Source organism: Perognathus longimembris, chromosome 20, assembly GCF_023159225.1.
Source record: "Perognathus longimembris pacificus isolate PPM17 chromosome 20, ASM2315922v1, whole genome shotgun sequence".
Classification (NCBI taxonomy): Eukaryota; Metazoa; Chordata; class Mammalia; order Rodentia; family Heteromyidae; genus Perognathus; species Perognathus longimembris.
Genome location: NC_063180.1, coordinates 24,393,380 through 24,464,627, shown reverse-complemented (window position 1 = coordinate 24,464,627; position 71,248 = coordinate 24,393,380). Strand labels below are relative to the sequence as shown.

The window sequence follows — 71,248 nt, the reverse complement described above, 5'->3', positions numbered from 1 at the left end:
GGCAAGACCCTGAGCTATGGATGTGGGGTGCGGTGTGGTGGGAGCTGACCACCCCTCCCCTCAGACCCACAGTTATCTTGCCTGTATTAACAGTGGACGTGCAGATTTCAGGAGCCCATAACTTTCTGGAATCCTTTTCCTTGGTAACAATTAGCAAGCAAACTTCCTGCTAGCATCTTGAGGTGATTACTGTGGGCTTTCTGCAGGCTCTTGTCGAGAATCCCTGAAGGCACCAGCGTCCCATAGAGGTAGCAGAACATATGGTGGTCTGAACTGCAAGGCACTGGCATGGCTGATGCAGTCAGTCACTGCTCCCTGGCGGAAGGCACAGCTCTGTAAGGAGCTTGCTGGTCACCCTTTTGGAAATGAAATGGGGTGAGCCTAAACACAGGGAGAAGATTACCAACACATACAGGAGGAGAAAGATGCTAGCAATTGGCATTAAACTTGGTTAAAATCTCTGCCTACACGGGGGCACACACACATGCGGACTCCATTGCAGCTCACATTTCAATGCAATGTAAATGGTATTGAAAATTTATGTACTACATAAAATATATCATATTGTTTTGTATACATTATACATGTATATTAATAGAGAGTAGAGAGAGTTGAAGAACAATAGCCAAACAAAATGTTGTAGAAGTGATCCAAATACTCCACGAAAAATGATCACAATACACTCATGATTACAAGTCCAAAGCTTACCATTTTGTAACTATCCATAATCAAGTCCAGAGCCTCATGTCATCACCTGAAATTAGAGTTGATGCTTTTCTAATTCTTCCTAACATTTGACATAATTACAAGAGTGATTTTTTTTTTTTTTTTTTTGGCCAGTCCTGGGCCTTGGACTCAGGGCCTGAGCACTGTCCCTGGCTTCTTCCCACTCAAGGCTAGCACTCTGCCACTTGAGCCACAGCGCCGCTTCTGGCCGTTTTCTGTATATGTGGTGCTGGGGAATCGAACCTAGGGCCTCGTGTATTCGAGGCAGGCACTCTTGCCACTAGGCTATATCCCCAGCCCCCAAGAGTGATATTTTTAATGATACAAACTCAGGAAATTGCTGTGAACTTTACCAGTTAGGTCAGTTTGTGTTTTAGGTAAGAGGGATTGTTGGGGCTGGGGGGGCTGTTACACTGCATGATAGGGAGACAGGATGCCTAAGGCAGGAAATAGCAAAGGGATTTATATAAGATGGCAGTGCAGAACCAAAGATGATGAGGAAAGAGGGATGAGAGGCAGACACAGAGATGGAGACACGGTTCCTGGATATGCAAAGTATCCAGAAGTAACTGAAGTCCAGGTCTGCATTTCAGTATACGGTGTGTCAAAGTACTGGGGCAAGCGAGCAAAGTACGTTAAGGATGCAGGGCCTCTTTGGTGGTGTCTGAGAGGAGTCTGTGCCTTCAGTGGATTGAAGGGGGTGCATGGGAGGGAAGAGCCAGTGCTTAACATAGAAGTGAAATTCAAAGGCAGTGTTGTCCAGGCATGGGAGTTTCAGAAACCTGTACTTTCAGAAGCCAGGAGACTGAGGCAACAGCACCATGAATTCCAAGCCATGATGCATTAAAAGTTGAGACATGGGTTTGATTTTTTAAAAGTTTAAAATCATTAATTGTAATTCTTAGATAATGTATGAAATGTCCCTGAACACTTGGGAGAAACTGTGGCTTGGCACGGCCTAGGTTGTCTAGATTTGGATAGGGGTGAAGACAGAATGAGGAGGGTGGAGTGTGTGGCACTCCTGGGCACTGAGATGGCGGGCAAGGTAGCAGGGCAAGCTCAGGGCCATCAGAAGGAAGGGAACTCCCAGAGGATGCCCACTCCTAGGTCAGGAGACTACTTAGGAATCAACACTGCAAAGTGACATTGACAGGGAAAACCCCAGGGGAGAGAAACACGATGGGTCAAGTGTGGACCAGGTATGCATAAGGTTAATAATGACACCTGACAACACCCACAGGAAAGCAGAGGATTCTTTTGCTGGGTGGAATGACATTGGGTTCGATTAAGCCATAGGTGTGTTGAGGGAATCATAGCATAGAGGCCCCGAGGAATGCACTGAGAATTGACTATGGGAGACAGAGAGGGGACATAGCACAAGGGAAGGAAGGGCAGGGCCAGTGGGACCTGGAGCTCAAGGCTTTTTGTGGTGGAGGAGGCTGGGGAAACTTCCTGATGAGGAAGGTGTGGCCTCAGGGCTGACAGTCTCACTCAACACAAAGCTTATTTCCCAGGTAAGTCTTGGAGGCAGGTGGCTGTCTGCTTGTTTCCCTTTTCTGTGCCAGACGTGGGGCCTCAACTCAGGGCCTGGGTACTGTCCCTGAGCTTTAGTGCTCAAAGCTGACAACTACCACTGGGGCATCAGCTGCACTTCTGCCCTCTGGCCATCTGCAGGTCATTCTTTAGAAGAATGGCATTTGCAGTGGAACTCCCTTTATAGTTGGGGCCCACATCAGCCTGCACTTGCAGCCGTGACTCAGTCGGCTGAAGCTGTTGTAGACTTAGTTATCTTATAACACAGTAGAAGTCAGAAACATTGCAGGAAAATTCACATTATAAAGCAAGTGACTTTCTCAAGAAGGAGCCCTTATTTGTTAAAGAAACTTTACATCGCAACTAGTTTTCAAAAGTACATTTAATGTCATTGTTGAAATAGGAGAGATTCTAGAGAAATATAACATACACTGCCAAAAGAAAACGAACTTGTGAAAATAAATTATGTAGCAGAAATCAACCCAGACAAGACTAAGGAAAGAACATTCAGGAAGAAGCCTTGATTTCTTTTTTTTGGCCATTCTACTCCAGCAGGATTACTTTTTACTTTCTTCCATTTCTTCATTGGTTCCTTTCTTTCTTCCTCCCTCCCTTCCATCTTTTTGTTTCTTCTTCCTTGCTGTTGCTGGCTGGCTTGTGCTCCCCATTTCTGCCTCTTTTTATTTCTCTCTTACCTTTGTGCTAGTCCTGGGGAATGAACTCTGTCCCTGAGCTGCTTAGCTTCAAGGCTAGCACACTACCACTAGAGCCATAGTTCCACTTTTGGCTTTTTTTAGTAATTTATTAGTGATAAATGTCTCATAGCCTTTCCGTCCTAGGCAAGCTTTGAACTGTGTTCCTTAGATCTTACCTCCTAAGGAACTAGAATGACAGATATGAACCACAATCACCCAGCCACTCTATTCTTTCTAACTGCATTCTGCTCTTAAACAGAAATGGCTGCAGAGATGATTTGCTTTATTTCATAAGGAACTATCTTAAATTTGAAAGAAGAAAAACTGAAAGACTCAAAATGGAATTAGGAAAACACCTGTTAGCTGAGTTTAACAAGTTTATCTTGTAACGTGACACAACCACCATATACTGAAGTAGATATGTGGTGGGAGTTGACAAAGTGAATAAGCATTATTTCATAATGAAACATTTCAACTTCTCATAACATTTCGTGAGCCATCAAAGTACAGGCAGGTAGGACACATGAACATAAATACAATAGAGTGCACACAGGCACAGGTGTGTAGGTGTGAACATACCACCATCTCTTATCAGATGACTTTTATCAAGGTGTGGGGATTCCTGAATGGCGAAGAAAACTTCACACAGAAATGCAAGCTTTGCGTGTTCCTCAGGGGGAGTATCATTTTCCTCCTCCTCCTGCAGGTGAAGCACCGGCTGTGGGAAGTGGAGTGTCCACTCATGAGCAGAAAAGGGCTGACAGCTGGGAAAAAGCCCATAGCAAATGAAGAAATACGTAGCAGCACAGGGCTGGGGTTGTAAGTCACAGACAAGCAGATCTGACAGATGCAGGACAAGGTGTAAAAGGAGACAAAGGTGCTCGCCAGGAGGAGGATGCTTTTGGCAGCTCTGGACTCAGGAGAGGCTCTGCAGGAGACGCTGGTCCTCTGGATGTGCTTCATTGTCTGCTTGTGTGTGTAGAGGATGAAGAGCATGGAGATGCTGGCCCAGAGCATGAGCCCCAAACACAGAACATCAGGCACTGAGAGCAAGGCCACGTACAGTACTGCTGCAGCTGGATTGTGACGCACGGAGGAACAGTATCCAATGGCTTTTAAGGTAGTCACGTTGTCATGTATTTTGGGTCCAGTTATATACATGAGAAAAGCTGCATTCACCAGGAGGCTGACCCCCCAGCTGAGGTAGACCATGGAGACAATGTGCTTGTGGGCTCTCCCCTTCAGCCTTGCCCATCTGGAGGCACCGGGGCTGATGCTGACGGCCTGGAAGATGCTCAGGGAGCAAGTGCTACCAATCACCACACCCTTGCCCACTCGGTAGACATAAGAAACCAGTTTGCACCCCAGATCACTGAGGAAATCTCTCCATCCCCAAGCCAGCATAGTTTGGGGAATGCTCCTACACAGAAGACATAAGACGTTGGCCACAATTAAGTGCCTCAATATCAAGTCTATGCCTCTCATTCTGTTTCCTTTGCAGGAAAGGAATAGATAACGGTAGAGAAGATACAAATTACCCAGAATTCCAACAACAGTCTGGGTTAAGAACATCACTCTCACAGACACATAGGCATCTCCAATCCTCTCCATTCCATGTGTCTCTCATCCAGAGCATCTGGTGTGAGAAATTGTGGCATGTGCACTGTCAAAGCAAACTCAACATTCTGCATCCTGATCCAGAAAATATTGCATCCATTTTGCATCCAATTCTGCATCCAGAAAATATTGTTTTACTGTCTCTCACATGTTAAGAAGATTCCAATTTTCTTCATCTATCATGATGAAAAAAGAAAGAGGAGGAGGAGGCAGGGAAGACATAGGAGGAAGAGGAGGAGGCATTTTCAGGTATATGGGCGAACCTTGCGAAATGGCATTGAATGAAGGTGAGTCTGGCTCTCGTAGACTACTGGCACCTTCATTTCTCTCCGTTGGGGAATCAGATCTGAAACTATCAACCAGCCAGGCACTATGGTCTCACTCTTGTACTCCTAGCTACTCAGGAGTCTAAGATCTGAGGTTCTCAGGTCAAATCAAATCTCAGGAAGTAAAGCCCATGCGATACTTATCTTTAAGTAACTACCAGAAAAGCCCAAATTGAGCTGTGGATCAACACGGCAGAGCCCTAATCTTGAGCAAAAAGAGCTGAGGGACAGTTCTCAGGTCTAAAATTCAAGCTCCAGGACTGACTTAAAAAATGTATAAACATCTATGACATGTACCTGTGTTCTTATGTGTTTATGCACCAACACAATGACTATAGGAGGGGCTCCAAACTACTACCATTTCCTGAACACTGAACAGACAATGTAACAAATAAATATGAGTAAGATGAAACCTGTCTGGTGTGGGGATGGTGCAGTTTAAGGAGGAGTAGGACAGAGACAGAGAACATGGAATGGTTGGGGACTATGGCATAATACAGATTCTGATGTGAAAACACCATCTCTGAACACCTGGAAAATCAGGATTCCTCATCACTTGTCATAAACCATGACAGTCGCTGTGAGGCACATGAAGTTAGGAATCACCAGAGATTGGTGGGTAGGAGGCATAAAACCCCAGCTCTTTTCACTGCCCCAGCTCATTCTGATCCTTCCTCTGTGGTTGGATCAAGCATGCTGGTTCAATCCAGAATCCCTGTTGTTGAAGAGTTCACTCACCCAGAGTGGGAAGCATGGGGTCTCTCCTGCAGGCTGCGCTTCCTGGATGGCAGTGAACGTGCGTGCTCACCTTTTCTCTCAGGATGTGCATGGCGGTGCGGTCCTTACTATGACCAACCTGTGTGCTTCATAAGCACAGTGGGCTCCTTAGCAATGGGTCTGTGAGGGCGGCAGGAGCTGAGGCCGCCTCCCCCAGGGGCTGTGATTATCCCTTCACCTGGAGTGGCAATCCCTCTGCACAGCTCCTCACAAGCCAGTTCTCAGAAAACTTTTTCTTTCCCCAGTGACGGTTATGAAGAAAGTGCTCAGAGTTTCTCCCTGGAGCTCCTGAAGGGCGGCTGGGACTGGTGGAGCATCACTTAGTCTCTTCCATCCCCGTAGGCCGGCAGGAGACACCGAGGCCCGCCACATGATGACTTCTGCAAGGGCCCTGTGTCTCCTGTGAGCCATGGTTCCCAGAAGTTTCCTACCAGAACTTTCCTTCTCCACTCTTCATCTCATTTGGTTGCACTGTCATTTATACTGTTAGAAACAAAATGGAGAGGGGTGCTGGTCACCAATGCTTGTAACAGTTGCTACACAGGAGGCTGAGACTTGAGGATCAAGGTTCCCAGTCAGCCTGGGTAGAAAAGTCCATGGGATTCTTATCTCCAATTAAACAGCAAACAAGGCAGAAGAGCTGGGCTCTGTGGTAGAGTGCCTGCCTGGAACAGAAAAGCTCAGAGAGCAGCCAGGCTTTAAGTTCAAGTCTCAAATGAGACTTTTCTGTGAAGCACTTTCTTTGGTAATAATGATCATTTTCCCCAAAATGGTTTCAGCTCTATTGACCTTATTTGGAGACTTGGATATAAGCATTTGATGTATATTCCTGAAAGCAGGGTGACGAGTGTTCTTTTTCAGATGTGATCGTTTGTGCGGAGGTAACTTCATTCTGGGATTTCCTGGTCATTTTCATAGTGATCAGTGGTGATTCTGACCTAGTAACTTGGTTACTGAGCTGAGGAGAGGACCAGGAGTTGTCTCTCACCCAGGGTTTCTGGTCTACCGTACTGCATGTGCATCTATTACTCATGTAGACCCTTCTGGTCTCTATGACTGTTCCTTCAACCTGTTCTTATCCATTTCCAGAAGACATCTTGCGGTTACCACAGTGGTTTGCAGTGCCACTGATGTCACTGCAGATAACAGCATTTCATTCTTGTGGGGTACCCCACCTTTCCATGTTTTTGTTGACCCGTGCTGCTAGTCCCATCTCTAGCCTCCAGCTACAGAATGCTGTTTGATTGGTTCTCACCGCAGCTGAAGAATATCCTTGTCACTAATGATCTTTGAACTTGTGTAAACGTCCACCTGCGTGTGGTTCTGACCTATATAAACCCTGCCCCAATGGAGGTTGCAGCTGCTCTCAGTCCTCCCAGCACTGAGCAGTTGCTGGCCAGCCAAATAAAAGTCCTTGTCCCCTTCGACCTTGCCTCCATGGATTATCTTTTCTTTTTTTTTTAAGTTTTTATTATAAAACTGATGTACAGAGAGGTTACAGGTTCATACGTTAGGCATTGGATATATTTCTTGTACTATTTGTTACCTTGTCCCTCAGTCCCCCTTTCCCCCTCCTCTTTTCCCCCCTGAGGTGTTCAGTTCGCTTACACCATACAGTTTTGCAAGTATTGTTTTTGTTGTTGTTTCTCTTTATTTACCCTTTGTCTCTCAATTTTGGTATTCCCTCTCAATTTCCTAATTCTAATACCAGTATACACGGTTTCCAATATACTCAGATAAGATTACAGAGATAGTGTAGATACAATCCAAGAAGGTGATACAAGAACATCATCAACAGTATAAACTACAGATACACATGGGATGTTGAAAGTAGTTACAACTGTGATATAACAATCATTTCCATAAAATGGAGTTCATTTCACTTAGCATCATCTTATGTGATCATAAGGGTATTGCTATTTGGCTCTTGTGATCCTCTGCTGTGGCTTGCCTAATCCTGTGCTAATTATTCCCAATAAGGGAGACCATAGAGTCCATGTTTCTTTGGGTCTGGCTCACTTCACTTAGTATAATTTTTTCCAAGTCCTTCCATTTCCTTACAAATGGGGCATCCGTGGATTTTCTTGATGCCAAGGTCATTACACTTGTTCCTGGCTTAGACATAGTTTGCAAGAACAACAGGCTACATCGTTTTATGCATTCCTCCACAGTCGGGCCTGTGACTCTGTTCCTCTGAACTGGCTGACTTTGCTCCACATGACAATGTCCATTGTCGCTCATTTCTCTGTAGACAGCATGGAGCATCTGGGTTGGGTTGTTTCTTGGATATGGTGAATAGTGCCACAATGAACATGCTGCTCAAGGACCTCCATGTCCTTGAGTAGGTGCCCAAGAGCAGATCATATGGAAACTGTAATGTGAGTTTGGTTAAGATCCACTGCACTGATTTCCACAGTGTCTGCATGTGATGGCATTCCCACCCTGTGTGACTTCCTTTGATTCTACACAATGGGTGTTCTTTATGAACAAGAATAAAATGAAGTCTCAACATTTTGATTTACATTTTCTTTGTGGGCAGTGTCAGTAGACATATCTTCATATAATCACTGGATATTTGTAAGACTTCTTTTAAGAGTCAAGATCCTCGCAGGAAACAGGAGTGAGACTCACCAAAGTGTCTGTTCCCTCGGCCTACATACTTTCTCACCTGGGAAAACATCTGTTCACTTATCTCCCAGCCCCTAATAATGAGACAATTTTTCCATGTCATTTAGTATTCTAAAACCAGGAGGGAATTTTCAGAAGTATGTTTGAAATTTCAATTGAGCCTGGTACTTGAGCTTCACATGTGTAATAACACCTCCTCAGGAAGCTGAGGTCTGGGGACCATGATCCCTAAGCAGACCATCTGAGAACTACCCATGAATTACCAAAAATGCTGGAAGAGGAGGTGTGGCTCAAGCAGTTGAATAACAGCCTTGAGCAAAAAAGCTTAGGGATAGTGTCCTGGCCCTCAAGGACTTTCCTGTATGGGTTGGCTTCAAACCATGGTCTGTAGATCCCAGCCCCCTTAGTAGCTTTTATGACAGATGAGTCACCAGTACCAATGGTTTTCAATATTATTAGTATAAACATCTACAATTGTATTTCTTATGTAAAATGTTAAGTATTATTTCATGGGAAACGGCAACTTTAGGTATGTAAACACACATATTACAATATAAAAACAAGTGGTGGGCCCAGGTTTTACCACTAGTGCGGCATTGATAATTTACCTACACCATACCCTAAAAGTGTGGAGAACAGCAGTGGGGACAAAGAATTTAGAGCTTCCCAAGTTATATAAGGTTTAATTTCATATAAAAATCCTAAATCCTCAATCTGCATAGAGCCTAATTGTATCATTGGCTTGTGTCAGGAAGAACTAGACAGAAATGAAATTCAGCTTAGCTGGATAGGAAGCATGAATCGCTCAGTACTTTTTTATTTTTATTTATTTATTTATTTTGTTTGTTTGTTTGCCAGTCATGGGCCTTGGACTCAGGGCCAGAGCACTGTCCCTGGCTTCTTTTTGCTCAAGGCTAGCACTCTGCCACTTGAGTCACAGCGCCATTTCTGGCCATTTTCTGTATATGTGGTGCTGGGGAATTGAACCCATGGCTTAATGTATACGAGGCAAGGGCTCTTGCCCCTAGGCTATATCCCCAGCCCACAGTACTTTTTTTTATTTAGTGTATTTTATTGACTAACACATGAATACATTCTGAATGCAGCAGCAACAATATTCAATAGCAACAGTGCTATATAATCATCCCCAAGAAACTGCTATTCTGATGGTGTGTGTGTGTGTGTGTGTGTGTGTGTGTGTGTGTGTGTGTGTGTAGGTCAGTGTCCCTGAGATTTGAACTCAGAGCCTGGCACCTGCTAAGACAATGCTGCAACACTGGGCTACCCTAAAGTCCTCATTTCAGATCTGATTAAATTCTCCCTTGTGTTTCCTCATTCTCTGCCTGGCCTCTCCACACATCCCTCCTGGCTGTTGGGACACCATCGCTAAGCCTGGCTCCTGATGTGTCTTGCTCCCTTACTGATTCTCTCCAGTGGACAGAAACGGCATTAACCCCCCTATCCTGATGCTGGCAGAGCATCGGTGTCCTGGTCCTGACTGACTGACTATGGAAACCAGACCTCCAGATGTGGGTGTGTGGCCTTGTGATCTCAGCACCTTCCCCAGGAGCTGCCATTACCATGTCACCTGTCCCCGCCATGGCAGTGCATCTTGGGAAATTCAGATAGCACCTGGGACATTTCTTCTTCTTCGTCTAATTCATCTTCATCATCATCTTCGTTGTCGTCGTCATCCTCATCATCAGTACTGCTGGAATTAACCGCACCAGGAAAATACAACCCAAGGCCAGATCCAGCCTGAGTGATGATAACCCTGGAATCAGCTTTCCTCTTGAAAGCACATCTCAGCTCTAGCTCTCTGTGACTCACTTTCCCATGACCTTTGCAGGCAGGGAACGTTACCACCAAAAACATGAACGGAGAAAGCCATGTTTCCATCTCCAGACCCCGGCTCCTCCATTGTGAATGCATATGGTGACAGAGCAGGATGGGAAGATCTGCTCCCTCCAATAGCTTCCAGGCTCCTTTGCCTGTGGGTGTGGAAGGGCAGATGGGGAGGTTTTGCCAATGTCTTAAAGGCAGACCCTACAGAGCAAGGAGTCATTGATTTGGTCATCTGATGGGAGCAGGAAATACCAGGAGGGAGGAAGAGGAGGAGGAAGTGGTGGCTCTTCCCAGGAAACTCTGGGCCAGGTCAAGGTCACATCTATGCTGGTGAGGACCTTGCATGCCAATTTCTAGCTTATCCTCAGATTTTCTTGGCAGAATATTTTGTAAGAGTGCCAGCGTTGCTGGGTGGAGGTGGCTTGTAAGTAAAGTCCTAGCTACTCAAGAGGCTGAGATCTGAGGATTAGGGTTCCAAGGTGGCTCTGACAGGAAAATCTATGAGACTCTTATCTGTAATTAACCAACGAAAACCATAAGTGGCGGTGTGGCTCAAGTGGAGCAATGCTAGCTTTGAGCACAAAAGCAAAGGTTTGGTACCCAGGCCTTGTGTTCAAGCCCCAGGAACTTGTAATAGAAAAATTTTAAAGGACAGAAGCTTTGTGAAAGTGCATCTCAGATAAGTTCATTTTCAAAGTCCTGGGAAAGGGTTGCTATAGAAAACCACATTTCAGCCAGGTGCCAGAGGCTCATTCCTGTAATCCTAGCTACTCAGGAGGCTGAGATCTTATGATCATGGTTCAAAGTTAGCCCAGGCACAAACATTCGTGAGGCGCTTATCTCCCATTAACCACCAGAAACCAGGAGAGGTGGAGGGTGTAGGTGTGTATCAAAATGGCAGAGTACTAGCCTAGAGTGACAGATCTCCGAGATAGCACCCCGGCCCCAAGTTCAAACCACAAGACCAACAACACAAAGAGAAAAGAAAAGAAAATCATGTTTTTATAACTTTTCATCCAGTACTTTCTACTTTTGAAGGCAATATGTATTCTTCATTTCATTTTTATGTGTTTGAGTGTGGGTGTGTATGTGTGTGTGTGTGTGTGTGTGTGTGTACATGCACCCGATCTTGAACCCAAGGCCTTACACTCTGAATTGATTGGCTTGCTTGTGGATGGTGCTTTACCACACATCCATTGTACCATTTTTCTGGTTAGTTGGAGATACAGTCTCACAGATTTTTCTGCCCGGCCAACCTTCCAGTCTGACCCTTCAATGCTCAGTCTTCTGAGTAGGGAAGGTTACAGGCATGAGCCACTGGTAACCAGCTTGCTTGGTCATTGCAGCTGAGTGGAAATTCCAGGCATTCAGTGACACAGGGCGCTCACTGCATTCTGCATCTTGGCATCTCCTAGTCACTCTGCTCATTTGATGCAGTGGCGCCTGGATGCTGAGACCAGTGTGTGCAAACTGCAAAGGCCCCATATGGAAATGATCACCAGGGGTGTAAGTGGCAGCCATATTCCCTCCTGCTCTTCAGCATACACACCTTTCTATTATTGCAATGCCCAGGTCTTAATGTCTCTAAAGGAAACCTCATCACCTATCTTGAGCAAGAAAAAGAGCCCTGGAGAGGGAGGAGAATGGAACCATCAGGAAAAACTATAGGTAAGTGGAAATAAACTAAACAGCCCCCCAAAACACACATCCAAAGGGAAGGAAGACAGGAAGCAGAAAATGGGATTGCAATATTTTCCTAACTGGAAATATCTGTTGTTGGTTTTTTCTGTGGCTAGGCCAGGGGCATGAACTCAGGGCCAGTGTCCAGTGCTTGAGCCTGTATTGCTCAAGTCTAGTGCTCTAGCTCCTGAGCCACAGCTCCCCTTCTGGTTTTTAGTTGGGTTATTGGACACAAAGAATCTCACAGACTTTCATCCTCGGGCTGATTTTCAACCCCAACCCTCAGAGTTCAGCCTCCTAGGTGTCTAGGATGACAGGCCTGAGTTATAAGTTTCTTTTTCTTGCTTTCACAGATGACCAGTCTGCAGACACAGTACCCATGCGATGCCTGTGGAAGAACCTTCAGGAAATTATCTGCCCTCACTCTGCAACAGAGAATCCACTGTGCAAAGCAACCTTATGAAAGTAAAGGATGTGGGAAAACTTTCTGCTATTACTTAGTGTTCCAGAAGCATCAGCGAATCCACTTGGGAGAAAAGCCTTTCAAATATCAACAGTGTGACCAGTGCGTTGAACATCTGTCCAGTTGAAGAACACATTCCCAAATTCACATGGGAGAGAAAACATACCAGTGCCAGGCATGTGGCAAAAACTTTCACCAGACTTCACTTCTTCAGAGACACAAGAGAATCCATGCTGGAAGGAAACCCTACCAGTGCAAAGATTGTGACAAGTCATTTAGATATGTCTGCAGGCTGAAGAATCCTGATAGAATACACACAGGGGAGAGGACCTACCCAGGTCTGATATGGGACAAAGCCTTTCAATGTTATTTAAGGCTTGAAACCTATGAAACCTACCAACTGCGCCACACAGGAGAAAAACTCCACAGATGTAATGCATGTGAAAAGTCATTCACGCTGCGTGGGGATCTGATCATCCACCAGCAATTCCACACTGGAGAGAGACCTTTCCAGTGTCCCCATTGTGACAAATCCTTGAAACAAATCTCAGCATCTCTGGAACACCAGAGAATCCACACTGGGGAGAAAACTTATGAGTGCAAACAGTGCGGCAAGATCTTCCGGTATCGCTCCAATCTCTAAGAACATGGGAAAACACACAAACAAGAGAAACCCTAGACATGTGAACAGTGCCACAAAGCCTTCAAATATGACTCCAACCTCAGAGCTCACCAGAGAATCCACACTGGGAAACGACCCTACAAATGCCATTCATGTGGCAACTCATTTATACAGAGCTCACACCTGAGGACTCATGAGAAAATCCACATGCCACTAGAACCCTAAAAGTTCAAGAAATGAGTAATGGACTTTCCACACTATTCAAGCTGGAAGAAACACAGAGGAGCAACACTACAAGAAAACCTACAGACACTGAGAATTCAGAAAAGCCTCCGCCACAGACCAGGCATTAGAATCCAGCACAGAAACTATGAAGGAGAGAAGACAGAAAGAACGGAGACAGATGACATCACTTGACCACTGCTCCAGTTGGCTAAAACACAAGAATATGTACACATAGGTCATGTATGGATGGCAATATGGATTAGCAGACATGAGAATCTGAGTTTGAACTCCAGGAAATCAAGTGAAGGGGAGGCTCAGATTTGGGGGTGGAGGAATCATGGCTCCAGTGGTGGAATGTTTGTCTAGCAAGTTTGAGTCTTACTACCAAAGCAACCCTATAAAAGAATGGACTTGGCCAGGCCCTGGTGGTTCACATTTGGAATCCCAGCTGCTCAGGAAGCTGAGATCTGAGGGTCCTGGTGTGAAGTCAAGAAGGATAGGAAGTTCCATGAGACTCTAATCTCCAACTATTCACCAATAATTTAAAAAAAAAAAACAAAAAACAGGGGCTGGGAATATGGCCTAGTGGCAAGAGTGCTTGCCTCGTATACAGGAGGCCCTGGGTTCGATTCCTCAGCACCACATATACAGAAAAAATGGCCAGAAGTGGCGCTGTGGCTCAAGTGGCAGAGTGCTAGTCTTGAGCCAAAAGAAGCCAGGGACAGTGCTCTGGCCCTGAGTTCAAGGGCTAGGACTGACTGGCAAAAAAATAACTCCCAAAAAACCAGAAGTACAGGTATAACTTTAATGGTGGAACGCCATCCTTGAGAAAAAGAAGTTCAAGGACAGTGCCCAAACTCTGAGATGTGGAAATGAAGGATATGATCAATGTTTCACTAAGTATAAAATCTAGCCTGACAAGGAACAAATAGATGCATATTTTAACTGGGAATAGAATATTTAATTATATCTTTCTGGCATAATAAATAACTTTTCAGTCATCAGTAATCATTGTTGGACCTGCTTTCTTTACTCTCCTTGTAACCTGTGTCCCCTCTTTCACAGGACCAAATTGCTCTGCACAGCTGCCAATCATTCTCTTCTCCCACTAGGAAGTGCTCCCCGTTTCCTGCGCCCAGCCACCTATGTGATGTCCTGGGTTTTTCTGGGGATGGAGATTCTGCATTTCTCTATTTGATTTCCTCTGCTGTTTCCTCGATGGCTTCTTCTGATCTTGCCACCAATCTTTGCAAAGCCTTGCACCCCACTGTCTACTTTGCTACCTGCTGCTGGGGCTCTCTCATACCTTTTGGTTTTTTGGGTTTCCTGTCAGCATTTTTTCTCACCTTCGCATAGATCCCCAAGGACAGGTCCAGAGTAACATGCAGGCTCCAGGGTGTTCCTCCCCGCATACAGGACTTTCCCAGGGTAGGATTGACAGCAGCACCAGGGCTGAGCTAGGAAGAGGCCAGATGGCTGGGGTGTTGTGGGGCGGGGTGTAGTGCAGTGCAGTGGTTGGGCCTGGTTTAAGGACCACAAGCATCAGCATTGCAGGGTCTCCCAATGTCTAGCATGGGCAGTGGGCCAAGGAGGACCAGGCATGGGACCAATCTCAGCTGTAGACTAGGGCTGAGGGCCTGGGGTTGGGACAGGAAACTGAAACAGAGTCGGGTTCAGGACACAAACTGGGAGTCACAGCTGTGGTTGTGGTTCAAGGGTAGGGTGGTGTGTCGAGGCAGGGGCCTGGAGGCTTGCACAGGGTTCAAGAACAGGGCCTGGAGGCCAGGGTGGAGGTCTGGGCCCGGGATTCGGTGGAGCAGAGGTCTGTGTGTGTTTATGCCAAGGTGACAGTACAGGGGGCTTGAACACAAAGCCAGGCTTCTGTCCCAGAGCCTTTTTTGCCCAAGACTGCACTCTACCCCTTGAGCCAAATGACACATCTTGAAATTTTGGTGATTAATTGGAGGTGTCAGGAGTGTCAGGTTTTTCTGCTTGGCTAGCCTCAAACCACTTTCCTGAGATCTCAGCCTCCTGAGTAGCTAGGATTACTGTTGTGAGCTACCAGTGGCCAGTTGGGGACATGTTTTTCAGCACTGGGTACACAGAGTATAGTTTGCCAAAACTGTCAGGTTTGATTTCAAATTACAATCCTAGATGATCAACTTTTATATATTTTAATGGTATCATTGCTTTCTGTCAAGATGAACTAGATATTAAATAAAACCCATTGAGATAGAAATCATGAATGACTCAGTAAGTTTTTTTGCGTAAGGTTATTTTATTGACTAAAACATGGAAACATTCTAAATAGACCAATTGCCAAATCTCATAGCAGGAGTTCTATAGACAAATCCTCAAGAATACAGTGGATGTGTGAGTGTGTGTATGTATGTGTGGGAGTGTGTGTGTGTGTGTGTGTGTGTGTGTGTGTGTGTGTGCTCCTGAGGTTTGAATTCAGAGCCTGGCACCTGCTAGGAAAGTGCTCAAACACTGAGCTACCCCAAAGTCCTCATTCCAGGTCTGATTAAATTCTTCACTCTGGAAACTTCTTTCATCTCAATAGCAGGATGAATTCACATCATTAGGAAGAGTGGTCAGCAGTGTGCGACATATAGCCACGGTCATTCAGTGTAGGGCCGCCATTCTGCACAACCTTCCTCACATCCCCAGTGTTGAGTAGCCTAGGACTTGGTCATCCCACAAGCGAGCACCATGTTGTGCTCAGGCACCTCTGGCCCCTTCCGCTCACATTTGGTGTGATGCAGTGCATCCTCGTACACAGCAGGGTCAAGGTGAAGGGCGCCCAACTCGGGGCCATGTCGCACCTCCATTCCCCACCACTCTCCACTGTCTGGAGGCTGCCGTGCAGAGCCTTTGGTTTCAGAAGGCACATTCACCTTCCCCAGAGTTTGCATAGAAATAATCCTCACAAGATGGCAAGCCCAGCCCTTCCAGGACCCTACCTGGGGAACCTCCAGGGGGGCATTTCATTAGCGGGACTCCATCATGAAGGCACAGCACCTGCAATAATTGCACTTGGTGACCTGAACGTGTTGATTCCAGTCATCCTCATACTCTTGTATATATCTCGTTATGACATATACTTGCCTCAGAATCTATTTGGAGATGGGAGAAGCCCACGGTGGAGAAAGAGGGAGCCTACAGACGCCACCCACCCCTCCCCCCAGGAGTCATGCACACCCGGCCTGGGCGGTTTCAGCAAACCATTCTGTTCCCATGTCTGCTGGCTGAGGCTTGCTTCCCAGCCTCTGCTATGTCTGTGACAAGATTCCCTGTTTCCTGCACTTGGTGACAGCTATTCTCACAAACTGTTTAGAAACTCGGGGTCTTGCTATTCTGTAGCTCAGGCTGCTGGGCTTACAGAAGGAACCACTCCACTCAGCAGCTTGCCTGAATTCCTGCTGAGCACTTTTCTGTCATCCTTGCTTTGACATTGTTGAGAACGGGGCCTTGGAGGCCAGGTGGGGAAGGATCACGCCACGCTGTGCTCACTCCCCAGGGTTCTGTGAGGAATAAAGCCTACAATGGCTCGTGAAGTTGGAACGTGGGCTGAACGCTTTTCTGCACGTGTCACACATAAGGCGTCTCCCCCAAGTATGTCTCCCCACAAGGTGGGGCTCTGACCATACTGGGCAATTGTCTGGCTGGTGTTCTGCTTGGATGGCACTGTGGGTGCTGAGGTTGGAGTGGGAATTTAAGGCTTTGGCTCACTCACCCAACCACTATGGCTTCGGCCCAGCCTGTGTCCTGCTGTGCACAGCAAGGTGGGAGGCCTGTCTGAATGCCTGCCTGCACTCCGTGCACCTGTGAGGCTTGGGGACAGTGTGCACGTCCTGGTGTTTGGTGTGGCTCTTGCGACTGCTGAATTCCTGGCCACATGTGTCACACAGGTATGGCCTCTCCCCAGTGTGCGTCAGATTGTGGCACACAAGGTCTTTTTTGCCTACAAACTCCTTCCCGCACTGAGAGCAATGGTGCAGCATCTCCCCCGTGTGTCTCCTGCTTTGCGTGGAGGGGTCGGAGGAACAGGTGACCGCCTTCCCTCACTCTGCACACAGGTAGGTCTTCAGGCCTCTGGGGCGTTGCTCATGAGCCAGGAGACTAGAACGCGTGGAGAAAGCCTTCCTGCACTCTGTACAGATGCAGAGCTTCTCCCCACTATGGCTTCGTGAACCTCGAGGTGGGAACATCTGGAGAAAGCCTTCCCGCACTTAGCGCAGACGGGAGACTTCACCCGGGTGTGGATCCGCAGGTGATACATCAGGTACCAGGGGTGATTTCAGGGTTTTTCTCCACTACCACTGCCTGCTTTGAGTGGGAATTCTTGAATTCCACCTCCAGGAGCCTTAGCTGCGAGATATAAAGTTTCCATTTGATTAATTAGAGTTACGTATTTCACACTGAAAGACAGACTACCATGGCAAAAATTATACACACATGGCAGAGCCACATGAACTCTGAGCACCATAAAACCCAATGCTTACTAACACAAGGGGTAGGATTCTTTCATTGCAAAGTTGATTACAAAGGGAAGGCAAGCCTCATTTCAAACAACCTATGAGGAACACAGGCTACACACAACCCAGGCTCCCATTCCACAGCCAACTGCCAAAAATCCTATGGTTATATCATAACCAAAGACAAAAAAATGCCTACTTACAACACAGTGACTGTGTACACAAATAAATGCCACAGAGCACACACATGTTGTAATGGTTCAGAGAACAAAGAAGTTTACAGAATGAATTAACTGGTAAATTTGAATTGGTAAATTTGAAAACCAGAAGCGGGAAAAAGGTAGAACTTGAAGAGGGGAAGATTCAGGATGTTACACTCTGTAATGATGGCTTTGATGTGACAACAAAAGCAAAACGCTACATGGAATTGTACATCGAAGCATTCTTCTGAGAAACTGAGAACGTATGATGAGCTGTATAAAAATAACCCAGTGGCCCACACGTAGAATTCTTGCCATTCGAAGGCTGAGATCTGAGGTTTGTAGTTCAAAGCTCTTATCTCCAGTTGAGCACCAAAAAGAGCCAGAAGTAGAGCCGTGACTCAAATAGTAGACACCCAGGCCCTGAATTCAAGCCCAGGATTGGGGTTAGAAAAAGAGCAAACACAAGTTGAAAAGAAAACCTTTGAGATTGGGAACTGGCCTCCTTACCAGGAACTGACAGCAGGTGGTCCTGTAGCACTGATGCAGGGGGTGATCCCAGGGAGTCGAGCAAGGCACAAATGGGTTAAGCAAGCCGTTTACAGAAGAAGAATTTTGCGGTAAAGCTGCCCTAGTACCAACTTTATTTTAACAATTGCTGCCATGCTTCCCATTACCGCTAAGCAAGCATGAGCTGGCCAGAATAATCCAGTACTCAACTATAAGTAAACCAAGCCAACAGTTACCATGGCATTTCTACTGCTGTCAAAATCCACAAATGCACAAATGAGGTGAAGCTTTTAGCATCTTGGCGAGTAGAGAGACAAACACTCAGTGAGGAACACTTTAGGAAATTAAATCGGTCCAGTCTTGGAGTTTTCTGCATTGTCTGCGGTGAAGTCTAGCCATGAGGACCGGTATTTGATCTCCTTTCGTTATGTGATTTTTTAATGGACAGATAATGTAAGTATTTATTGGCTGAAGACAAAGCTTTACTCGGTGGACATTGTTGAGGAAAACATCAGAGTGAATGAACATATCTATCTCCTCAGGGACTTGTTACTTTGGAGTTTAAAATGTGATCAGAGAAAATTAAAAATCCCCCAGCCCAAGAAGTAATCACAACAAAACTGATGATTGTCTGCTGTCTAAAGTAATATTATTAATTTAATAGACTCACTGGACCTGGTGGCTCACCTCTGTACTCCTAGCTCCCCAGATGGTTGAGATCTGAGGACTGAGCTTCAAAGCCAGCCTGGGTGGAAAGACTTATCTCCCATGAACCAGGAAGAAAGCTAGAAGTTGAGCTGTGGCTGATGAGCAAAGTTGTTGAGCAACAGCACAAGACCTTGTGTTCGAGATCCACTAATGTCACGTACAAAAACTTGTTTTGAAAAATTTATTGAAAGTGAAGGAAAAGTTGACATTGTCCAAAAAGAAATATAGTCATTACCTGACATCTGAAATGGTAACCCTTCTCTACAACACTTTCATATTAATAAAAAAATCTTATTTTAAAAACCATTACTATAAATGCATTACTATAAATAGTATAAATTCTTTACATTCTGTCTCAAAAAACCAGGAGACTATCACCATCCCTAGGGCCTTATGCCAAGCAATTTAAAATTCTTCCATTTCCCGCACTGAAATCCAGGTCCACTGGTTGTGCAGAGAGAGGGAGACATCTCATCACTTACTCTAGTGTGTTTGGCCAGGGAGAGGGGAAGGCCGTGCCCAACTAATCCTGCTGGGACTGTGCACAGCAGGCCACAAGGCCTGTTGACTCCAGAGTTTCAAACTTCCACAACTTGCGACGCCTCGACCCCAGTGTCTTTATGACTGACGGGGGAATGAGTTACGTTGGAAGATACCAGATACTGCCAAGACCTCTGAAAACTCCAAACCCCCCTCACCAGCTCCACTTTCAGAAAAGCCTCTTCTCCCTTCTGTTTCTTCATCCTCTGCCCGGCCTTTCCACACGTCCCCCTTAGCTGCTGGGACACCATCACTTACCCCGGCTCCTAACGGGGTTCACTCTCTGGTGGAAATAAACAACATTAACCACCCCATCCCTGTGCCTGTGGGAACATCATTGCTCTGGTCCTCACTTCCTGACTTCAGGAGTCAGACCTCCAGATGTGGGTGTGTGGCCTTGGGATCTCACCTCACCCAGGAGCTGCCATCGTCATGTCACCTGTCCCCACCCACAAGACACCATGGTTTGGGGAATGCGCCGACACAGAAGACTTAAGTTGGCCACACTTAAGTATGTAAGTATCAGGTCTGTGGCTCTCATTCTGTTCTCCATGCAGGAAAGGAATGGATAACAGTAGAGAAGAGAGAAATTACCCACAATCCCAACCATAGTCTTGGATAATGTCACCTCCTCAGACATATAGATGTCTCCCATCCTTTCTGTTTCTTGTGTCTCATTCAGAGAATCTGATATGGAAAACACAGGCTTGCACAGTACCAAAGGAACTCAACAATTCCCATCCAGCATTAATCCCACTGGAAATATTGCCTAGTGTCTCTCATGCATTAAGAGGATTCCAATTAACTACCAAAGAGGCCACAAGTGGAGCTGTAGGGCAAATAGAGCTCTAGGTGTGGAGCACTAACCTTGTGCACAAAAATTCAGAATAGTTCCTGGGTCCTGAGATTAGAGCCCAAGATGGGCACAAAAATAGAAGAAAAATAATGGGTTCTAAGCTTCCTCTCACAGGTTAAAGTTGTGAACTCCTAGGAAACAACTGAAAATTAATATAAAAATATATTGAAACCTTCATTTGTACTTAGAAAATATACCTTCACTGTCTGTTTTACTCCTCTGGATATTTTTGAAAAAGAGAATCCAAACTGGTGTATGTGGCTCATGCCTATAATCATAGCTAATCAGGAGGCTGAGATGTGAGGATTGCATTTCAAAGCCAGCCTGGACAGGAAAGTAGGGGAGACTCTTATCCCCAATTGATCCCCAGGAAACTGCAAGTGTGCATCTAGTTCAAAGTGGTAGAATGCTAGCCTTGAGCTAAAGAGCTGAAGGCTGCTGCACAGGCCCTGAGTTTCAGCCCCACTATCCAAAAAAAAAAAAAAAGGCTTCCAAATATTAATATGGAAATCTTTCAAAATACTGCTTGTTGCACAGTCACACATGTAAGAGACTTAAACATGGCATAAAACAGTGCAGAAACAAGGGTGTTAAGTTCTTGGGGTTGTCTTGGGTTGTTCCTCCTCTACTTACAGACGAAAGAGCCTACAGGTGTGAACAAGACAACTGAAAGCTGCACACACACCAATGTTTCATGCATTCCCAGAATGAGAACTTTTTCCTCTTCCTGATCCTGGCCAAGCAGAAGCTCGAGGCACTGAAGTCCTAGTTCAGGAGCAGAAACATCCAGAAACTAGTTTGGCTGTGTACCCTGGAAGTCAGCTGAGCATGCTCACGAGACAAGGACAAACATGGAGGATTCAGCCTGGCATGTAGAAGCAGCAGCACGGGCTCTCAGGAAGCAGGATGGCATGAAAGTTCTGGAATCAGGGAAGGACACGGAGGACACAGAGGGGCCAGAGCTGCGGGTCCTGTGCTTCTGTTGGAGTCTACTCTGGTGTCTGTACAGCATTGTCATCATGGAGACACTGGGCCTGAGCACAACCCCAAAACACACCTCATCAGAAAACGCCATCAATACTGTAGCTAGGATTTGTCTGTTGTAATCATGAGAAACCACAGCTAGCACTCCTTCAGTCAGTGCCTGCGAATGTCTCTGCTCAGGAGAATGGACAGGCCCTGAGTTCAAGGCCCACTACTGACAAAATAAAAAGAAAAGTCATCATAATGAAGATCTATCTGCTTGAAAAGGTCCCTTAGCCAAGACACTATCACCTGCAAGTGAGCAGTGAGGTATTTTAATAAAAGTAGATGCGATGAAAAAAAATAGATACTGTCCAACAGGAACCTGGCCACAACAAGCTGTGTGTAGTGGTGCAATATCAGCCCACCATTATGGTGATCACCAAATGGCAGTGGTGTGATATAGGAACAGAAGTAAAATGACATCTTTCCTAGGCATTGGTTGAGTTACGCACCCAGAATGTTCTTATTTGATATGAGCACTTCTCCAAAACTTGCACATGACTTTCTTGGCGGGCCATCCCTCTCTCCCTCCCTCTCTTTCCTCCTTCTTTCTTGGCTGTTGCTGCCTGTCGGTTTCGTCTCTCTGTTTCTCTATCTCCCTTTCCTTCTTTGTGCCACCCCTGGAGCTTTTAGTCAGGGCCTGGGGTCTGTGCCTGGCTTCCTATTGCTCAAGGCTAGCACTCTATCACTTGAGCCACAAAACCACTTCCAGCGTTTTTAGTAGTTTATTGGAGATCAGAGTCTCACAAACTTTCCTGCCTAGGCTGGTTTTGAACTGTGATCCTTAGATCTGGCCTCCTCAGTAACTAGCATGATAGGCACCAGTCAGCCAACAGCACCCAGCCGCTATTTTCTTTCCAACTGCTTTCTGCTTCTGAACACAGGAGCTTCAAGAATGGTTTGCTTCATTCCATATGGAACTATAAAAGAAAATCAAGGAATCAAATTGGAATTAGGAAAACACATGTGAGATGAGTTTAAGCAATTTATCTTGTAACTGGACACTGACACATTTCATGGAGTAGATTCCAAGGAGGAAGTTGACACAATGTAATAAGCATTATTACAGAATGTAACATTTCAACATTCAAATCATTTCCTATGCCATCAAACTAGAGATGGGGAACACACATTCATAAATATAATATAGTGCACAAAGGCACAGGCATGTACACTCGTGCACACTAGATTCTCCTATCAGAAGACTTTTATCAAGGGGCAGAGATTGTGGAATCAGTGAACAAACTTCACATAGAAATGAACCTTTGTGTGTTCCTCAGGGGAGGACCATTTTCCTCCTCCTCCTCCTGCAGGTGAAGCACAGGCTGTAGGGAGTGGAGCGACCACTCATGAGCAGAAAAGGGCTGACAGCTGGGAAACAGCCCATAGCTAAAGCGGCCATATGTAGCAGCACAGGGCTGGGGTTGTAAGTCATAGCCATGTAGATCTGACAGATGCAGGACCAGGTATAAAAGGACACAAAGGTACTCACGAGGAGGAGGATGTTTTTGGTAGCTCTGGACTCAGGAGAGGCTCTGCAGGAGACACTGGTCCTCTGGATGTGCTTCATTCTCTGCTTGTGTGTGTAGAGAACGAAGAGCATGTAGATGCTGGCCCAGAGCATGAGGCCCAGACCCAGAGCATCAGGTACTGAGAGCAAGGTTATGTGCAGTACATCTGCAGCTGGGTTTTTACGCATGGAGGAACAGTATCCATAGGTTTTTACGATAGTCATGTTGTCATCTGTTTTAGTTCCAGTTATGTACATGAGGAAAACAATGTTCACCAGGAGGCTGACCCCCCAGCTGAGGTAGACCATGGAGACAATGTGCTTGTGGGCTCTCCCCTTCAGCCATGCACACCGGGAGTCCCCGGGGCTGATGCTGACAGCCTGGAAGACACTCAGGGAGCAAATGCTAGCAATCGCCATACCCCTGCCCACTCGGTGAAGATAGAAGACCAGTTTGCACCCCAGATCACTGAGGAAATATCTCCAGCCCCAAGCCACCATGGTTTGGGGAATGCCCCTACACAGAAGATTTAAGAAGTTAGCCACAATTAAGTGCATAAGAATCAAGTCTGTGCTTTTCATTCTGTTCCCCATGCAGAAAAGGAATACATAATGGTAGAGCAGAGAGAAATTACCCAGAATCCCAACCACAGTCTGAGATAAGAGGATCTCCCCCATAGGCACATAGCTGTCTGCTGTTCTTTCCATTCCTTGTGTCTCATCCAGAGGATTGGGTGTGGAAAACTGAGGCAAGCACAGTGCCAAGGGAAGTCAAAATTCTGCATCCAACATCAATCCCATGGAAATATTCTCCCACTGCCTCTCACTTATTAAGAGGATTCCAACTTTATTCATCCATGAAAAATGGGGGGTGGGAGGCAGGATTTTCAGGGAAATGGGTGAACCTTGAGAAACTGCTTGGAGTGGCGGTAAGTCTAGATGAAGGGCACCTCTATTTCTCTCCTCTGTGGGATCAGATCTACGACTGGGCCCTAGTGGCTCAGGCCTGTAATTCTAGATACACAGGCAACTGAGATCTTCTATTCGCCATTCAAAGCCAGCCTGGAGAAGAAAAGTCTGTGAGATGCTTGTCTTCAGTTAAGCTCTAGAAAACCACAGGTAGAGTTTTGTCTCAAAGTGGTAATAGCCTTGATCAAGAGGAGCTCAAGGACCATGCCCAGATGCTGTACCCAAGCCCAATCACTGAGTAAAGAAAAAACTGGAAACATTCATGACATACACACATGATCACATGCACGTATGCACTAACACACTGACTGCAGGAGTGGGTAGCAGGCTGCCACCATTTCCTGAATGCTTTACTGACTTTTTTCCAAAATAACTATCAGGAAGGTAAAACGTGTCTAGTCTGTGGATTATGCAGTCTACGGAGGACAGAGTCAGAGAGTGAGCAATTTTGGGCAAATATGGCATAATACAGTCACTGATGTGAAAACACCACTTCCAAGAACCTGGAAAATGAGGATTCGTCATCACCTGTCATAAACCACAACAGTCTCTGTGAAGGAACCGGAAGTTAGAAACCACAGGGCTTGGGGGTGGGAGGCCTAGAACTCCAGCTCTTTTCGCTTCCCCAGCTCATTCCTATCCTTCCTCTGTGACTTTTCATGCAACCTGCTTCAACCCAGAATCCCTTTTCTAGAAGTGATCACTTACCCAGAGTGTTAACCATAGCAGCTCTCCTGCAGCCTGTTCCTCACAGATGCCAGTGAACACATGTGCTCACCTTTTCTCTCCGGATATGGACAGCAGCTCCGTGGTTTCGGAGACCATCGTGTGTGCTTTGGAGGTGCAGAAGGCTCCTTAGATATGGGTCTGGGAAGGTGGTAGGTGAGGTCACCTCCCACTGGAGCTGTGATTATCTCTTCACCTGGAGTGGCAAGTCATGTGCACACTGCTTCACCAGCCAAGTTCTCTGAAAACTTTTTCTTTCCCCCATGTGACAAGTATCAAGACACTCCTCAAAGTTTCCCACTGGTGCTTCCTAAGGGAGGATGGGAGTGGTGGTGAGTCGCTTCTCCTTGATCCCAGTAGACCACCAGGAGACAGTGAGGCCCGACAAGTGAGGACTGTCTGTGAGCAACCTCTGTGGTGTGTAAGCCATGGTTACCAGGAGTTTCCTAACAAAACTTTCCTTTCCCATTCTTCATCTTACTTTGTTGCACAACCATTTACTCTTTCAGGAAAAAAAAATTAAACCCCGTGCTGGTGACCAATGCCTATAATCTCAGCAGGCTAAGATCTGAGGATCAAGGTTCAAAGCCAGCTTGGATAGGAAAGTCCATGAAATTCTTATCTCCAATCATCCAGCAAACAAGCCAAAACACCAACTGGGGATGAGTGGTAGAGTGCCAGCCTGGAACCAAAACATTCAGAGACAGCACCCAGCCCCTTAATTCAAACCCCAGGACTGTCACCAAAAGAGAAAATAAAAAAGAATGAAGCATTTCTTCAGCAGATTTTGTTGAGTACTAATGATTATCTTCTAAATTTTTCTCATCTCTATTGACCCCATTTGGTGACTTTTATATAAGTATTTCATGTCTTTCATGAATGCAGGGTGATGAGACCTCTCTTTTCACAGGTGGTAGTTTGTGTAACTTCATTCTCTAAGTTCATAGTTATTTTCATAATTTTCAGTGGTGCTTTTGCCCCAGTAACTTTGTTACTCTGCTAAGGTGAGGATCAGGAATGATCCCTTACCCTGTGTTTCTGGTCTCCCTTATTACATGTGAGTCGATTCCTCACCTGGAACTTTCTGGTCTCACTGACCAACCCTTTGTCCTGTTTAGTCAGTTGCCAGAACATGTATTTGCCTTTGTGTGTCTGACTTGTTTCACTTATCATAGTGATCTGTAGTTCCACAGATAATGGTGCAGATGACAGGATTTTGTTCTTTTCCATGGCTTAGCAGGAGTTTGTGATGGAAATAGGTTGGGCCTGTGACTCTGTTCCCCAGAATCTGGCTGACTTTGCTCCACACGGCAATGTCCAATGTCACTCATTTGTCTGTAGACAACATGGAGCACCTGGGTTATTTCTTGGCTGTGGTTAATAGTGCCACAATGGATATGGTGTTCAAGGACCTACATATCCTTGAGATTATACCTAAGAGTTCCTTTTCTATTCTTAATCTCATTTGGTTACACCACCATTTACGCTATCAGGAAAAAGTTTGAGCCAGGCCCTAGTTACTCACACCTGGAATCCTGGTTACCCAGGAGGCTGAGATCTCAAGATGGCAGTTCTAAGCCAGCAAGCCCAGGCTGGAAAATCTGTGAGACACTAATCTCCCATTAACCACCATAAAATCCACAAGTGTAGCTGTAGACCAAGTAGAGCTCAACTTGTAGAGCTCTAAGTTTGAGCATAAAATCTCAGGACATGGGGATAATGTGATTCTTGTCAGAACACACAGTACTGTCATCCGGGGTCATTCTCAGTCACACAATTTTAGGTGGTAATTTAAGATGCAAGATCATACTTATCTGTGCAAAATTCATTTTCATTTAATGTTACTGTTTTCCTGTTTACTTTGTGTCTCAGAATGTGATGTACTTCCTGAGGATCACATTATTTAATCTGGAAGGTTCCTGTGTGTACTTGAGCCTATAGGAGCCCCTGTCATTGGTAGTAATGTCATTTATGTGGCAGTTATTATTGTACTGGGTATTTAAAACATAATAATAATAAACTCAGTATTTTAAAATTAAAAAACGTCTCAGGATATTGTTCAAGCCCTGAGTTCAAGCCCAAAGATGGGCACAAAAACAAAAACAAAACAAAAAAAGATCAGGTTCTCGAGAGACTAATGGAAATAAAAACATGTCCTACTCTCTTCATTCCTACTTGGAAACTATACCTTTGCCCTCTGTTTTAGTCCTTAGAATTAAAAATCAATAAATAAGAGCTAAGGTGGGTGCCTGAGGCTCACACCTGTAATCCTATACTCTGGAGGCTCAGATCTGAGGATCATAGCTTGTTGGCAGTCTGGGCAGGAAAGTCCCTGAGACTCTATGTCAAATACACAACCACAAAACACCAATGACGCTCTGCCTCAAAGTCATAGGTTGCTAGCCTTGAGCCAAACGGGTTGATGTATGGCAACCTAAATCTCAGCTCAAGTCCCAAGTCCAATGGAAAAGAAAAGACTAGGGCTGGGAATATGGCCTAGTGGTAAAGTACTCGCCTCGTATACATGAAGCCCTGGGTTCAATTCCTCAGCACCACATATATAGAAAAAAGCCGAAAGTGGGACTGTGGCTCAAGAGGTAGAGTGCTAGCCTAGAGCAAAAAGAAGCCAGGGACAGTGCTCAGGCCCTGAGTCCACACCCTAGGACTGGCAATAAAAACAAAACAAAAAAAGAAAAAGAAAGGACTTAAAATTAGTATGCAAATCTACAAGTGCTGCTTGATGGAAAAGCCACATAGTTAAAGGACATTTAAACATGGTATATCCACTACAGAATCATGCGTATTATTCCCTTGGGGTGTATTTGAGGGGTGTTTACAGCCCAAAGAGTGTACACATGTGTAAAAGTCAACTGAACGTTGCACACACACCAATCTCTCATGTGCTCCTGGGAAATGAGATTTTCTCTTCCTGATCCATCCTGGCTAAGTAGAGGCAGGAGGCTCTGCTGAAGTCCTGGTTCAGGGGTAGAAGGAGACTCATGGTTGCAAAACATCCAGAAGCGATTGCTGCTGGCTCAGCAGAAGCAAGCTGGGTGTGTGCAGGTGAGTCTCCACATGAAGGGGATCCAGCAGGGCATGTAAAAGCAGATGCAGGTGCTCATGGGTGGACTCCAGGAAGAATGCAGAGGGGCCGGAGCCACTGGTCCTGTGCATGTGTTGGATTATCTCCAGGTGTCTGTATGCTATCATGGGACTACTAATAATCCATGTACATAAGTGATCATGGGACCTCTAACGTTCTGTGCACACATGTCATCATATGATTACAATATTCCATGTATATATGTCATTACGGGGCCACGAACACTGCATGCATATCGGCGATCATACGACCGCTAATATTTTATGCACGTATGTGGTCATGGTTCCATGGTTTTTCCATGTACGTATGTGATCACGGGACCAATAGTATCCTGTGTACATTCGTGATCACATAGTCTGTGAATAGGTGTCACCATGGGACCAGGTATCTTGAGGGGATGCTGGAAGCTGGGACGGAGAGGATGAGTTCCGGGGGCCTGCAGCCATGCTTGAAGGTGTGGGGTACACAGTGCATGGTGCACAGTTGGTGGCACAGGGGTGGACAGAGTGAGACAAGGTGGATGGGAGGTGTGGACTGCGTGGGGTTGCATGGAAGGGATGGGGTAGACAGGGTGAGGGTGAGTAGACAGGGTGGGGTGGACGGGGTCGAGTGGACGGGGTGGGGTTGCATGTATGTTATGGGGTAGATGAGGTGTGGTGGATTGGACGGGGTGCAGTGGATGGGTGGGGTCGGGTGGACGGCTGGGTTGTGTTGTACCCAAGTCGCAGGACCCTCACCAAGAAGACCACTTAGAGCCAGATATTCCAAAATGCCAAAGCAAGGATTTATTCAGGCAAGCTGCAGCTTGGGTCTTGTCCAATTCACCGACGCAGCGGAGATAGGGAGGAGGACCCTGAGTTGAAATCTTACAGGGTTTATAAAGGCAAAACCCACAAAGTTACAGCAACCAGGTGTTCAAGCAAGATTACGGTTCCAGCACAATTCTGATTGGCTCCGGGGTAGAAACATTCAAGGGTGAACAGACGTTACCAAAACAGTCCTTCAGTTGTCTGGGTTCTGACAACCTGTCCTGCTAGGTGGAGTATTTGGTGGCCTGAGCGGGCTCACAGTGCCTGTTTATCTTTGGCCAGCATGGCCATATCTCAAAGCTTGTGCAGGCCCAAGGTTACAGGCACAGAGTGGGGCCTGGCTGGCTCTAAGATAGCTTTGTTTAAGGAGTTTAGAGCTTCAACAGTTTCAGCACAAAAAAGTCTAGTTTTTACAGTCCAAAACAACAAGATGGCTACGATTTCAAAACGGAGTTACTGCTGCCTTAAAGTAGGAAAGTAGGATTTTCACTCTTCAGGTTGGGGGTCTGGTGGGGGTGGGATGGATGGGTGGAGGGCAGTGGCTCCAGCTGCTGCTGGTTCTGTCCCAGGGAAAGCACTAAGGGGAGCTGAGCACAACCGAGGCACCGGAGAAGACCCGGATGTGCAGGCAGTCCTGCTGGTGCAGGCAGTGTAAATTAAGAGTCCCCTGGCTATCAGAGTAAAGGGCAGAAAAGTGAGCTGTATTTTGTACTCTTATTTCTAGAAAATGCTGAGAGGAATGCAGAGTCTTGTAGGCAGATTGGAGGAACAATGGCAGCCCTCTTACAAGTGGGGTCTCCTTTGATTAGGAAGAGGGTGAGGTCAGGCTGGCAGGGCCTGGGAAGGGCAGGGGTGGGATGGGGAGGGCCCACGGCTCTTTGTGAAGAGAAGAAATCTTGATAGCGCAGCATGTGTTTTCAGCAGATATGTTGTGTCTGTATTGATTGCAGGGAACAGGTTCTTTTCCAGGTGTTTGGGAAAGGAGAGGGATGGAGATGACTTGTCACAGTCTGCAGGCATGGCCAGTTTTAAGCCATGGTTGGATATGAGCGTAAATCATTTTTCATGATAGGAGAGCTGGGCCACAGACATCTTGGTGGGGAAAGGCATGGGCTGGGAATAGGTGCTGGTGAGTTGGGGTACAGGAGGCCCAGCTAGCATGGCCCTGGGGGTCGGGAACAGGGCTAGCATGATTCACTTAGGAGACTTGGATGGGGGCACATTCCTTTGGGGCTTGGCCAGTATGGGTAGGAAGGGGTTCTTGTGGGTGGGTAGCCAGCATGAACGCTGAGGGGCCTTGGTGAGTGTGAGCGCTGCATGAGCACAGGGCCCAGGCCAGGTGACTCCTTAACCCAATTATGTGTTTGCACTGAGCCTCTGTTGGTGATTCTGGGTGAGAGGACCTGGGGTTGCTGGAGGATGTGGTTAATGGATCACAGGTGGAGGAGGGTAACTTTGCTTCCGGGTCTCTCTGTTCTCCCCAAGTTCAACTGCTGCTACCTGCTTTGGAAGCAGTGGTTCCAATGGGACATGCCTACACCTGCCTGTGAGAATGACCAGGTGGAAGGGCAAAGATAGTCATGAGACAAAAATTACGAGGAAAGGAGGACAGTGCCTTTAGCGGAAGATGCACCTACATGGGAGGGTTGCTACATCTTTCAGAGCTGTAGTTGAAGAAAGGGGGTGGCGGTGGAAATCCCTTCATGGCTGCAGCTCCATCCATCAGCCAGCACATGTAGCCATGATTCACTGCCAGAGGCTGTTATAAAGTTATAACACGTTAGAAATAGGAAGCATTGCAGGAAACTGCACATTATCAAGCAAGTGACTTTCTCAAAGAGGAGCCTTCATTTGTTAAAAATCATTTTACATTGCAACTAGTTCTCAAAAGAACACTTAATGTTATTGTTATACTAGGAGAGATTTGAGCGATATATAACATACACAGCAAAGGAAAAGAAGAATTGTGAAAAATAAATAATGTGGATGAATTCAACACAGATAGGACTAAGGGAAGAACTTTCAGGAAGAAGGCTTGAAGTTTTCAGTCAGTGCTACCAAAGAAAGGCCATGAAGATGCTGGCCCAGAGCATGAGCCCCAGACCCAGAACATCAGGCACTGAGAACAAGGCAACGTACAGTACATGTGGGGCTAGGTCATGACACACAGGAGCAGTATCCATAGGCTTTTAAGGTGGTCATGCTGTCATGTGTTTGGGTCTGGTTATTTACATGAGAAAAGCAATGTTCACCAGGATGAAGATCCCCCAGCTGAGGCAGACATGGAGCCAGTGTGCTTGTGAGCTCTCCCCTTCAGCCATGCCTACCTGGAGTCCCCGCCCCTCATGCTGATGACCTGGAAGATGCTCAGGGAGCAAGTGCTACAGATCCAAATCCTCTGCCCACTCAGTAGACAAAGCCAGTTTGCACCCCAGGGCACTGAGGAAATCTCTCTAGCCCCAAGCCACCATAGTTTAGGGAATGCCACCACACAGAAGACTTAAGAAGCTGGCCTCAATTAAGTGCTTTAGACTCCAGTGTGTGCCTCTCATTCTGTTCTTCATGAAGGAGAGGAATAGATAGTGGTAAAGAAGAGAGAAATTGCCCAGAATCCCAACCACAGTCTGGTATAAGAAGATTGCCCCCATAGGCACATAGGTGTTTCCCTTTCCATTCCTGTGTTGTATCCAGATGATCTGGCATGGGAAACCGAGGCATGAATGATGACAGGGTATCCCACCATACTCTATCCATGATTAATTCCACTGGAAATAGTCTCCTTAGGTCTCTAAGAGGATTCTAATTCTATTCATCCATCACAAAGAAAGAAGAGGAGGAGGAAGAATAGGAGGCCAAGAGTGAAGCTAATAGATTTCAGGTAAATGGGTGAACCTGGAGAAATGACATCGAGTGACGGCAAGTCAGGCTCTGAGAGATGAAGGGCATCTGTATTTCTCTCTTGTGGAATCAAATGTGAGACTATAAATGAGCTGGGCACTAGTAGCATGAGCTACTGTAATCCTAACTATTCAGTAGGCAGAGATCTGAAGATGGTGGTTCAAAGCCAGCCTGGAGGAGGAATGTCTGTGTGACTTTTATCTCCAGTTAAGCACCAGAAATCTGAAGTATACCGGTGGATGAAAGCATAGAGCCTTGTTCTTGAGCAGAAAGAGCTCCAGGACCATGCCCAAGCTGCAAATTCAAACTGCACAATGGACAAAAGTAAACGATAAATCTGTATGCCACGTCACATGCACTTATGCACCAACACACTGACTGCAGCATTCAGTCCCAGGCTGCTACCTTTTCCTGAACACTGAACAGATAATTGAATACAATAAATACTCTCAAGATGAAAAATGTCAGGTCTGGAGATGGTGCAGTTTAAGGAGGAGGAGGGGGATAGGGTCAGAGTGAGGAATGCTGGGCAAATATGTCATCATACAGACTGTGTTGTGAAAACACCACTCCTGAGCACCTGGAAAGGGTTCCTCATCACATACCATAAAGCAGGAGAATCTCTGTAAAGTGACAGGAAGTTAGGAACCACCAGGGTTTGTGGGTGGGAGGTCTTTGCACTGCCCCAGCTCCTTCCTATCTTTCCTCTGTGGCTTTGTCATGCAACCTAGTTCAATCCAGAATACATTTTCTAGAATGGATCACTTAACCAGAGTATTAAACTTAGCTTCTCTCTTGATGGCTGTGCTTCTTGGATGTCCGTGAACATATCTGCTCGCCTTGTCTCTCAGGATGTGGTTGGCACTGCGATCATTTGTAAGACCAAAGTGCACTTCAGAGGCCCTGGTGGCTCCTAGATAAGAGTCTGGGAGGGTGGAGGGATGTGAGGTCGCCGCCTGGTGGCTGTGATTATCCCTTCACCTGGAGTGACAATCCCTGTGCACACTGCTTCACAAGACAAAGGTCTCAGAAAATGTTGTCATTTCCTGATATGTCAGTTGTGAAGAAGCTGCTGGAACATTCTCCCTGATGCTTCTCAAGGGAGGATGGGAGTGGTGGAGAGTTGCAGGAGGCTGGCAAGAGACACTGAGGCCCAACACGTGATGACTCTGACTGACCTCTGTCTATTGTAAACCATGGTTCCTAGAAGTTTCCTTCCACAATTTCCTTTCCTATTCTTAATCTCATTTGTTTTCACCATCATTTATCCTGGTAGAAAATATAGTTTTTAAAGCTGGTGCTTGTGGCCTATGCCTGGGATCCTAGCTACTCAGGAGGCTGAGATCTGAGGATCATATATTAAAGCCATCCTACGCAGGAAAGTCCATGAGATTCTACTCTTCATTCCTACTTGTAAAATACACCTTTGCCCTCCATTTAATCCTTTGAATTTTATTTATAAAGGAAAGCCAAAGGGAAAATACACCTTCGCCTTCCATTTAATCCTTTGAATTTTTTTTTTTAATAAAGGAAACCAAGGTGGCTGTCTGAGGCTCATGACTGTAATCTTAGCTACTCAGAAAGCACAGATCTGAGGATCATGGTGGAAAGCCAGCCTGGCTAGGGAGTCCATGCAAATCTTTTCTCCAGTGAAGCACTAAAAAGCCAAAAGTGGAGCTGTGCCTCAAGTAGTACAGAACCAGTGGGAATGTACCAAGGCCTTGGAGCAGCGCGCGCGCGCACACACACACACACACACTCACACACACACGTACATGCACACACAGAGATTTATTTTTGTTTTTATACATTCTTATTTTCTTCTTATGTGATTCTATTTCAGAAATGTCATTGTGGCCAGGCACCAGTGACTGAGCCCTGTAAACCTAGCTACATAGGAGGCTAAGAACTGCGGATGGTGGCTCAAAGTTAGCCCACACAGAAAAGTTCCCCAAGACTCCTATCTCCAGTTAACCACTCAAAAAGTGGAAGTGGCACTGGGCTCACACTGGTAGAGTGCCAGCCTTAAGCAAAGAGCTCAGTGACAGTGCCCAGGCACTGAGTTCAAGCCCCACTAATGACAAAAAACAACAAAGTGTCATTACAGGGAGGTCTATCTGCTTGTAAAGATTTCTTAGCCAACACACTATCACCTGTAAGTGAGCATTGCAGTATTTTAAAAAGTAGCAGGAATGAAAAGGTACATACAGTCCAACAGCAACCTGACCATAGCAAGCTGTGTGCAGGTGGTGTGATAATGGCCCAACATCACAACAGTTACCAAGTGACATTGGTATGACTTAGAAACATAAGTAAAATGATGCCTGTCTTAGAGATTGGTCAATATCTGCACACCCAGAATCTTTTTATTTGGTGCAAGTATTTCTTCAAAACCTGCCCATGACTTCCTTGGCCCTGTTAGATTTGTCATTCTGATCACAGTGGCAATCAGGTTGCTCTCTTTGCAACTGCAGTGCTGCCATCTTCAGCAGCAGCAAAAGCACTGTAGCAGGATGGAGTGGGAGTGGCTAGACCCTGAGCTATGGATGTGGGGTGCGGTGTGGTGGGAGCTGACCACCCCTCCCCTCAGACCCACAGTTAACATCTTGCCTGTATTAGCAGTGGACGTGCAGATTTCAGGAGCCCATAACTTTCTGGAAGACTTTTCCTTGGTAACAACTAGCAAGCAAACTTCCTGCTAGCATCTTGAGGTGATTACTGTGGGCTTTCTGCAGGCTCTTGTCGAGAATCCCTGAAGGCACCAGCGTCCCATAGAGGTAACAGAACATATGGTGGTCTGAACTGCAAGGCACTGGCATGGCGGATGCAGTCACTGCTCCCTGGCGGAAGTCACGGCTCTGAAAGGAGCTTGCTGGTCACCCTTTTGGAAATGAAATGGGGTGAGCCTAAAAACAGGGAGAAGATTACCAACACATACAGGAGGAGAAAGATGCTAGCAATTGGCATTAAACTTGGTTAAAATCTCTGCCTACATGCGGGCACACACACATGCGGGACTCCATTGCAGCTCACATTTCAATGCAATGTAAATGGTATTGAAAATTTATGTACTACATAAAATATATCATATTGTTTTTTATACATTATACATGTATATAAAAACAGAGAGTCTAGAGAGTTGAAGAACAATAGCCAAACAAAATGTTGTAGAAGTGATCCAAATACACCACGAAAATGATCACAATACACTCATGATTACAAAGTCCAAATCTTACCATTTTGTAACTATCCATAATCAAGTCCAGAGCCTCATGTCATCACCTGAAATTAGAGTTGATGCTTTTCTAATTCTTCCTAACATTTGACATAATTACAAGAGTGATATTTTTAATGATACAAACTCAGGAAATTGCTGTGAACTTTATCAGTTAGGTCAGTTTGTGTTTTAGGTAAGAGGGATAATTGGGGCTGGGGGGGCTGTTACACTGCATGATAGGGAGACAGGATGGCTAAGGCAGGAAATAGCAAAGGGATTTATATAAGATGGCAGTGCAGAGCCAACGATGATGAGGAAAGAGGGATGAGAGGCAGACACAGAGATGGAGACACGTTTCCTGGATATGCAAAGTATCCAGAAGTAACTGAAGTCCAGATCTGCATTTCAGTATACGGTGTGTCAAAGTACTGGGGCGAGCGAGCAAAGTACGTTAAGGATGCAAGGCCTCTTTGGTGGTGTCTGAGAGGAGTCTGTGCCTTCAGTGGATTGAAGGGGGTGCATGGGAGTGAAGAGCCAGTGCTTAACATAGAAGTGAAATTCAAAGGCAGTGTTGTCCAGGCATGGGAGTTTCAGAAACCTGTACTTTCAGAAGCCAGGAGACTGAGGCAATAGCACCATGAATTCCAAGCCATGATGCATTAAAAGGTGAGACATGGGTTTGATTTTTTAAAAGTTTAAAATCATTAATTTTAATTCTTAGATAATATATGAAATGTCCCTGAACACTTGGGAGAAACTGTGTCTTGGCACGGCCTATGTTGTCTAGATTTGGATAGGGGTGAAGACAGAATGAGGAGGGTGGAGTGTGTGGCACTCTTGGGAGCTTAGATGGCGGGCAAGGTAGCAGGGAAAGCTCAGGGCCATCAGAAGGAAGGGAACTCCCAGAGGATGCCCACTCCTAGGTCAGGAGACTACTTAGGAATCAACACTGCAAAGTGACATTGACAGGGAAAACCCCAGTGGAGAGAAACACGATGGGTCAAGTGTGGACCAGGTATGCATAAGGTTAATAATGACACCTGACAACACCCACAGGAAAGCAGAGGATTCATTTGCTGGGTGGAATGACATTGGGTTCGATTAAGCCAAAGGTGTGTGGAGGGAATCATAGCATAGAGACCCTGAGGAATGCACTGAGAATTGACTATGGGAGACAGAGAGGGGACATAGCACAAGAGAAGGAAGGGCAGGGCCAGTGGGACCTGGAGCTCAAGGCTTTTTGTGGTGGAGGAGGCTGGGGAAACTTCCTGATGAGGAAGGTGTGGCCTCAGGGCTGACAGTCTCACTCAACACAAAGCTTATTTCCCAGGTAAGTCTTGGAGGCAGGTGGCTGTCTGCTTGTTTCCCTTTTCTGTGCCAGACCTGGGGCCTCAACTCAGGGCCTGGGTACTGTCCCTGAGCTTTAGTGCTCAAAGCTGACAACTACCACTGGGGCATCAGCTGCACTTCTGCCCTCTGGCCATCTGCAGGTCATTCTTTAGAAGAATGGCATTTGCAGTGGAACTCCCTTTATAGTTGGGGCCCACATCAGCCTGCACTTGCAGCCATAACTCAGTCTGCTGTTGTAGTGTTACTTATCTTATAACACAGTAGAAGTCAGAAACATTGCAGGAAAATTCACATTATAAAGCAAGTGACTTTCTCAAGAAGGAGCCCTTATTTGTTAAAAGAATCTTTACATTGCAACTAGTTTTCAAAAGTACACTTAATGTCATTGTTGAAATAGGAGAGATTCTAGAGAAATATAACATACACTGCCAAAAGAAAATGAACTTGTGATGGACTCTATGGCCTCCCTTATTGGGAATAATTAGTACAGGTTTAGGCAAGCCATAGCAGAGCATCACAAGGCCCAATAGCTATACCCTTAGAAACACATAAGATGATGCTAATTGAAATGAACACCATGTTATGGAAACAAGTGATATATCACAGTTGTAACTACTTTCAACGTCCTATGTGTATGTGTAGTTTCTATTATTGATAATGTTTTGTATCACCTTCCTATGTTTGTACCTACACTATCTCTGTAATCTTATCTGAGTATATTGGAAACCGTGTTTACTGGTATTGGAAGTAGGAAATTCAAAGGGAATACCAAATTCGAGAGACACAGGGTAAAAAAAGAGAAATAACTACAAAAGCAATACTTGCAAAACTGATTGGTGTAAGTGAACTGAACACCTTGGGGGGGGAGCGAAAGGGGGGAAGGGAGGGGGGCATGAGGGACAAGGCAACAAACAGTACAAGAAATGTATCCAATGCCCAACGTATGATACTGTAACCTCTCTGTACGTCAGTTTGATAATAAAAATTTGAGGAAAAAAAAAAAAGAAAATGAACTTGTGAAAATAAATTATGTAGAAGAAATCAACCCAGACAAGACTAAGGGAAGAACATTCAGGAAGAAGCCTTGGATTTATTTTGTCCATTCTACTGCAGCAGGATTACTTTTTACTTTCTTCCATTTCTTCATTGGTTCCTTTCTTTCTTCCTCCCTCCCTTCCATCTTTTTGTTTCTTCTTCCTTGCTTGTTGCTGGCTGGCTTGTGCTCCCCATTTCTGCCTCTTTTTATTTCTCTCTTCCCTTTGTGCCAGTCCTGGGGAATGAACTCTGTCCCTGAGCTGCTTAGCTTCAAGGCTAGCACACTACCACTAGAGCCATAGTTCCACTTTTGGCTTTTTTAGTAATTTATTGGTGATAAAGGTCTCATAGCCTTTCCTTCCTAGGCAAGCTTTGAACTGTGTTCCTTAGATCTTACCTCCTAAGGAACTAGAATGACAGATATGAACCACAATCACCCAGCCAACTCTGTTCTTTCTAACTGCATTCTGCTCTTAAACAGAAACAGCTGCAGAGATGATTTGCTTTATTTCATAGGGAACTATCTTAACGTTGAAAGAGGAAAAACTGAAAGACTCAAAATGGAATTAGGAAAACACCTGTTAGCTGAGTTTAACAAGTTTATCTTGTAACGTGACACAACCACCATATACTGAAGTAGATCTGTAGTGGGAGTTGACAAGGTGAATAAGCATTATTTCAAAATGTCACATTTCAACTTCTTATAACATTTCGTGAGCCATCGAAGTACAGGCAGGTAGGACACATGAACATAAATACAATAGAGTGCACACAGGCACAGGTGTGTAGGTGTGAACATACCACCATCTCTTATCAGATGACTTTTATCAAGGTGTGGGGATTCCTGAATGGCGAAGAAAACTTCACACAGAAATGCAAGCTTTGCGTGATCCTCAGGGGGAGTATCATTTTCCTCCTCCTCCCCCGGCAGGTGAAGCACCGGCTGTGGGGAGTGGAGTGTCCACTCATGAGCAGAAAAGGGCTGACAGCTGGGAAACAGCTTATAGCAAATGAAGAAATACGTAGCAGCACAGGGCTGGGGTTGTAAGTCACAGACAAGCAAATCTGACAGATGCAGGACAAGGTGTAAAAGGAGACAAAGGTGCTCGCCAGGAGGAGGATGCTTTTGGCAGCTCTGGACTCAGGAGAGGCTCTGCAGGAGACGCTGGTCCTCTGGATGTGCTTCATTCTCTGCTTGTGTGTGTAGAGGATGAAGAGCATGGAGATGCTGGCCCAGAGCATGAGCCCCAGACACAGAACATCAGGCACTGAGAGCAAGGCCACGTACAGTACTGCTGCAGCTGGATTGTGACGCATGGGGGAACAGTATCCATGGGCCTTTAAGGTAGTCACGTTGTCATGTATTTTGGGTCCAGTTATATACATGAGAAAAGCTGCATTCATCAGGAGGCTGACCCCCCAGCTGAGGTAGACCATGGAGACAATGTGCTTGTGGGCTCTCCCCTTCAGCCCTGCCCATCTGGAGGCCCCGGGGCTGATGCTGACGGCCTGGAAGATGCTCAGGAAGCAAGTGCTACCAATCACCACACCCTTGCCCACTCGGTAGACATAAGAAACCAGTTTGCACCCCAGATCACTGAGGAAATCTCTCCATCCCCAAGCCAGCATAGTTTGGGGAATGCCCCTACACAGAAGACTTAAGAAGTTGGCCACAATTAAGTGCCTCAGTATCAAGTCTATGCCTCTCATTCTGTTTCCTTTACAGGAAAGGAATAGATAATGGTAGAGAATATACAAATTACCCAGAATTCCAACAACAGTCTGGGATAAGAAGATCACTCCCACAGTAACATAGGCATCTCCAATCCTTTCCATTCCATGTGTCTCTCATCCAGAGCATCTGGTGTGAGAAATTGTGGCATGTGCAATGTCAAAGCGAATTCAACATTCTGCATCCAGATCCAGAAAATATTGCATCCATTTTGCATCCAATTCTGCATCCAGAAAATATTGTTTTACTGTCTCTCACATGTTAAGAAGATTCCAATTCTCTTCATCTATCATGATGAAAAAAGGAGAAAGAGGAGGAGGAGGCAGGGAAGAAGAAGGAGGAGGAGAAAGAGGCAGGGGAAAAGGAGGAAGAGGCATTTTCAGGTATGTGGGCGAACCTTGTGGAATGGCATTGAATGAAGGTGAGTCTGGCTCTCGTAGACTACTGGCACCTTCATTTCTCTCCCTTGGGGAATCAGATCTGAAACTATCAACCAGCCAGGCACTATGGTCTCACTCTTGTACTCCTAGCTACTCAGAAGTCTAAGATCTGAGGTTCTCAGGTCAAATCAAATCTCAGGAAGTAAAGCCCATGCGATACTTATCTTTAAGTAACTACCAGAAAAGCCCAAATTGAGTTGTGGATCAACACGGCAGAGCCCTAATCTTGAGCAAAAAGAGCTGAAGGACAGTTCTCAGGTCGAAAATTCTAGCTCCAGGACCGACTAAAAAAATGTATAAGCATCTATGACATGTACCTGGGGCCTTATGTGTTTATGCACCAACACAATGACTATAGGAGGGGCTCCATACTACTACCATTTCCTGAACACTGAACAGACAATGTAACAAATAAATATGAGTAAGATGAAACCTGTCTGGTGTGGGGATGGTGCAGTTTAAGGAGGAGTAGGACAGAGACAGAGAACATGGAATGGTTGGGGACTATGGCATAATACAGATTCTAATGTGAAAACACCATCTCTGAACACCTGGAAAATCAGGATTCCTCATCACTTGTCATAAACCATGACAGTCGCTATGAGGCACATGAAGTTAGGAATCACCAGAGATTGGTGGGTGGGAGGCATAAAACCCCAGCTCTTTTCACTGCCCCAGCTCATTCTGATCCTTCCTCTGTGGTTGGATCAAGCATGCTGGTTCAATCCAGAATCCCTGTTGTTGAAGAGATCACTCACCCAGAGTGGGAACCATGGGGTCTCTCCTGCAGGCTGCGCATCCTGGATGGCAGTGAACGTGTGTGCTCACCTTTTCTCTCAGGATGTGCATGGCGGTGCGGACCTTACTGTGACCAACCTGTGTACTTCATAAGCACAGTGGACTCCTTAGCAATGGGTCTGTGAGGGCGGCAGGAGCTGAGGCCGCCTCCCCCAGGGGCTGTGATTATCCCTTCACCTGGAGTGGCAATCCCTCTGCACAGCTCCTCACAAGCCAGTTCTCAGACAACTTTTTCTTTCCCCAGTGACAGTTATGAAGAAAGTGCTCAGAGTTTCTCCCTGGAGCTCCTGAAGGGCGGCTGGGACTGGTGGAGCATCACATAGTCTCTTCCATCCCCGTAGGCCCGCAGGAGACACCGAGGCCCGCCACGTGATGACTTCTGCGAGGGCCCTGTGTCTCCTGTGAGCCATGGTTCCCAGAAGTTTCCTACCAGAACTTTCCTTCTCCACTCTTCATCTCATTTGGTTGCACTGTCATTTATACTGTTAGAAACAAAATGGAGAGGGGTACTGGTCGCCAATGCTTGTAACAGTTGCTACACAGGAGGCTGAGACTTGAGGATAAAGGTTCCCAGTCAGCCTGGGCAGGAAAGTCCATGGGATTCTTATCTCCAATTAAACAGCAAACAAGGCAGAAGAGCTGGGCTCTGTGGTAGAGTGCCTGCCTGGAACAGAAAAGCTCAGAGAGCAACCAGGCTTTAAGTTCAAGTCTCAAATGAGACTTTTCTGTGAAGCACTTTCTTTGATAATAATGATCATTTTCCCCAAAATGGTTTCAGCTCTATTGACCTTATTTGGAGACTTGGATATAAGCATTTGATGTATATTCCTGAAAGCAGGGTGATGAGTGTTCTTTTTCAGATGTGATCGTTTGTGTGGAGGTAACTTCATTCTGGGATTTCCTGGTCATTTTCATAGTTATCAGTGGTGATTCTGACCTAGTAACTTGGTTACTGAGCTGAGGAGAAGATCAGGAGTTGTCTCTCACCCAGGGTTTCTGGTCTACCGTACTGCATGTGCATCTATTACTCATGTAGACCCTTCTGGTCTCTATGACTGTTCCTTCAACCTGGTCTTATCCATTTCCAGAAGACATCTCACGGTTACCACAGTGGTTTGCAGTGCCACTGATGTCACTGCAGATAACAGCATTTCATTCTTGTGTGGTACCCCACCTTTCCATGTATTTGTTGACCCGCACTTCTAGTCCCATCTCTAGCCTCCAGCTACAGAATGCTGTTTGCTTTGTTCTCACCACAGCTGAAGAATATCTTTGTCACTAATGATCTTTGAACTTTTGTAAAGGTCCACCTGCGTGTGGTTCTGACCTATGTAAACCCTGCCCCAATGGAGGTTGCCGCTGCTCTCAGTCCTCCCAGCACTGAGCAGTTGCTGGCCAGCCAAATAAAAGTCCTTGTCCCCTTAGACCTTGCCTCCGTGGATTTTCTTGATGCCAAGGTCATTACACTTGTTCCTGGCTTAGTCATACTTTGCAAGAACAACAGGCTACATCGTTTTATGCATTCCTCCACAGTCGGGCCTGTGACTCTGTTCCTCTGAACTGGCTGACTTTGCTCCACATGACAATGTCCATTGTCGCTCATTTCTCTGTAGACAACATGGAGCATCTGGGTTGGGTTGTTTCTTGGATATGGTGAATAGTGCCACAATGAACATGCTGCTCAAGGACCTCCATGTCCTGAGTAGGTGCCCAAGAGCAGATCATATGGAAACTGTAATGTGAGTTTGGTTAAGATCCACTGCACTGATTTCCACAGTGTCTGCATGTGATGGCATTCCCACCCTGTGTGACTTCCTTTGATTCTACACAATGGGTGTTCTTTATGAACAAGAATAAAACGAAGTCTCAACATTTTGATTTACATTTTCTTTGTGGGCAGTGTCAGTAGACATATCTTCATATAATTACTGGATATTTGTAAGACTTTTTTTTTAAGAGTCAAGATCCTCACAGGAAACAGGAGTGAGACTCACCAAAGTGTCTGTTCCCTCAGCCTACATGCTTTCTCAGCTGGGAATACATCTCTTCACTTATCTCCCAGCCCCTAATCATGAGACAATGTTTCCATGTCATTTAGTATTCTAAAACCAGGAGGGACTTTTCAGAAGTATGTTTGAAATTTCAATTGAGCCTGGTACTTGAGCTTCACATGTGTAATAACACCTCCTCAGGAAGCTGAGGTCTGAACCATGATCCCTAAGCAGACCATCTGAGAACTACCCATGAACTACCAAAAATGCTGGAAGAGGAGGTGTGGCTCCAGCAGTTGAATAACAGCCTTGAGCAAAAAAGCTTAGGAGTAGTGTCCTGGTCCTCAAGGACTTTCCTGTATGGGTTGGCTTCAAACCATGGTCTGTAGATCCTAGCCTCCTGAGTAGCTTGAATGACAGATGACTTACCAGTACCAATGGTTTTCATTGTTTTCAATATTATTAGTATAAACATCTACAATTGTATTTCTTATGTAAAATGTTAAGTATTATTTCATGGGAAACTGCAACTTTAGGTATCTAAACACACATATTACAATATAAAAACAAGTGGTGGGCCCAGGTTTTACCACTAGTGCGGCATTGATAATTTACCTACACCATACCCTAAAAGTGTGGAGAACAGCAGTGGGAACAAAGAATTTAGAGCTTCCCAACGTTGTGTAAGGCTTAAATCCTCAACCTGCATAGAGCCTAATTGTATCATTGGTTTGTGCCAGGAAGAACTAGACAGACATGAAATTCAGCTTAGCTGGATAGAAAGCATGAATTGCTCAGTACTTTTTTTATTTACTGTATTTTATTGACTAACACATGAATACATCCTGAATGCAGCAGCAGCAAAATTCAAGAGCAACAGTTCTATATAATCATCCTCAAGAAACTGCTATTCTGATGGTGTGTGTGTGTGTAGGTCAGTGTCCATGAGATTTGAACTCAGAGCCTGGCACCTGCTAAGACAATGCTGCAACACTGGGCTACCCTAAAGTCCTCATTTCAGATCTGATTAAATTCTCCCTTGTGTTTCCTCATTCTCTGCCTGGTCTCTCCACACATCCCTCCTGGCTGCTGGGACACCATCGCTAAGCCTGGCTCCTGATGTGTCTTGCTCCCTTACTGATTCTCTCCAGTGGACAGAAACGGCATTAACCCCCCTATCCAGATGCTGGCGGAGGATCAGTGTCCTGGTCCTGACTGACTGACTATGGAAACCAGACCTCCAGATGTGGGTGTGTGGCCTTGTGATCTCAGCACCCTCCCCAGAAGCTGCCATTACCTTGTCACCTGTCCCCGGCATGGCAGTGCATCTTGGGAAATTCAGATCACACCTGAGACATTTCTTCTTCTTCGTCTAATTCATCTTCATCATCATCATCATCTTTGTTGTCGTCGTCATCCTCATCATCAGTACTGCTGGAATTAACTGCACCAGGTAAACAAAACCAAGGCCAGATCCAGCCTGAGTGATGATAACCCTGGAATCAGCTTTCCTCTTGAAAGCACATCCCACCTCCAGCTCTCTGAGACTCACTTTCCCATGACCTTTGCAGGCAGGGAACTTTACCACCAAGAACATGAACGGAGAAAGCCATGTTTCCATCTCCAGCCCCCGGCTCCTCCATTGTGAATGCATATGGTGACAGAGCACGATGGGAAGATCTGCTCCCTCCAATAGCTTCCAGGCTCCTTTGCCTGTGGGTGTGGAAGGGCAGATGGGGAGGTTTTGCCAATGTCTTAAAGGCAGACCCTACAGAGCAAGGAGGCATTGATTTGGTCATCTGATGGGAGCAGGAAATACCAGGAGGGAGGAAGACGAGGAGGAAGTGGTGGCTCTGCCCAGGACACGCTGGGCCAGGTCAAGGTCATATCTCTGTTGGTGACAACCTTGCATGCCAATATGTAGCTTATCCTCAGATTTTCTTGGCAGAATATTTTGTAAGAATGCCAGCTTTCCTGGGTGGATGTGGCTTGTATGTGAAGTCCTAGCAACTCAAGATGCTGAGATCTGAGGATTAGGGTTCCAAGGTGGCCCTGACAGGAAAATCTATGAGACTCTTATCTGTAATTAACCAACAAAACCATTAGTGGAGGTGTGGCTCAAATGGAGCAGTGCTAGCTTTGAGCACAAAAGCAAATGTTTGGTACCCAGGCCTTGTGTTCAAGCCCCAGGAACTTCTAATAGAAAATTTTAAAGGACAGAAGCTTTGTGAAAGTGCATCTCAGATAACTTCATTTTCAAAAGTCCTGGGAAAGGGTTGCTATAGAAAACCACATTTCAGCCAGGTGCCAGAGGCTCATTCCTGTAATCCTAGCTACTCAGGACGCTGAGATCTTATGATCATGGTTCAAAGTCAGCCCAGGCAAAAAGATTCGTGAGGCTTTTATTTCCCATTAACCACCAGAAACCAGGAGAGGTGGAGCTGTATATCAAAATGGCAGAGTACTAGCCTAGAGTGACAGATCTCAGTGACAGCACCCCGGCCCCAAGTTCAAACCACAAGACCAACAAGACAAAGACAAAAGAAAATAAAATCATGTTTTCATAACTTTTCATCCAGTACCTTCTACTTTTGAAAGCAGTATGTATTCTTCATTTCATTTTTATGTGTGTGAGTGTGAATGTATACGTGTGTACATGTACCCGATCTTGAACCCAAGGCCTTACACTCTCAATTGATTGGCTTGCTTGTGGATGGTGCTTTACCACACATCCATTGTACCATTTTTCTGATAAGTTGGAGATAGAGTCACACAGATTTTTCTGCCCGGCCAACCTTCCAGTCTGACCCTCCAGTGCTCAGTCTTCTGAGTAGGGAAGGTTACAGGCATGAGCCACTGGTAACCAGCTTGCTTGGTCATTGCAGCTGAGTGGAAATTCCAGGCATTCAGTGACACAGGGCGCTCACTGCATTCTGCATCTCGGCATCTCCTAGTCACTCTGCTCATTTGATGCAGTGGCGCCTGGATGCTGAGACCAGTGTGTGCAAACTGCAAAGGCCCCATATGGAAATGATCACCAGGGGTGTAAGTGGCAGCCATAGTCCCTCCTGCTTTCCAGCATATACACCTTTCTATTATTGCAATGCCCAGGTCTTAATGTCTCTAAAGGAAACCTCATCACCTATCTGGAGCAAGGAAAAGAGCCCTGGAGAGGGAGGAGAAAGGAACCATCAGGAAAAACTATAGGTAAGTGGAAATAATCTAAAAAGCACCCCCAAAACACACATCCAAAGGGAAGGAAGACAGGAAGCAGAAAATGGGATTGCAATATTTTCCTAACTGAAAATGTCTGTTGTTGGTTTTTTTCTGTGGCCAGATCTGGGGCATGAACTCAGGGCCAGTGTCCAGTGCTTGAGCCTCTATTGCTCAAGTCTAGTGCTCTAGCTCCTGAGCCACAGCTCCCCTTCTGGTTTTTAGTTGCGCTATTGTACACAAAGAATCTCACAGACTTTCATCCTCGGGCTGATTTTCAACCTCAACCCTCAGATCTCAGCCTCCTAGGTGTCTAGGATGACAGGCCTGAGTTATAAGTTTCTTTTTCTTGCTTTCACAGATGACCAGTCTGCAGACACAGTACCCATGCGATGCCTGTGGAAGAAACTTCAGGAAATTATCTGCCCTCACTCTGCAACAGAGAATCCACTGTGCAAAGCAACCTTATGAAAGTAAAGGATGTAGGAAAACTTTCTGCTATTACTTGGTGTTCCAGAAGCATCAGCGAATCCACTTGGGAGAAAAGCCTTTCAAATATCAACAGTGTGACCAGTGCGTTGAACATCTGTCCAATTGTAGAACACATTCCCAAATTCACATGGGAGAGGAAACATACCAGTGCTAGGCATGTGGCAAAAACTTTCACCAGACTTCACTTCTTCAGAGACACAAGAGAATCCATGCTGGAAGGAAACCCTACCAGTGCAAAGATTGTGACAAGTCATTTAGATATGACTGCAGGCTGAAGAATCCTGATAGAATACACACAGGGGAGAGGACCTACCCAGGTCTGATATGGGACAAAGCCTTTCAATGTTATTTAAGGCTTGAAACCTATGAAACCTACCAACTGCGCCACACAGGAGAAAACCCCGACAGATGTAATGCATGTGAACAGTCATTCACGCTGCGTGGGAATCTGATCATCCACCAGCAATTCCACACTGGAGAGAGACCTTACCAGTGTCCCCATTGTGACAAATCCTTGAAACATATCTCAGCATCTCTGGAACACTAGAGAATCCACACTGGGGAGAAACCTTATGAGTGGAAACAGTGGGGCCAGATCTTCCGATATCGCTCCACCCTCTAAGAACATGGGAAAACACACAAACAAGAGAAACCCTACACATGTGAACAGTGCCACAAAGCCTTCAAATATGACTCCAACCTCAGAGCTCAGCAGAGAATCCACACTGGGAACAGACCCTACAAATGCCATTCATGTGGCAACTCATTTATACAGAGCTCACACCTGAGGACTCATGAGAATCCACATGCCACTTGAACCCTAAAAGTTCAAGGAATGAGGAACGGACTTTCCACACTATTCAAGCCAGCCAGAAGAAACACAGAGGAGCAACACTACAAGAAAACCTACAGACACTGAGAATTCAGAAAAGCCTCCGCCACAGCCCAGGCATTAGAATCCAGCACAGAAACTAGGAAGGAGAGAAGACAGAAAGGAAGGAGGTGGATGACATCACTTGACCACTGCTCCAGTTGGCTAAAACACAAGAATATGTACACATAGGTCATGTATAGATGGCAATATGGATTAGCAGACATGAGAATCTGAGTTTGAACTCCAGGAAATCAAGTGAAGGGGAGGCTCAGATTTGGGGGTGGGGGAAGCATAGATCCAGTGGTGGAATGTTTGCCTAGCAAGTTTGAGTCTTAGTACAAAAGCAACCCTATAAAAGAATGGACTTGGCCAGGCCCTGGTGGTTCACACTTGGAATCCCAGCTGCTCAGGAAGCTGAGATCTGAGGGCCCTGGTGTGAAGTCAGGAAGGACAGGAAGTTCCATGAGACTCTAATTTCCAACTATTCACCAATAATTTAAAAAAAAAAAATGGGCTGGGAATATGGCCAAGTGGCAAGAGTGCTTGCCTCGTATACATGAGGCCCTGGGTTCGATTCCTCAGCACCACATATACAGAAAAAAATGCCCAGAAGTGGCGTTGTGGCTCAAGTGGCAGAGTGGTAGCCTTGAGCAAAAAAGAAGCCAGGGACAGTGCTCAGGCCCTGAGTTCACGGCCTAGGACTCACTGGCAAAAAACAACAACAACAAAAAGAACCCCAGAAGTACAGGTATAACTTTAATGGTGGAACGCCATCCTTGAGAAAAAGAAGTTCAAGGACAGTGCCCAAACTCTGAGATGTGGAAATGAAGGATATGATCATTGTTTCACTAAGGATAAAATCTAGCCTGACAAGGAACAAATAGATGCATATTTTAACTGGGAATAGAATATTTAATTATATCTTTCTGGCATAATAAATAACTTTTCAGTCATCAGTAATCATTGTTGGACCTGCTTCCACTACGCTCCTTGTAACCTGTGACTCCACTTTCACAGGACCAAATTGCTCTACACAGCTGCCAATCATTCTCTTCTCCCACTAGGAAGTGCTCCCCGTGTCCTGCACCCAGCCACCTATGTGATGTCCTGGGTTTTTCTGGGGATGGAGATTCTGCATTTCTCTATTTGATTTCCTCTGCTGTTTCCTCGATGACTTCTTCTGATCTTGCCACCAATTCTTTGCAAAGCCTTGCACCCCACTGTCTATTTTGCTATCTGCTGCGGGGGCTCTCTCATACCTTTTGGTTTTTAGGGTTTCCTGTCAGCCTTTCTCCTGATGATCCTTTGTCCTCACCTTTGCAGAGACCCCCAAGGACAGGTCCAGAGTAACATGCAGGCTCCAGGGTGTTCCTCCCCGCATACAGGACTTTCCCAGGGTAGGATTGACAGCAGCACCAGGGCTGAGCTAGGAAGAGGCCAGATGGCTGGGGTGTTGTGGGGCGGGGTGTAGTGCAGTGCAGTGGTTGGGCCTGGTTTAAGGACCACAAGCATCAGCATTGCAGGGTCTCCCAATGTCTAGCATGGGCAGTGGGGCAAAGGAGGACCAGGCATGGGACGAATCTCAGCTGTAGACTAGGGCTGGGGGCCTGGGGTTGGGACAGGAAACTGAAACAGAGTCGGGTTCAGGACACAAACTGGGAGTCACAGCTGTGGTGGGGGTTCAAGGGTAGGGGTGGTGTGTCGAGGCAGGGGCCTGGAGGCTTGGGCAGGGTTCAGGAACGGAGCCTGTCGGCCAGGGTGGAGGTCTGGGCCCAGGATTGGGTGGAGCAAAGGTCTGTGTGTGTTTATGCCAGGGTGACAGTACAGGGGGCTTGAACAGAAAGCCAGGATTCTGTCCCAGAGCCTTTTTTGCCCAAGACTGCACTCTACTCCTTGAGCCAAATGACACATCTTGAAATTTTGGTGATTAATTGGAGGTGTCAGGAGTGTCAGGTTTTTCTGCTTGGCTAGCCTCAAACCACTTTCCTGAGATCTCAGCCTCCTGAGTAGCTAGGATTAAGGTTGTGAGCTACCAGTGGCCAGTTGGGGACATGTTTTCCAGCACTGGGTACACAAGTGTAGTTTCCCAAAACTGTCAGGTTTGATTTCAAATTACAATCCTAGATGATCAACCTTTATGTATTTTAATGGTATCATTGCTTTCTGTCAAGATGAACTAGAAATTAAATAAAACCTATCTGGATAGAAATCATGAATGACTCTACATTTTTTAAAGAAAGTTTATTTTATTGACTAAAACATGGAAACATTCTAAATAGACCAATTGCCAAATCTCATAGCAGGAGTTCTATAGACTCATCCTCAAGAAAATGCTATACAGTGCATGTGTGAGTGTGTGTGTGTGTGTGTGTGAGTATGTGTGTGTGTGTGTGTGTGTGTGTGTGTGTGTGTGTGTGTGTGCTCCTGAGGTTTGAATTCAGAGCCTGGCACCTGCTAGGAAAGTGCTCAGACACTGAGCTACCCCAAAGTCCTCATTCTAGGTCCAATTAAATTCTTCACTCTGAAAACTTCTTTCATCTCAAAAGCAGGATGAATTTGCCTCATGAGGAAGAGTGGTCAGCAGTCTGCTACATATACCCACGGTCATTCAGTATAGGGTCTAACACACACTTCCCAGTCCTGGGCGGACCTCACCATGGGGAAGATGGTTCTCTGCTGTCCACTGAAGGGGTGATGACAATGCCAGTCCTGGGGCTTGAACTCAAGACCTAGCTGCTGTGCCTGAGCTTTCTGCCTCAAGGCTGGTGCTCTACCACTTGAGCCACAGCTCCACTCTGGCTTTTTGGTGGTTACTGGAGATAAGAGTCTCAGAGAGGGGTTGGAGGTGTGGAGGGGTTGAAGAGCCAAAAGGCATCAAGTACCAAGTTTGAGTCCCAGTCTCTGCAAGATAAAAAAAAGGAGGGGGGAGTTGCATTTTCCTGCCCAGGCTGACTTCAAACCTTTATTCTCACATCTCATCCTCCTGAGTGGCTAGGGTTACAATCATTGTTGGCTCTGCTCCCCGTGCTCTTCTTGTAACCCCTGACCCCTCTTTCACAGGACCAAATTGCTCTGCACAGCTGCCAATCATTCTCTTCTCCCCCTAGGAAGTGTTCCCCGTTACCTGAGCCAAGCCACCTAAGTGATATCCTGGGTTTGTCTGGAGATGGAGAATCCGCATTTCTCTATTTGTTCTCATGTGCTGTTTCCTTTGTGGCTTCTTCTGTATTAGGGCTGAACTGAAAACTGGAGTAACTAAATATAAGTTTTAGTGTTAAAATTATAACAGCTTCTAAACCCTGGTGATGACTCCATGATAGAAGGCTGCACCCCCACCCATGAGACTAGTTTCTTATAGTTTGACATTTAAAAATGTAGGGCGCACTTGTTCACCTCTATACCTGTGTAGCAACCACAGTAACGGACAGTAAAAATGATCATAGTCATAGACTATAGAAATAACCATAATAGTAGTAGAAATGCCATGGTAACTGTCAGGTTGGTTTACTTATGATTGAGTACTTGATTGTTTTAGCCCGCTCAAGCTTGCTTAGTGGTAATGGGAAAACATGGTCACAATTGTTAAAATAAAGTTGGTACTAGGTCAGCGAGACTGCAATATTCTGCTTCTGTAAATGGCTTGCTTAACCCATTTGTGACTTGCTCTACCCCCTGCACTAACCCCTTGCATCAATGCTATGTGACCACCTGTTGTCAATTCCTGATATTGAGGCCAGTTCCCAATACCAAAGCCAAAATTGGTAACTGAAACGGTAGATAGCCAATAGAAATAGGACAAGACTTGCTTGCTAAATGCCATCCAATCAAGTATCTGCCAAGTTGGAAATACCCTGCCCATGTTGTAATCACAATAAAAACCCTGCCTATCTGAGGGTTGGGACTCTCAATCCAGATCCACTGCATTGGTGATGGTTGGGAGTCCAGGCTCGAACTTGCAATAAAGACTCTCGTGGGTTTGCATCGTTATCGGCTCCTTGGTGGTCTTTGGGGACCGGAAATCTAGGCACAACATCTGATCTTGCCACCAATTCTTTGCAAAGCCTCGCACCCCACTGTCTACTTTGCTACCTGCTGCTCTCCCAGTTTTCTGGATTTCCTGTCAGCCTTTCTCCTGATGATCCTTTGTCCTCACCTTCGCAGAGACCCCCAAGGACAGGTCCAGAGTAACATGCAGGCTCCAGGGTCTCCCTCTCCCCATCCAGGACTGCCCCTAGATAGGATTGACAGCAGCACCAGGGCTGGGCTAGGAAGAGGCTGGATGGGTGGGGTGTTGTGGGGCGGGGTGTAGTGCAGTGCCAGGGGTTGGGCCTGGCTTAAGGACCAGGAAGATCAGCATTGCAGAGTCTCCCAATGTCTAGCAGGGGCAGCGGGACCAGGAGCAGGACCAGGCATGGGACCAATATCGAGGTGCAGACTAGGGCTAGGAGCCTGGGGTCGAGACAGGAAGCTGGAACTGAGTCGGGGGGGTCGGGTTTCAGGCTGGGAGACTGTTGGTGGGGAGTTGAGGGTTGGGCGTGTAGGGGAGGTGGTAGTGAGGAAAGGGTCAGGCAGGGGCCTGGAGGCTTGGGCAGGATTCAGGAAGGAGGCGTGGAGGCCAGGGTGGAGGTCTCAGCTGGGGATCCAGTGGAGCAGGGCCAGCACCCACCCCCTGCCCTCAACCTTTGCTCTGGGAGCCAGGCCTAGGCCAGCGGATGGTCGTGAGGGAGGACCAGCCTGGACGACCCAGGCTCTCTGGCAGGAGGCACGGCACAGGGACTTGGAAACTCCCCACCCCCTTGCCATGGAAGTCGGGGACCCCCTCAAATGCCGACTTATCCTAACACCAAAGGAGACTCACCACGTGCACCCTGACCTCCTCCCCAAGCCACCTAATTCCTGGTGGGCTGAGAACTGCTTGCAGACTGAGAGAAAAGGGATAGGGGTGGGGGAACAAGGGGTTGGGAGGGGAATCCAGAGGGGAGTGGAAACCGGTTGAAGGGAAAGGAAGGGGTATGCCCAGGGCATAGCAGGCTCAAGCTGGAAATGGCAAGGGGTCGGGGGAAGGGGCGGGGCCAGAGTAGGTTTTAGGGCCAGCTGTAGGCAAAGAAGAGGGAAAGGCAGGAGTGACAGTAGCGGAAAAGGTGGAGCCACATCGGACTCCAGGTCTCACTTGGCCGCCAGGGCGGGGAAGGGTGCTGAGGGGCGGGGTCATGACGTTGGGGGCGTGGCCAGTGCGTTGGGGCGGGTCCAGAAATCCGGCCCCGCCCCTCTCCTTTGGGCTGTGTGGCACACCTGGTAGTTTTCCTTCGTTTTTGTAGGCCTGACCTCCCAGGGAGGAGACCCAGACTCAGCAGCCTGGGGACCAGGCCTAGCTGGGGAAAACGTGGAAAAGGTGCAGGGTCATTGGGCCTAGGCCACTTCCTACTCATGAACATAACCAAAGCCATTAAGTCTGAAGCTAGAATTGTCCGTGGACAGGACACTTGAAATGCAGAACTACCTGGGGCACTGTGAAGGTTCTTGATGATACCCATCAGTACCAAATAAAAGCCGTTTTCATTTTTTACTCATTTCTGTTGTATACCGGGTACCCTGGTGGACCTCGATCCCATGATAGTCTCACCAGCACTCAGTCAATGGGGCTGTTATGCCCAAGTCCCGAGAAGACCACCAAGACCACCAAGAGCCAGACGTTCCGAAATGCAAAAGCAAGGCTTTATTCAGGCAAGCTGCAGATTGGGCCTCAACACAGCGGAGGTTAGGAGGAAGGCCCCGAGCTGGAATTTCACAGGGCTTTTTTGTTTGTTTTTGGTTTTTTTTTGCCAGTCCTGGGCCTTGGACTCAGGGCCTGAGCACTGTCCTTGGCTTCTTTTTGCTCAAGGCTAGCACTCTGCCACTTGAGCCACAGCGTCACTTCTGGCCATTTTCTATATATGTGGTGCTGGGGAATCGAACCTAGGGCTTCATGTATACAAGGCGAACACTTTCCCAGCCCTCACAGGGCTTATAAAGGCAAAAAAAACCCCACAAAGTTGCAGCAATCAGGTGTTCAAGCAAGATTAGGATACGGGTACAAACCTGATTGGCTCAGGGCTAGAGACATTCCGGGGCGATTAGAGTTAAGCATTCCCAGGGGGTTAGAGTTAAGCTTGGAGTTTCCTGACTGGATGGACCCTGATAAGCTTGTTCTGCTAGCCGGGATAATTGGTGGCCTGGGTTCGCTCACAGGGCCTGCTTATCTCAGGTTAGTGTAGTCATTTTCTTGAATTTATGTGAGTCTGAAGTCAGCTGTAGTACAAAGTGGGGCCTGACTTCAAAATGACTTTAGTCTGGCTCTTCGGGGCTAGGAGTTTTTATTTAGCTGTGTTCAGCATCTGCTTGGTACCACCAGGATGGTGACAGACCTGGGCCTCAGTAGGACTGCATTTTTAAAGACAAAACTCACATGTACCACAGGCAGGTGGTCTGGCAAGTGAAGCAAAGCAAGCAAGCAGACATACAGAAGCAGAAAGTTGTTAGTGATCACAATTCCAGTAAACGCCAGTATAGAAAGTAATCAAAGCAATACAATTCTTGGTTCAAGGTGTAACTGGCCTTAATTAACTCTAAATCTTTTTTTTTATCTTCCTGGAACTTTGCCTAAACTGTGTGGTCTTCTTCATTCCTTTCTTTTGCCAAGGTCAAGCAGCTCTATGTCAAGCTGTTGTGCCAAGTCGCAAGACCACCCCCAAGAAGACCACCGAGATTCAGACACTCCAAAATGCAAAAGCAAGGCAAGGCTTTATTTAACGAGCTGCCAACTCCGGCCTCGTCCTACCCACCCGACACAGCGGAGGTTAGGAGGAAGCCCCGAGCTGTGATTACACAGGGCTTATAAAGGCAAAGAACAAGGTTACAACAATCAGCTGTGCAAGCAAGATTAGAACACAGGTACAAATCTGATTGGCTCAGGGTTCGATTCTAAAATGGGGTTCACATGGTGGGGCCTGACTTCAAAGTCTGGCACCTCATTTCCCCTTTTTTCTTTTTGGTACCTTGGGAGCCAATCATGGCTCCATTCTGTCCATTTCAGTGGCTTGCATGTCTAGGGGATGATATAGAGGTAAGGCATGGGCCAGTAGGGCCCAATGTAGTAACCAAAGGGCCTGTCACCATTTCTTACAAGAATAGTCTCTGTACCTCTGTTTTGCATGCCTCTAGTTTATCCTGCCTCATCTTCCCAAAAACAACTCTGGTCCCTTGATTTTAAAGGGGGGCTGATGGGTGAAGATCATCCATCTTCTGTAACTTCTTCAGGCTGACTCAGGGGCGTAGACCTTACCTAGCCAGGAACCTATTGTTGTGCCACGTTGCAAGACCACCACCAAAAAGACCACCGAGACTCAGACATTTCCGAAATGCAAAAGCAAGGCAAGGCTTTATTTAAGTGAGCTGCAACTCGGGCCTCGTCCTACCCACCGACACAGCAGAGGTTAGGAGGAAGCCCCGAGCTGTGATTACACAGGGCTTATAAAGGCAAAGAACAAGATTACAACAATCAGCTGTGCAAGCAAGATTAGAACACAGGTACAAATCTGATTAGCTCAGGGTTCGATTCTAAAATGGGGTTCACGTGGTGGGGCCTGACTTCAAAGTCTGGCACCTCACTATAACCTTAGTCTCAGTCTAACTTTCTTTTCTTGAGGCGAAGGCAAAGCGGCTGAGTTGGGTGCTTGGAGACCTCCCATGTTCCATCACGGTAGTTGTCATCCAGGGCAAAGGGGTCAGCTGGCCTGGCGTGGAAGCAATGAACCCAAGTGGCGATGCCGTCTAGGGTCCCTTCCACCGTGGTTCTTAGGATTTCAGTCCCCTGGTCTGAATAAATGTGGGGTAGGGACAGAAGCAGAATCATATAATGCCTTAAGTTGGGGTCACATTCTTGTACACGAGCTGCAAATAATTGAGTTTACACAAAAATTCAGCATTATCCAAATCAGCAAGCAATTCAGTCTGAAGGCTAGGGATAATGGGTGGGGGGTACCCGTACATTATTTCAAAAGGAGTAAAACCAAGCTGATAGGGAGAATTTCTTACTCTAAGCAGAGCAAAAGGAAGGAGTGACACCCAGTCTGCGCCAGTCTCTAAGGCCAATTTAACACAGAGATAACAGCGCAGCATGGTGAGGTCACTCCCTGCCACCTGTGGGTGGCTTGGGCTGGCCCTACATCCACCCCGTCGGCGGCTGCGGGTCAGGACTTGGACTTGGGGCTGATGCGTCCGTGTCCTGGGCTGTCGGCGCCGGCGAGTTGACTGGGCAGGACCCTCCGGAGCGGAGGGCACAGCTGAAACATTTTCCTCAGAGTATGGAGCGGGAAACATTTCCTCCGTGCTTCCTCCCTGGAGGACAGGTGGGTATAATTTCTTCTCTTAATCACAGGCACAAAGACCAGACAACACTTACAGACAGACTTAGGGAGCCGCGGCTTACAGGTTTGACTGTGTCTCTCCTGCCCCTGTGAGGAGGCAGACCACACAATCTCACTGTGCCTCTCCTGCCCCTATGAGGGGGCAGACCATACAGTCTCACTGTGTCTCTCCTGCCCCTGTGAGGGGACAGACCACACAGTCTTGAGGCTCTCTCTCTCCCGTTCCTGTGTAGGAGCGGACCAGACAACCTCAAATATAGAGTGGACTAGACGGACACCCATTAGAAGGGCCTCTCGGTCCAGTCCTTCAGGTTCAAGCGGCTGGCCTAAACAGAAAACAAAACTACAAATCACACAGACACAGACTCACAGAATGAACGGCCCTATTTTCTTACCTTCGGAGTCTGGGGTCTCGGGGTCTCTGGGGCTATCCCAGACGAAACCCCAAATGTTGTGCCAAGTCGCAAGACCACCCCCAAGAAGACCACCGAGATTCAGACACTCCGAAATGCAAAAGCAAGGCAAGGCTTTATTTAACGAGCTGCCAACTCCGGCCTCGTCCTACCCACCGACACAGTGGAGGTTAGGAGGAAGCCCCGAGCTGTGATTACACAGGGCTTATAAAGGCAAAGAACAAGGTTACAACAATCAGCTGTGCAAGCAAGATTAGAACACAGGTACAAATCTGATTGGCTCAGGGTTTGATTCTAAAATGGGGTTCACGTGGTGGGGCCTGACTTCAAAGTCTGGCACCTCAAAGCTACTTTGGGCTCCTGTTATTTGGCTTAGGTTTGTTCTTCCCCAGGCCCACTACTTTGTCTAAGCCTGCTGTTTCTAGGACTCAAGAAAATGCGGTTCCCATACACCTTTTACTTGGTCTCCACAACTTCCAGGGGAGCTCTGACCTGAGCTTAACCCTAGAGATTGTCTTATGGACAAGGTGTAGGGTGTTGGGCTATAGAGGGCTAAGATATAGACTTCAAATCACCAAAAGGTGCTGTGAGGAAAAAATGTATTAAAAGATATATGTCAGCTGGACTCTGGTGGCTCACACCTGTAATCCTAGCTACTCAGAAGGCTGAGACCTGAGGATTATGGTTGGAAGCCAGGCTAGGCAGGGAAATTCATGAGACTCTTATCTCCAAGTAATCAAGGCAATAGAGCCGATAGCTCTACAGGTAGAGAGCTAGCCTTGAGCAAAAAGAGATAAGGAACAGTGCACAGGCGCAGAGTTCAAGGCCAAGACTGTAATATGGAGGTCAGATCTGGCCAGCACCATCATTGGCTGGTGAAGGGTGTCTGATTGACTCCATTTCACATTAGTTAAAGAGAGCAGAAGCTGACTCCATCTTCACTAAGATCTCCCCAGCCCCTGAGCCTCAGGGTTGGCAGTGTGCCCCATGTGCTCAGAATCCAGGGAAGTTCCCCTTCACTGTGATAAGATTATGTAACCTGCTTTACCACCTGAGTAGTGGAATGTTCAAGGTTAAACCTGTGCCCTCCCATGAGTGGGGGTCTTCACCTGCAGCATGTGAGCCTTGCCAAATCCGTGCGCCAAGTCTAACTAAAACGATAGTTTGAGGGGCTGGGAATATGGCCTAGCAGCAATAGTGCTTGCCTCGTATACATGAAGCCCTAGGTTCAATTCCTCAGCACCACATATATAGAAAACGGCCAGAAGTGGAAGCTGTGGCTCAAGTGACAGAGTGCTAGCCTTGAGCAACAAGAAGCCAGGACAGTGCTTAGGCCCTGAGTTCAAGGCCCAGAACTGGCAAAAAAATAAATTAATTAAAAATTAAAATGATAGGTTGGTTCAAACAGTTGCTCTGAGGCACCCTGTAACTCTACCTGCATGTGACCTGGCATGCTCTGTAAATGTTGTAACTTCATTGACCACCTGTGTGGCAACTTTGACCATGTGGTGTTTGCCTTTATAACCTGACCCTAAGCTAGACCCGGGGTGCACGGTCCCAGCTCCAGAGTTTGGGCTGCAGCCCTGGCCAGTCAGTTCGCTTTTTGCTTCCCCAATAAATCCACCTTTTTACTTGAGACTGTTTCTGAGTAGTGGACTCTTGGAGGGATGGGGGATCCCCTCAACCCCATTTTAAGGACCAGCAAAATAATAACAATTACATATTTATATACATATATTTCAGTGAAATCTATGGGGGGGGGTGGTCATTGTTGTCACACAGCCCAAATTCAACACTACACCATCGTAACAAAGATTCTTATTTGAACTCAAGAAACAAGGGTTGATGGAACAACTGATTTCCCAGTGAGGTTGGTTTCAGGAGACATGATTACAAAGTTTCCACTGCCTAACATATGTGTGTGTGTGTGTTTCTCTGTGTGTGTAAGTGTGTTTATGCCCGGGTGCCAGTACAGGGGCCTGAACACAAAGCCTATGTTCTGTCCTAGAGCCCTTTTTGCCCAAGACTGCACTCTACCACTTGAGCCACCCCACACACACCTTTGAAATTTTGGTGATTAAGTGAAGGTTAGTGTCAGGTTTTCCTGCCTGGGCTGGCCTCTGTCAGGCAGCTGGAGGGCTCACAGCTTACTACCGGGACTAAACAGCCACCAGAGCTGACCAGGGATGGTTTCAAAATCCTCTAGCCCAGTGGCTAGACCTATAATTTTACTCTGCTTTTTTTCTTTTTGATCCCTGCCTTTTAAAATTTATACAGGAGCTCCTTCTCCTTCACCAGTATACTCATCTACCTACTCCTGCCTCCCCTCCAGCACCCTAGACAAATCGGCATCCTACCCCTCTATGCCGCTGTTCAACAGGTGATAGGTTCTGTGATCAAAGGAATGAGACTGACCAAATGCAAAAGTATAACAGTTTATTTCACATCAAGCATCAAAATCACTAGCTGACTGGCAAGGGCCAGGACCGTCCCCTTGGGGAGCGACCTTTCCCTGATCTCACAGTCTACTTTTTTTTTTTTTTTTTTTTTTTTTTTGGCCAGTCCTGGGCCTTGGACTCAGGGCCTGAGCACTGTCCCTGGCTTCTTCCAGCTCAAGGCTAGCACTCTGCCACTTGAGCCACAGCGCCCCTTCTGGCCGTTTTCTGTATATGTGGTGCTGGGGAATCGAACCTAGGGCCTCGTGTATCCGAGGCAGGCACTCTTGCCACTAGGCTATATCCCCAGCCCCTCACAGTCTACTTTTAAAGCAAAGTAACTACAAACTGTAATGCCAACAGCTGCCCTTTAACACCACTGGCTCACACAAGGGAAATTCCAGCTGGGTTTTCTTGATTGGCTATCTACCCTTTCAGTTACCTATTTTGGCTTTGGTATCAGGAACTGACAGCAGGTGGTCACGTAGCACTGTTGCAGGGAGTTAATGCAGGAGGTAGAACAAGTCACAAATGGATTAAGCAAGCCGTTTACAGAAGCAGAATTTTGTGGTCAGGCTGACCTAGTACCAACTTTAACAATTGCTACCATGTTTTCCCATTACCACTAAGCAAGCTTGAGCTGGCTAAAACAATCCAGTACTCAATCATAAGTAAACCAACCTGACAGTTAGCATGGCATTTCTACTACTAGTATGGTTATTTCTATAGTCTATGACTATGACCACTTGTAACTGTCTGTTACTATGATTGTTACCTAGGTACAGAGGGGAACAAGGGCTCCCTATATTTTTAAATGTCAAACTATAAGAAACTAGTCTCACGGGTGGGGTTGCAGCCCTCTAGCATGGAGTCATCACCAGGGTTTAGAAGCTGTTATATAATTTTAACACTAAAACTCACTATACTAAGTCTCTCAGGTTCTCAGGTTGGCCCTTACACAAGAAGTACCCAGATGACTGTCTTCGCCCTATTATCCAACAAAAGATGCCAAGATGTCAGGCACTGGAGGGCTCACTCACAGGTGCGAGGAATAAACAACCTTCCTACTGTTATGCCAAGTCACGAAATCACCACCAAGAAGAGCACCAAGACCCAGACATTCCGAAATGCAAAAGCAAGGCTTTATTAAGCGAGCTGCAACTCGGGCCTCATCCTACCCACCGACACAGCGGAGGTTAGGAGGGAGCCCCGAGCTGTGATTACACAGGGCTTATGAAGGCAAAGAACAAGGTTACAAGAATCAGGTGTTCAAGCAAGCAAGATTAGGACACAGGTACAAATCTGATTGGCTCAGGGTTCGATTCTAAAATGGGGTTCACGTGGTAAAATGGGGTTCACGTGGTAAAATGGGGCCTGACTTCAAAGTCTGGCACTTCACCTACCAGGAAACACCATCTGCATCAGCCATTCCTAGAAGCACGAGCCTGAGACCACCTGGAACCACCCAGATTTGCAGAACTAGCCACATGCTCCCTGCTCACTACCACTGCTGACCAAACTGCCTTTGGCCCCTGCCATATAAACCCTGCCAGAGCCAGGCCCAGGCGCAACCTCTGTGATCCCCAACCAGAGGGGTGCCCAGGAGCGTACCCCAACAAACTCTTTCAATCACTTCTACTTCTCTATGCGTGCTCTCTCACTGCGTAGGACCTTTCAGGCTCAAACCACTTTCCTCAGATCTCGGCCTCCTGAGTAGCTAGGATTACTGTTGTGAGCTACCAGTGGCCAGCTGGGGACATATTTTTCTCCACTTTCTTCAGTTGTAGCAGCAAAATGAGAATGGTCAGGAAGGTTTTAGTTTTTTTGTTTTGCCAGACCTGGGGTTTTTACTCAGGGCCTGGGCACTGTCCTTGAACCTCTCTGTGCTCAAGGCTAGTACTCTACCACAGCCCCACTTCCAGCCTTTTCTGTACTGAGAAATCAAACCCAGGCAAGTGCTAGGCAAGCACCCTACCACTAAACCACATTCCCAGCCTGGTGGGGAAGTTTTAACAGCCAAGGGAACAGTTGATCAAATTTGGGCAGGGCCAGAGGCAACCAAAGGCTACAAGCCCTGGGTTTAGGGTTAGGTTTGGTTGGACAATTAGTGACTTCCTATAATGTCGCACCTCCATTCCCCACCACTCTCCACCGTCTGGAGGCTGCCGTGCAGAGCCTTTGGTTTCAGAAGGCACATTCACCTTCCCCAGAGTTTGCATAGAAATAATCCTCACAAGATGGCAAGCCCAGCCCTTTCAGGACCCTACCTAGGAAACCTCCAGGAGGGCATTTCATTAGCGAGACTCCATCATGAAGGCACAGCACCTGCAATAATTGCACTTGGTGACCTGAATGTGTTGATTACAGGCATCCTCATACTCTTGTATATAGCTTGTTATTACATATACTTGCCTCAGAATCCCTTTGGAGATGGGCGAAGCCCACGGTGGAGGAGGGAGCCGATGGAACCCTGGGTGGTTTCAGCAAACCAGTCTGTTCCCATGTCTGCTGGCTGAGGCTTGCTTCCCAGCCTCTGCTGTGTCTGTGACGAGAGTCCCTGTTTCCTGCACTTGGTGACAGCTATTCTCACAAACTGTTCAGAAACTCAGGGTCTTGCTATTCTGTAGCTCAGGCTGCTGGGCTTACAGAAGGAACCACTCCACTCAGCAGCTTGCCTGAACTCCTGCTGAGCAGTTTTCTGTCATCCTTGCTTTGACATTGTTGAGAACAGGGCATTGGAGGCCAGGTGGGGAAGGATCACGCCACACTGTGCTCACTCCCCAGGGTTCTGTGGGGCATAAAGCCTACAATGGCTCATGAAGTTGGAACGTGGGCTGAACGCCTTTCTGCACGTGTCACCCATAGGGCTGAGTATGTCTCCCCACAAGGTGGGGCTCTGACCATACTGGGCAATTGTCTGGCTGGTGTTCTGCTTGGATGGCACTGTGGGTGCTGAGGTTGGAGAGTCTAAGGCTTTGGCCCACTAACCCCACCCCTATGGCTTCGGCCTAGCGTGTGTCCTGCTGTGCACAGCAAGGTGGGAGACCTGTCTGAAACTCTTCCCACACTCTGTACACCTGTGAGGCTTGTGGTCAGTGTGCACGTCCTGGTGTTTGGTGAGGCTCTTGCGACTGCTGAACGCCTTGCCACATGTGTCACACAGGTACGGCCTCTCCCCGGTATGTTTTCTGAGATGCACTCTGAGGCTATAGGCACAAGTGTATGCTTTTCCACACTCGTCACAATTGTATGCCTTGTGGCCAGTGTGCACAGTTTTGTGTTCCATTAGGCAGGCACGCATGCTGAAGGCCTTGCCACAGGTACCACACACGTACGGCCCCTCCCTGGTGGATGACCTGCGATGCGATGCAAAGCTGCAGGCATTAGTGAACGCTTTTCCACACTCATCGCACCTGTATGCCTTCTGGCCAGTGTGCACAATCTGGTGTGCCCTTCGGCCGGAACGCGTGTTGAAGGCCTTGCCACACACGCCACACGCAAACGGCTTTTCCCCAGTGTGGGTCCTCTGGTGGTCTGTGAGGGTACGTTTCTCTGTGAATGCCTTCCCACACTGGGCGCAGCTGTATGGCCTCTCTCCAGTGTGTGTCCTGGTGTGTCGCACAAGGCAACTTTTCTGTATGAACCCCTTCCCACAATGAGCACAGCGGTGCGGCCTCTCGCCAGTGTGCAACCTGCGGTGGGTGGCAAGGCCGGAGTTATGGTTAAAGAACTTCCCACAATCGGCGCAGATGTATGGCTTGCAGCCAGTGTGCAAGACCTGGTGTTTTAAGAAGCTGGTGTGCCAGCTGAAGGCTTGGCTGCACACGCCACACACTAAGGGTCTCTCTCCAGTGTGCGTTTTTTGGTGCATGGCGAGGGCACAGGCGTGGCTGAATCTCTTTCCACACTCAGCACAGCGGTACAGCTTTGTTCCAGGGTGCACAGCCTGATGTGTGGTGAGAATACGGAGCGTAGGAAAGTCCTTGCCACACTCACCACACTGGTACCGCGTGTCCTTAGTGTGCGTCCTGAGGTGAATGCGGAGGCTGGACATCTGGCTGTACGCCTTCCCGCACTGTGCACACTGGTAGGGCTTCTCGCCACTATGGATTCGCTTGTGAACCACCAGACTGGACTGTGTGGAGAAAGCCTTCCCGCACTTAGCACAGCTGTGAGGCTTCTCCTTGGAGTGGGTCCCCAGGGGACGCGCCAGGGGTGAGGGGTGATTTCGGGGTATTTCTCCATTATCACTCCGCGCTTTTGGTGGACATCCAGGAGAGTTATCTGAAAGATATATAAAGTTTCCATCTGATTAGTCAGAGTTAAGTAGTTCATGCTGAAAGAGACACTACTACAAGAAGACTTACACACAGAGAAGCCATATGAACTCTGAGAGGTATAAAATCCAACATTTATAAACACAAAAGGCTTAGGACACTTTCCTGCAAAGTTGATTACAAAGAGAAGGGAAGCCTTGTTTTAACAAGTTATGAGGAACGCAGGCATCCTGAGCCAATCTCATTGTGAGGAAGACAGGATTCACCTGCGCCTCCCGCGGGGCCACCGCACCCCAACTGCCAGAAAGCATAAGGTCATATCATCACTGAACTGAACAAAATGCCTATTTACAACACAGTGACTATGTACACAAATAAGACCACAGAGCACACAATACATTGTAATGCTTCAAGGCACAAAGGGGTTTACAGAATGAATTAACTGGTAAATATGAATTGCAAAGCAGAGGTGGGAACTCAATACAACTCAATACAGCAATGCCAGAAAAGAATCCCCCAAAACACCTGCAGTGTGGGAGCTACTCATTTTCCTTTTTTCCCCACAGGGAAATACCCAAACTGCAATGAGTAAGGTGTTGAATATAGAAACTGATACATTGCAAAAGGAAAATACTCTATATAGAGAGGTCTTAGATCAGTAAGAATTACCTGCTAAGGGCTTTGTATATATACATTAGTTATTTCACTACAGTCCATATTTTCTGGATGAGGAAATAAGGTGAATGGTCATAGCTAAAAGGTACTGAGTTCAGAGTTTGAATTCATAACCCTACTTTGGACCGAATTTACACTGTCTCCCTGTGAAAAGCTCCCAATTAAAACAAAACCTTGTATTTGGGCTTGGAGTATATTTTTCAATTCTTAGTATAAAGAGTGTAAAAGAAAACCAAATCATAATCACAGAAGAGTAAGTGCCAATGAACAATACACGTAATATATATCTTCAATCCCACAAGTTAAATATATATTAAAGCAAGAGTTGAGATGGTTTGTGTTTTCTTACAAAACTGATAATCAGGGAAATTGGGACCGTTATACTGCTTGTGGAATGTGGATAAGTGAAATCTCTGGCAGTCAATACCAAAAGCCTTAAGCTTTGACTATGACATTCTACCTTGAAGTATACTTTGAAAACCATCATGAAAGTACAGTCTCAAAAGTTGTTAAAACATGTTGATCAATGTTAAATAAGACATCCATGATGTGCTACTCAAAATGTTATAAGACAAACAAACAAACAAAAAACACCTGCGATATATGCTATAAACTGCCTACACCCACTCATACCAAACAGATTTCTGGCAGTTACGTTGTACAATGCTTGTTGATTACATTTAAACTTTAGCTAAGGAACCAAAAAAAAAAAAAAAAAGGTAATCCATGCTAAAACGAACAAGTAATTTCCTTTAACAAAAACAAAAAAAAGCAACCAAAAAACAAAACAAAGCAAAAAAAAAAAAGCAACCAGAAAAAGAAGTGGAATGTCTAGCCATCTAGCTCCATGTATGCATCTGAAGGACAGGAACCCAAAATATAACAGAGACAGCTGGGGTACTACATACCCATGATTTGCTGGGGAGTCCACCTGGGAGCCCTCCAATGGATACAGAAAATGTAGTAGATACACAAAATGGCATATTACACCTGAAGGACAGAGGGACAAGTGGGAGAAATCCTAAAGTCCTCTAGGGCTGTCAGCAGAGATGCTTGTTTTCCTCCAGAAAACTTTCCTATGTAAGCAAGGTGCCAGTGGCACAAGCCTGTAATCTTAGCTACTCAGGAAGCTGGAATCTAGGATCGCAGTGCAAAGGTAACCTGGGCAGGAAAGCCTAGAAAACTAGAACTGGTGCTGTGGCTCAGGTGGTAGAGAGCTAGCCTTCAGCTGAGAAGCTCAGGAAGAGCACCCAGGCCCTGAGTTCAAGCCCCACAACCGAGAAAAAAAGAAAAAGAAAATTCCACTTGTGACCAGGTTCCCCAGCTCCATCTCTGCACATCTGAGCCCTTACCTGTGCTCACGCATGTGGCGCCATCTCTGCACATCTGAGCCCTTACCTGTGCTCACGCATGTGGCGCCTTCCAGACCAATCAGCTCTGCTGGTGTTTCCACGTCCCTCTGTGCCACCCAGGGCTCTTTCCCCGGCTTCAACAGGAGAATGCCTCTCACGCTGGGAGGGGAGATTCCTGTTCACAGAAAGACAGTGCACTGTGGCCTTTTTGGAATCCCCAGTCCCACACATCCATGAAAAGGGGACATCACACAAGGACGCACAAGACAGATCACACATTCACCACACTGCCTCCATCTGAAAACTCAAGAGGACACTTTAATATGCAGACAGCAATGCAAGAACTACGGAGTCAGACGTGCAGGGCAATCAATACATCCAAACTCTGTCTTGGGCTGAGTGTGGTGTCATCTCTGTAATCCCTGCACTCACAAGTTCAATGGCAAGTTCAAGGACAGCAAGGGCTACAAAGTGGAATCCTTTTTCAAAAAGAAAAAAAGATGAGGAAGAGGAGGGAGGACAGGAGGGGAGGGGAGGAAGGGAAGGAAAATCGGTCATAGTGCTTGGGATGTAGCTCAGTGAAACAAGATTTGACTATCATGTACAAACCCCTAGAGAGGGAAGGGAAAAGAAGACGAAGAAAGGGAGAGGGAAGGGGCTGGGGATATGGCCTAGTGGCAAGAGTGCTTGCCTCGTATACATGAAGCCCTGGGTTCGATTCCCCAGCACCATATATATAGAAAACAGCCAGAAGTGGCACTGTGGCTCAAGTGGCAGAGTGCTAGCCTTGAGCAAAAGGAAGCCAGGGACAGTGCTCAGGCCCTGAGTCCAAGCCCCAGGACTGGCAAAAAAAAGAAAGAAAGGGAGAGGGAAGAAGGAAAATGGGAAAAGGAACAAAGAAGAATAAGAGTGTAGCCTGCCATAGCTGACATTCCCATGTGCTCACTTAAAGTGTGGGTGACAAGAGGCAGGACAAAAGATGGGTATTAAAATCCAGAGGCCACTACAGCATCTTTCTTTGATTCCATAGAGCTTTACATCTAGTCATGGAACTTAGGGCTCTCCAGGCACATAGGGGAAAACAACAGGATGAAGAGTAAAACTCCAACTTGTGTGTGGAGGTCGTCCTCACCCACAGAGACCAGGTTCCTGTAGTTGTCCAGCATGACTTCCCTGTACAGAGCCCGCTGAGCCAGGGTCAGGCACCGCCACTCCTCCCGCGTGAAATCCACAGCCACGTCCCTGAATGTCAACTGTCCCAAAGGAGAAAAACAAATGGCATCACACACACACACACACACACACACACACACACACACACATCCATGGACTCAGAGAAAGTATCACATGGAATGATAATCAGATATCTACCCTGACAAAGCAATCAACACATCAGGGACACAAGGAAGATTCAGGATGTTACACTTTGGAATGGTGGCTTTGCTAGGACACCAAAAGGAAAAGGCTACATGGAATTGTACATGCAAGCATTCTTTGAGACAGTGAGGACCTAGGAGCTGTGTTAAAACAACCCAAACATCGGCTTGGAATATGGCCTAGTGACAAGAGTGCTTGCCTCCTATACATGAAGCCCTGGGTTCGTTTCCCCAGCACCACATATATAGAAAAGGCCAGAGGTGGGCTGTGGCTCAAGTGGCAGAGTGCTAGCCTTGAGCAAAAAGAAGCCAGGGACAGTGCTCAGGACCTGAGTCCAAGGCCCCAAAACTGGCAAAAATAAGTTAGTAAATAAATAAAAATAAAAGAACCCAAATACCCGTGGCTCACACCTGAATGCTAGCCACTGAGGAGGCCTAGATCTGAGGATCGCAGTTCAAAGCCAGCTGAAAGTCCATGAGAACTCTTACTTCCAATTAAGTTAAGCGACAAAAAAGCCAGAAGTGGAGCTTTGACTCAAATAGTAGAGCATCAGGCCTGGAGCAAAACAGTTTATGACAGCACTCAGGCCCTGAATTCAAGCCCTAGGATTGAGGGTTCCAAAAAGAGAGAGAGAGAGAACACAAAGCTGAAAAGAACACCAGCTGAGAGGCTTCAGCAAGGACAGAAGAACAGCTTGCCTGGGAGATGCCCTCCTGTGCCCATGCGCAGTGGATGTGAGAGGGGCTGAGGGAAGTGTGGCTGCACATGAGCACAGCTGGCAGGCAGGCGCCAGTGCAGTCATTACCCAGGATCACGTCCTTGGACAGGAAGGAGACATAAGGCTTTACCTGAGTCTCAGCCGCCATCTCTGGCTCCTTTTCTTTCCTCTTCCTCTTCCCTGGGGCTTCCTCCTTAGATACTGTTACTTTCTAGAAGTCATTCCTTAGTGTGGAAAATATGCCAGTTAATGCTTAGGTCCAACACACACACCCTATATCCCAGTCCTGGGAGTACCTCACTATGAGTTGCTGTCCACTGAAGGGGTGATGACAATGCCAGTCCTGGGGCTTGAACTCAAGACCTAGCTGCTGTGCCTGAGCTTTCTGCCTCAAGGCTGGGGCTCTACCACTTGAGCCACAGCTCCACTCTGGCTTTTTGGTGGTTATTGGAGATAAGAGTTTCAGAGAGGGGGACTGGGGATATGGCCTAGAGGTGGAGTGCTTGCCTCATATATATAAAGCCCGGGTTTGATTCCTCATCACCACATAAAGAGAAAAAAAAATGTTTCAAAGAAGGGTTGGAGGTGTGGAGCGGCTGAAGAGCCAAAGTCACTGAGCCAAAAGGCATCACTACCAAGTTTGAGTCCCAGTCTCTGACCTTATAAAAAGGGGAAGGGGGGTTGCATTCTCCTGCCCAGGCTGACTTCAAACCTTTATTCTCACACCTCAGCCTCCTGAGTGACTAGGGTTACAATCATTGTTGGCCCTGCTCCCGGTGCTCTCCTTGTAACCCCTGACCCCTCTTTCACAGGACCAAATTGCTCTGCACAGCTGCCAATCATTCTCTTCTCCCACTAGGAGGTGCTCTCTGTTTCCTGCACCCAGCCACCTATGTGATGTCCTGGGGTTTTCTGGAGATGAAGATTCTGCATTTCTCTATTTGTTCTCACGTGCTGTTTTCTTTGTGGCTTTTTCTGCTCTTGCCACCAATTCTTTGCACAGCCTTGCACCCCACTGTCTACTTTGCTAGGGCTCTCCCGTATCTTTTGGTTTTCCGGATTTCCTGTCAGCCTTTCTCCTGATGATCCTTTGTCCTCGCCTTCGCAGAGACCCCCAAGGACAGGTCCAGAGTAACATGCAGGCTCCAAGGTCTCCCTCTCCCCATCCAGGACTGCCCCTGGATAGGATTGGCAGCAGCACCAGGGCTGGGCTAGGAAGAGGCTGGATGGGTGGGGTGTTGTGGGGCGGGGTGTAGTGCAGTGCCAGGGGTTGGGCCTGGCTTAAGGACCACAAGGATCAGCATTGCAGGGTCTCCCAATGTCTAGCAGGGGGCAGCGGGACCAGGAGCAGGACCAGGCATGGGACCAATATCGGGCACAGACTAGGGCTAGGAGCCTGGGGTCTGGATAGGAAGCTGGAACTGAATCGGAGGTCAGGTTGCAGGCTGGGAGTCGCAAAGCTGGTGAGGAGTTGAGGGTTGGGGGTGTAGGGGAGGTAGTAGTGTGGAAAGGGTCAGGCAGGGGCCTGGGGGCTTGGGCAGGGTTCCGGAATGGGGCCTGGATGACAGGGTGGAGGTCTGAGCTGGGGATAGGGTGGAGCAGGGCCTGCACCCACCCCCCACCCTCAACCTTGACCCTGGCCCGCCAGGCCGAAGCTGGTGGAAGTGAGGAATACCGGCCAGGTGGACCCAGGAGATTCTTACTCAGGCTCTCTGGGAGGAAGGCCCCACGGGGACTTCGGAAGACCCCCCGACCCTTGCCATAGAACTTGGGGACCCCCTCAAACGCCGACGTATCCTAACGCCAAAGGAGACTCACGATCTGCGCCGCGACCGCCTCTCCAAACCGCACGCGCTTCCCGGTTGGCGGCGGAGAACCCGTACAGCCCCGGCGTACAGCCCCGGCGAGAAGGGGCGTGGGCGGGGCGAACCCGGAGGGGCGTGGAAACGGGTGGGCGGAAAAGAGGGCGTGGCGAGGACCTACTTAAGGGCCTTGGGCGGGCAGGCGAGGGGGCGGGGAAGAGGCGGGGCATATGTGTCATTGCTTGGGGAGGAGCCAGGAGTTGTGAGGAAAGGGCGAGTGGGCGGGGTCTCTGCTGCAGCGAGCACTGGCAGGGACTGACACTATAAGCTTGTTCTGCTAGCCGGGGATAATTGGTGGCCTGGGTTTGCTCACAAGGCCTGCTTATCTCAGGTTAGCATAGTCATTTCCTGGAATTTATGTGAGTCTGAAGTCAGCTATAGTACAAAGTGGGGCCTGACTTCAAAATGGCTTTGTTGTGTCCCAGTGATTTATGGTTTAGCAGTTTCAGCACAAACAAGTCAGCAGTTCTTGGAATTGGGGTGGGCTCTGGTTACTCATAGTTTGAACAAACAGCAAAAATGGGGGCTGCCTCAAAATGGAGTCATTCTGGCTCCACAGGATAGATGCCTAGGAGTGGCAGGGCTGTGTCATAGGGTAGGTCTATGCTGAGTTTTTTGAGGAACCTCCATACTGTTCTCCAAAGTGGCTGAATTAGTTTGCACTCCCACCAACAGTGGAGAAGGGTTCTTTTCTCCGCATCCCCTCCCGCATTTGTTGTTGCCTGAGTTCAGCTTATAAGCCGTTCTAACTAGAGTGAGGTGGTATCTCAGGGTTGCTTTTATTTGCATTTCCTTTACTGCCAGGGATGTTGAACATTTCCTCATGTTTCTTTGCTATTTTTATTTCTTCTACTGTGAAGTATCTCTTTAGTTCCTTTACCCATTTAGTAATTGTTTTACTGGGTTTGCAGGGGGTTAGTTTCTTGAGTTCTCTAATTGAAAACACCTAAGTGACTCCATCTTAAAAATCTAAGCTTGCTCTCCCCTAAATCAGGAAGTTACACAGAAAGCCTGCACAAACATTCTTTTTTAGAAAAACTGCTGAATGTCTCAAACAGACCATGTATGTGTTAGATATAAACAGAGATTGAAGTTTAACTTTAGGAAGGAATGCGGTTTAACCCTCTGCTAACAAAGTTTAACTTTAGGAATGCGTTTTAGCCCTCTGCTAACAAAGTTTAACTTTAGGAATGTAGTTTAGCCCTTTGCTAAGAAAGTTAACTATAGCCCTCTGCTAACAAAGCTAACTATAAATTAGATTAGCCTATTTCCCTCTGCTTAGTGTGATGTAATTGTTAATCAAACATATGCCTGACTGTGTGGAAGTTTCCCCAGATAAAAAGACACCAGTTGCTGCTGTGTGCGCGGAAGACCGAGCTAGCGGAAGACGGAGCTAGCTTGCAATAAACACCTCTTTGCTGTTTACATCGATCTTGGTCTCTGGTGGTCTTTCCGGGGGTCCCGAACTCGAGCAAAACATAATTTTTTAAAAGGATATTTTATTGACTAAAAGATGGATACCTTCTGAATAGAGGACTAGCAAAATTTAACAGCAGCAGTTCTATATAAGCATTCTCAGGAAAATGCTATTCTGGTTGTGCATGTGTGTTCCTGAGGCTGAACGCAGAGTTTGCACCTGAGAGGAAAGTATCCAAACATTGAGCCGTCCCAATATCCTCATGCCAGATCTGATTAAATTCACCACTGGAGAAACTTCTTTCATCTCAAAAGCAAGATGAACTCATCTCATTAGGAGGAGTGATCAGTCTTTGCTACACGACAGCCATGGTCATTCAGGGTAGGGGCCACCATTCTCCTGTATCACCTTTGTCACATCCTCAGTGTAGAGGAACCTAGTGCTTCCTTGTCCAGGGAATACCTTGGACTCGGACTCAGTGCCTGAGCACTGTCCCTGACTTCTTCTTTCTCAAGGCTAGCACTTTACCACTTGATCAACTTGAGCTATGTATGTGGTGATGAGGAATCAAACCCAGGGCTTCATGTATGCCAGGCAGTCACTCAACCGCTAGGCTATATCGCCAGCCCCACCTTCCATTTGGTATAAGAAAGTTTGAGGGCTGGGGATATAGCCTAGTGGCAAGAGTGCCTGCCTCGGATACACGAGGCCCTAGGTTCGATTCCCCAGCACCACATATACAGAAAACGGCCAGAAGCGGCGCTGTGGCTCAAGTGGCGGAGTGCTAGCCTTGAGCGGGAAGAAGCCAGGGACAGTGCTCAGGCCCGGAGTCCAAGGCCCAGTCCTGGCCAAAAAAAAAAAAAAAAAGAAAGTTTGATTTTATTTTGGTGTGTGTGTCTGCATATATGTGTGTGTGTATGTGTCTATGTGTGTTTGTATACTTGTGTACATGTGTGCATGCTTTACCACAAATCCATTTTAGAATTTTGCTGGTTAATTAGTGGTCTTACAGACTTTTCTCCACCGGCTGGCTTTCACCTCTGATCCTTCAGTTCTCAATCTACTAAGAAGCAAAGCTTACAGGCATGAGCCACTGGCACCCAGCTTGCGTGCCCATCATAGCTGAGTGGGAATGCTAGCCATTCAGTGACACAGGATATAGCTCAACATGTACTATTCACCCTACTCATTTGATTCACCGACAGCAGGATGCTGAAAGCCGGGGTCCACATTGCACATGGGTCCTGGACACCACAAATCCCCCATCTGAAACTAAACACCAGGGTGTACAAGGGGGCCACATTCTCTCATGTTCCCCAGGACAGACACCTTCCTATTTTGTCAATGCCCAGGTCTTAATGTCTCTAAACCAGACTTCATCACCTGTCTGGAGCAAGGAAAAGAGCCCTGGAGAGGGAGGAGAAAGGCACCATCAGGAAAAACTAGAAGTGAGTGGAAATGAACTAAACAGCACCCCCAGAACACACTTCCAAAAGGAAGGAGACAGGAAGCAGAAAATGAGATTGCAATATTTTCTTAAACTGGAAATGTCTGTTGTTGGTTTTTTTCTTTGGCCAGGCCTGGGGCATGAACTCAGGGCCAGTGTCCAGTGCTTGAGCCTCTATTGCTCAGGTCTAGTGCTCCTTCTCCGGAGCCACAGCTCCCCTTCTGGCTTTTAGTTGCATTATTGGACACACAGAATCTC

At 46.9% G+C, this 71,248-nt stretch overlaps 3 protein-coding genes across 3 annotated transcripts; all 3 read right to left on the bottom strand.

The window, feature by feature from the left end:
• Positions 1-22,731: 22,731 nt before the first annotated feature.
• LOC125368120 (vomeronasal type-1 receptor 4-like) lies at positions 22,732-23,643 on the bottom strand. The gene has a single exon (XM_048368975.1). It carries the CDS (start codon positions 23,641-23,643, stop codon positions 22,732-22,734), a length of 912 nt encoding a protein of 303 aa, XP_048224932.1.
• A 5,506-nt stretch (positions 23,644-29,149) lies between these two features.
• Positions 29,150-38,986, bottom strand: LOC125368119 (vomeronasal type-1 receptor 4-like). Its single transcript, XM_048368974.1, has 4 exons — positions 38,836-38,986; positions 38,095-38,717; positions 30,210-30,321; positions 29,150-29,243 (listed from the first exon to the last, which is right to left on the bottom strand). The coding sequence occupies exons 1-4, from the start codon at positions 38,931-38,933 to the stop codon at positions 29,150-29,152; spliced, it is 927 nt and encodes a 308-aa protein (XP_048224931.1). The 5' UTR covers positions 38,934-38,986.
• Positions 38,987-60,860: 21,874 nt separating this feature from the next.
• On the bottom strand, positions 60,861-66,617 carry LOC125368118 (zinc finger protein OZF-like). Its single transcript, XM_048368973.1, has 4 exons — positions 66,395-66,617; positions 65,302-65,428; positions 64,216-64,344; positions 60,861-62,149 (listed from the first exon to the last, which is right to left on the bottom strand). The coding sequence occupies exons 1-4, from the start codon at positions 66,410-66,412 to the stop codon at positions 60,861-60,863; spliced, it is 1,563 nt and encodes a 520-aa protein (XP_048224930.1). The 5' UTR covers positions 66,413-66,617.
• Between the last annotated feature and the right edge of the window lie 4,631 nt (positions 66,618-71,248).

Excerpts from the sequence above, each read along its gene's own strand:
- LOC125368120 (XM_048368975.1), bottom strand. The coding sequence starts at position 23,643 with ATGGGGGAGATCCTCTTATCTCAGACTGTGGTTGGGATTCTGGGTAAT.
- LOC125368119 (XM_048368974.1), bottom strand. The coding sequence starts at position 38,933 with ATGCTCTGGATGAGAGACACATGGAATGGAAAGGATTGGAGATGCCTA. Across the intron at positions 38,718-38,835 it reads GACTGTTGTTGGAATTCTGG|GGGCATTCCCCAAACTATGC; the intron begins GTAATTTGTATA and ends TCTTCTGTGTAG. Across the intron at positions 29,244-30,209 it reads AGATGTAGCAACCCTCCCAT|CCAGGGGACTCTTAATTTAC; the intron begins GTAGGTGCATCT and ends TTACTCTGATAG.
- LOC125368118 (XM_048368973.1), bottom strand. Across the intron at positions 64,345-65,301 it reads CAGGAACCTGGTCTCTGTGG|GAATCTCCCCTCCCAGCGTG; the intron begins GTGAGGACGACC and ends TTCTGTGAACAG. Across the intron at positions 62,150-64,215 it reads CGCCACATGCGTGAGCACAG|ATAACTCTCCTGGATGTCCA; the intron begins GTAAGGGCTCAG and ends TATATCTTTCAG.